The 72,089-nt window shown below is 39.6% G+C and overlaps 1 protein-coding gene across 1 annotated transcript; it reads left to right on the top strand.

Moving 5' to 3' along the window:
- The first annotated feature begins 61,503 nt into the window (after positions 1-61,503).
- Positions 61,504-71,834, top strand: LOC141611914 (uncharacterized). The gene is made up of 12 exons (XM_074430566.1): positions 61,504-61,920; positions 62,628-62,693; positions 63,759-63,847; positions 64,588-64,634; positions 64,718-64,798; positions 64,879-65,032; positions 65,131-65,332; positions 65,432-65,497; positions 68,473-68,583; positions 70,098-70,158; positions 70,346-70,377; positions 71,444-71,834. Exons 1-12 carry the CDS (start codon positions 61,670-61,672, stop codon positions 71,514-71,516), a joined length of 1,233 nt encoding a protein of 410 aa, XP_074286667.1. The 5' UTR covers positions 61,504-61,669; the 3' UTR covers positions 71,517-71,834.
- Positions 71,835-72,089: the final 255 nt, after the last annotated feature.

Raw genomic sequence — 72,089 nt, 5'->3', positions numbered from 1 at the left:
TTTCGTCAAACATGTAAGTCTGAGGGTGTAAATCTCTCTTTTATTTATTGTTCTTTACTTTTTTGTATCACAAATGTAAGGTTTACGTCGAAAATACCTCTTAAAACTGATTTCTAAAACCGTGCTTTAAAACCTCTTTTTACGGATTTCCAGGAGACAAACCGTCGAGAAAGGACGCAGCAACTGCTGCACCTCTTCGTGAGGCTGCCGCAGTTCCTGCTTCCTTTCTTCTTCCTTCGTCCTCTGTAATTCGTTCGTCAAAATTTGTTTCGTTTGTTTCCTGTTAATTCTTTGACACAATAGCATCCTAATTCCACATGTATATCGTTCATCATTAACATGTTTAATTCATCATTAAATTCGGCTTAAATCCCTTATAATCCAATATTTGCGGGTTTTCGTCATTAAACTCAATCCGGGTTGTAGGAATTCGATTTGTTCATATTGAGTTTCTGGAATTCGACCTTTGACATATTTTCCGTCTGTTTATTGTCATACTCATAACATGTTCGTCATTAGTTTATCATCAATCCATCATGTTTAGTTTATTTCATTCACCCATAACTAATCTTGTAAATATTCCGTCTCATCCATGTTTTGTTGCTTTTATGACCATTAATCACATGTAAATAACCTGATAATCACTTTCATCCGAGTAAATATCGTAATCAATCATTAAATTAACCCAATTAACATTAACGATTTGCAGTTCCGGCTTCACAGCCAGAACTCACCCTTGGAACAGACGCAGGATCTGCTGCGCCTCTTCCAGAGGGCGCAGCTCTGCTGCGCCTCTTCCAGGTGGAGTTCTGTCTCTGAACTCCGTTGTTGCTTGACCTAGTTTAATTAGCTTACGTATAATCAACTATTATCCGTATTATCACCTTCTGACTTGTTCGTTAATTCATTCTTTTATTTCTTTTTCCAAATTATCCGTTTAAAAGGTATTTTCAACATAAATCGCCTAATCCATTGTAATTTTCATTATCGTAATTTTCCTATTGCATTTATCATTGTATTTCTTGTATCATTTGTATGTTTTCACATGTAATTGAACATTAAATCCTACTTCGACCCAATTGTTTGCTAATTACGTGTTAACCGACTTAGCCTAATCTTCACATGTTAGGATTAAAACTTGGATGTTGCATTGCATGCATATAACCGACGATATATCAAGTATAAATGATGTCCCTAATCATTAGTAGAGGCCGCTATCGAGGCGGGCGGGATTAGGTGTTCGATCAAAAGAGCTTCCTAATACATACCCTCACCCCTTACTCCGGATCTCTGTGAACATCCGTGTTCATTGGCATCCACGAGAGTCAATCTAGACATAGAATGCTAAGGGTAACGATTGCTTGGTATTCATGTCTCTACTTTGTGTCTTGACATGGCACGAGGTATTCGAACGGTTCCAATTTCCCATAAAAATTGGTGGCGACTCCAACAAAAATGCAAACGCTTGTTCTCTTCCTCCCAAGCGCCCCCGTGGGGCCCCCGCTGTCCACAGTTTGGCGACTCCGCTGGAGATAATACACTTACGTGTAGCCAAGGGTGAAACTTGAACAAGGTTAGGGAATAATTTGTACAAGACAATTGTCGGTTTTCATAACTCGGTCTTCCTAGACCGTTTTATTTGGCCTTCCTAGGCCTAACCCAACCCATTCGACCAATCGTCCCGTCTAAACGGTCCTAATTTTTATTTGGGCCTAAGGATGGATAGCGATTGACGTCATCCATACCATGATGCTTACTCTTGTTTGTATCAAGGGCCTTCACTACTTGAGGAAATGGACTAGGAATCGGCCTTACTCTTGTTTGGTACGAGCCTCTCCACAGACTTCGGGTTTGATGGTTCGGTATGGCAACCCACCCTTTAAACCAAAACCCTTTTAAATGCACTCAGCATCGCGTTATAATGCTTGTATAAATGTTTGTACCTTACGTGATCACCATTTCTAAACGAAACCATGACGATTTTTGTAAAAATCAAAATCCTTTTTTTAATCAAAATTTCGAAAAAGGCCATTTGATTAGCGCAAAACCCAGTCGAAACTCTGTCCATTTGTCGAGTCAAAATTCGGGTCACAAGCCCATTTCAAAACCTCACTTCGAGTCCACTCCTACAACTACACTACAGTTGACTAGGATACACATTTTCAAAATTATTGTCCTTTCTTCAAAGCTCACTCAACACAAGTGGCACACACCCACTTTACGAGTCAAAACATTTCTTCTTTTAGCAAGTGTGTTAGATTAGTTGATCGTGTTTTGATTCGTCATCGGTCTCTTATCCAGTTTTCAAGATGCCTGGATCCAGCGAAACAAACCTCCACCAACTTCAAGATGGTAATGATCGAATCCTAGCCGCGCTAGCCCAAATCCAAGTTACCCAAGACCAAGTCCATGATCGCCTTGAGATCATCGAGGGCCGGATCTATGCTGTAGAGGGGAGGTTGCCTCCTCATAAAAGTGAAGTAATAGGTGACTCCGCGGATGAATCCAGGGATGAAAAACCCACCATGGGACTAACTGTAGCCGAGAAAAGACTCCAATACTTAGAGGAGCAATTGATGTACCTTAAAGGGGATGACATTTATAGGGAGAATAACCGCAAGTACGAGGCCGTCAATTCTAAATTGCCAACCAACTTCAATATGACGGATATCCCTAAATTCAAGGGGCACGAAAATCCTTTGAACCACATCCGTGCCTTCAAGGATTACATGTCTATCAAAGGCATCAAACCCGAGATGTTCTTAAGGATCTTTCCTTCATCTCTTGACACCATCCCGAAGCAATGGTTCTACTCCTTAGAACACAAGAAGGTCGCTACTTGGGAAGATGCCGCAATCGAGTTTGCTAAGCAATATGCTGATAATGCCGAGATCCAAGTTAACATGCGTACTCTAGAGGTTCTTACCCAAAATGACAAAGAAGGATTCACCGACTTCCTAAGTAGGTGGAGGAAGACTAGTACCCAACTAGTTGAACGCCTGGATGAGGCTACCCTTGTGGAAAAGTTTGTGGATAATCTCAAACCCATTTATGCCAATCATTTGAGATACCAAAACATCAAGACTTTCAAGGACTTAACCGTACTAGGGACAAGGATTGAAGATGACATCCGTAAAGGGCTCTTGTCCAAAACGGTAGGTCGAGGATATCCAGGCTCAACAAGTCGTTCATATGGCTCCACTAGCAAGACCGATGAAGTTAACCTTCTCGAGCCGTCCAAGAAAAGTACCCCACCAAGGAAATTCACAAATCTTGGGGACACTTACTCCAACGCTCTAAAAAGGTTAATAAAGCAAGGCAAACTCCAACCCATTGGACCTACTCCCGAACCCGAAAGGAAATCCAAGTTCTGGAACGAGAACTCGTACTGTGAATACCATAGGGGCAAAGGGCACGACACAGAAAAATGCTATAAGTTGAAAAATGTGCTTCAAGACATGATTGAAGATGGTCGACTACCAATACTGCCGGAAGGTAAACCCAACAACACTCAGAATCCTCTTGGAGTTCTAGTGATTACAAGTGACGAATCTACCTTAGATTGTTCACACCTCATTTCCCCAATTGAAGACGAAATCCATGCAATTGAAAATGAAGGGTTCTACTCTACTATCTCCCCTACCATTTCCGACTTCATCACATGGGCAAGGAGTGTGGATAGACAAGTTTGGGAATTAGAAAATGTGGTGACAACTTTACGTGATCCCTGTTGGGAAATGTGTCCTCAACAATAGTGCGATCACAAGATTTAAATATCATTATTAAATCTCATATAAAGAATACATAAGGGATGATTCAATTATATAGTCAACTGATCAACATTAATCGGTAACGATTGGCTTGCTAGAGTTTGACGTTACTGTCGTGGGACGGTGGTGGTCAGTTGATCCCTTAAGGTCACACCTAAAGGATGATGCCCTTATCTATAAAGTTAATTAATTGTATGTTGATACAAGTTGATTAATTCCTTAAAAATGAACAATTTATTTTTAATAAGAAGAAATATGTATCTTATGTTAATGTGATTAAATAAGATCACATTTAGTGGATTAATATGTTAATTCACTAAATTATGTTGAGGTTATATAAATGTTTCGAGGTAGAGGTAATTAGTTATTTACATTTACAAGAGGTTGTGAATTTAACTAACTAGCTATTATGGGACCCATTATATGTTGATATAATGATAAAATATTACTCAATAAGTTGAGTGAATACATGTTTATTAATTTGTGTCATAATTGTTGTATGATCAAATTAATATTTAATTATGTAAGATAATTAAACATAAGACTTATAAGCATTTGTGGGACAAATATTATAAGACAAAAATGGACTATAATTAGTCCATATGCACCGATTTTTGGAGGTCATAGGACACTTGTCCTAAGTCTTCTATTTTGTCATAAAAGTTTATGACACAAGCAACACTTGTAATGTTGCACCTACCAAAAATCACTCTACCAATAAAGCATTTGAAAAAGAGTTTTGAGAAGATAAATTGCTCTTATTAAGAGCAAAGTGGCCGGTCCACTTAACTATACAACAACACTTTTGTTGTTATGATTTTCTCTCTCAAAAATTCTCTTAAAAAGATGCTTAGGCAACATGCAACAAAACCTCTCTCTTGTTCATAGTTTTTCCTCCAAAAACTTGAGAAGTTTGATTCAATTTGTTCATAAAGATTACTAATATTATTAGTGTAATATATGAGTATTAGTAATCAATTTTAAGGTAAACTACTAAACAAATATCTAGCACATATTATTTAGTAGAGATAAGGGATAATCTTGGGTGCAATCAAGAGGAGTGACTTCTATACTTGAGGTCTTTGGAGGATCATCCTAATACTCATCATAGCTCAAGAACAAGTGAAGGTAGGAGACCTTACTTGTGCCCATAATACCGAAATCAACAATGTAAGGGACATTGTTTTCTTATAAATCTTTCATTTTGTTATGCATGCACTAGATCTAAAGAACATATAATTAACAAGTTAATTTGTTCACTATTAGAGGAGTCTAATAATAGGTATATGAACCTAACAAGTGGTATCAGAGCATAAGGATGTTGCATGCATAATCGGTTATTGTTTTTCCGAGTTAAAAGGTTAACATATAAAACTTAAAAAATTTGTGATTTATAAGTATAAGCCACGAAATCACCATGCATGTTATATATTCTGGTCCTAAAGTGTTTTTAGGTCATTTTTATGATTCATGGAAATTTATTGCTCATTTTAAGGATTTTTGGTCATTTTATTACATTTTTATGACTAAAATGGGAATTAAAATGCTAAAAATAGTTAAATTTCGTTTCTGGCCTTGAAAAATTTATATGACCTCACATGCATATTTTACAAGTTGTGTGTAAAAGGACGAGTTAATTTGATTAATTTTGCATGATTTATGATTTTTATGAGATAAAAATGGATTAAAAGAGGTAAAATGGTTAAAAATAGTAAAATTTCGAATTAAGCCATGATCTTTTAATATGATGTCACATGCTAGATTTACAGAGAGTATGTAAATTTCTAGATTTAAATATCTTCTTTAGCATGATTTATGGATTTTTGAGTAAAAATGGCATAAATAGTGACTATTTTAGCAAAAATTAGCTAAAACGTATTGCATGGCTTGAGAAAATTATTTTAAGTTGCATAAATATCCCAATAATCAGATCTAAAGTTGTAAAAATTATTGGTTTAATTTTCGGATACTTTATGTATTTTATGAGATAAAACCGATAAAATGCAACTATATTTTCTCAAAATTAATTCGAAAATTTTAACCATGATTTTTGACATTATGAGTGTCATGAAATTATTCCAGAATGTTCAAAAATTTAAAATTCAAATTTTGAAACTTTTATGATTTAATTTGGATTTATTACATATAAATGATGATTTTAAGGTCAAAAAATGAGCATAAAATTAAATCAAGTTGAATTATTGTCAAAAATTTAGTGATGACTGATTTTTGAGTCCTAAAATGTGTTAGGATAATTAACTTGAGCTTAGATGTGATTTAAGTGTTAATTAGTGATTTTAAAAGGTTATTATCACGCATTTCCATGAAACCGGGTTATATGTACGACGTAAGTTAAATAGGGCGATTTGGCTCATGATTTTGCATGATAGGTACATATTATAATGCTGCATATTTCAATTGTTGAATGTCTTTTATTTATATAATTTTGAATTATGTAATTTTATCTTAGTATGGCCTTAGTTTTAATCAATATTACCCGTAATGAAAGGGAATATTGATTCGGTTGTAATTTAATGTGATCTCGTATCACTTTTATTTTATTTTTATTAGTTTTTTCCATTTTACAAATGTATAATAGGAATAGCTTTGTATTTTTATTATTATTATTTGTAATTATGGAGCATCTTCGAGACGGTGCCATTCGGAAAGGTGATCCGACAAAGACGGTGTCTTGGGAGGCGTGCCGATTGAAGATTCAAGGGACCAAAGGAGTTGGTTTCCGAATATGTAATAGATTATTTGATTTTCTATTTTAGGAAGGCCATACTAGGAATTTTATTTATTGCTTTGCATTTCTTTTAATATGTTGCATGCATTGCCAAATCGCCATAACAACACATGCATATCATATCGAGTCATCGACCGTGTCAATTATAATTATCGTAGTTCACCGCTTTAGTTCACTTAAAACGTGATAGATAATAAATTGACAAGACCTCTCACATATTAAAAATTGAGATAAAGCCTTACCAAATAGTAGAAACTCATGAAGTACCAATTTCGCAAGGAAGTTAATCCGGCTTCACCGTAATACAAACCTTGTTACGTTGGCGAAGTGGGGTAGTAAAAAGTTATTACATCGAAATTTGGATTGAGCTCAACGGAAGTATTGTTGACCGTAGTCGCATGTGTTCCGGGCTAAAGATGAGAATTAGAGTAATTTTTATCGACCGAGAGTTCTAAAAGTAGAATCGATTAAAAGGTTAATCCACCGAGTTATATTAATAAGGGATGAATCGGCTCACCGTGCCCGAGTTGATATGAATTTGGATCTCGGAATCATTTATGTAGTTGGGTGGAGGTCACTATATAAATGCAATGCTTGTAGTTAAATTTACGAGTATTATTAAAACGATAGATGATAATTAATTCCTTCATTTCCTATTTTGTAGTCAAATTTGTTTTATCAATTGCAATGACAACTCCAATATCATCTAATAATCATACACCGATCACCATTAATTCTTGGCTCCAATCATTCTATGAAAAATGCTTCTCGTATATCAACGACCCGATTAGAGTACTACGCTTTAGCATTGGTGAAGATGGGAATCTTTGTCTTTTTACTACTTCTACACCTCATACTCATGCCTACCTCTCAGGTAAGAGGTTCATATGAGGGGAATCTCATAGATTCCAAGATAACCTTGTTTGATGAAACAAGAAGTAATATCAAATTAAGTGGGAGTTCTAGCAAGAGTGTCCTTGCAAATGAAAGTAGTATTGGTGTTAGTAAAGGAAGAGCAAAGATCTGTGAGAAACCCAAATCCGATTGTGAATTGGAAGTTGATAGTGAGACTACCACAAAACCAAGATGGGTATCCAATCCTACCATGAATATCATTATTTTAAATGTCATGGGCCATTGGAGGCGAAATTGCCCCAAGTATTTGGAAGATATCAAGTTGGACTTATTACTCCAAGTGGGACTTGGAAATGAGGAATAGCTAAACAAGAGTGATATGAATCTCCGACAATGAATTGGAGCTCGGGTAGCCGCCACTTCAAGAGAAATTTATATACTTGTTTTTGCTAATAGCTTTGAGTTATGATTTACATAATTGTTATTATGTTCCCACTTAGTCTAAAACATTATTTCCATGTGAGACATGAAATGATCTATATTTTGTCCTCAAAGACAATTATTGTATTTTATTGAAAATAGACGTGGATGTGAGCCATGTCACTTATCTTTATGATACACAAGTTTTAGACAGTTCCAACTCATGTAAAGATATCTACATAATACGCACCAAAAGACTCATAACAAGTAATCCAAATGATTTGTACATTTGATTTTTCAATTAGGTTACGTAAATGAGAAACGCATTAAAATGCTAGTGTCGACTAGAATTATTAGACCATTTGATTTTCAATCATATGGAATATGCGAATCTTGTCTCCTTTGCAATATAATTTGTACTTCCTTTAGAGGTAAAGGGACACAAGCAAGTGATTTGTTGAGACTAATACATGCCGATGTATGTGTTCTAATGAGCATCACCGTAAGGGGAATTTATGACTACTTCGTCACTTTTACCAATGATTCAAGTAGATAAGGGTATATTTTACTTGATCAAATAAAAGGTGAAGCATTTGAGAGATTTGAGAAATTTCTAAAATGACGTAGAGAACCAATTGAATAAAGTTCTAAGCATTACGACCCAATCGTAGTGGCAAAGATCTAAGTAATAAATTTGATTTATTAAAGATGGATTATGACCTAGCGTCACTACCCATAAGATCAAACTAATATGAGTCGGTTTGAGTTGATGAACTCAATTTTGGGAATTTGCAATCCAAAACGGACAAGTAATTCTAATTGGATGGTCAACCATGAGATACATAGAATAGAGAGTCTATTAAACAGATGACATGGATAAGACTCGTATATTATCTAGCTGCCATGTTAGGATGGCCCATTGAAAGCTAATACATAGTCTAGATAAACTCCTAATACTCCGTTAAATATATATGTTTGTGACTCACAAAGCTATCTCTCATGAATATTGATATATTTCTGAGAGATAGAGTGGGAGTAGATTGAATCGTCACAAACATCTCTTATAGTTGAAATGTTACTTTGTGAAAGTAATTGAATTATAGAGTGGGAGTTAGTATTGAACTATTATCTATGAAGATAGTATGAGAGCATAGTTCAGTGGGAGTTTATCGCACATGTCTTATTGTTCAAAAATATTACTTTGTGAAAGTGATAGTATCATGACCTTGTTACATACGAGCCGAAGCATTACAATCCGAAAATTGTTGCTCATGAGTAGATTTACATTAAAGTGAGGGTCTCTTTAATGGGAAATAGAGCTTTAGAGTACACAAATGCATAAGATTTACATAAAGATGTTGATCAAGACAAATTGTGTTAGGAATTGCCGCATTTCATTTTAATGAAGAATGGCAAATAAAAATTCGCTTTTCTAAAATGGGAATTTAGAGAAGGAAGTGTTTCAAACACAAAACCTTAGATTAAGATCTAAGAATCCTAACATATTATGCGTAGCTATCTTAAGTGATCACAAGTTGGTTTTAAGCTAGCATTAAAGGATTATACTTTTCATTCATGTGATTATAGTGAATTGTTTCATTCACATGATTGAAGAATCATGATATACATGAAGTTAAGTGGGAGCTAGAATTGTTTTTCCATGTCTTATATGTTGATGACATATTAATTATTGAGAATAATGTACCAATGCTCTCTTCTGGCAAGAGTGATTGGGAGACTAGGAAAGGGTGCAATATACGTTAGATTACCGAATCTATGTGAGAGTATATTGGCATAGAGTTGAGAGTCTTATGAGGATAAGATCTTTCGTATCTGTTGTAACATCAACAAGGTTGAATGGCTTATTCATGATGATGAAAGTGGAATTACTATGATGGAATCATAGTCGTTCACTGAACCCATTAAGTTGTTGATTACATGAAATCGATTGCTAATGTTTCCCATTAGAACGATTATGTATGCCAACAGACGTGTGTCTTTGTGATGAAAAATATGCCTAGGGCATAATAAGTCAATAACAAGATAATTCCCATGATATGGTTTGTGAGAGCCTTATAGAACATCCTTGAGATTCTTGAGAAGAATTAGGGAAGGAGTCGTTCACATGTTTGGATGATAAACTAAGTTAGGTGTTGATGGGATACACAAACTTTAGTTTCCAAACCAAAACGGATTTGTTGAAATCCTAGGATGTCTTATTGACAAAGGAGAAAGAAACTAAGAAAGGTGTTTTAAATTTCGCGCATTGCAAATACTATAAAAGGAATCTAAGTAAATTGTGATAAAATGGTCAACATAGGGATTGAGGGTGAATCCCTCAACAAATGACTTTATCACAAGTTATGCGATAACAGTGGGAGCTTCTTTCAAGTTAAAGAGCTCAGGTCTAGTATGAAGTCTAGACATATACTTAGAGAAATTCATGTCATAAGAGATGACATTGAATGAAAGGAAATAGCAATTAATAAAGTTGGAATATATGGATATCGGGTATATCCACTTGCCAAGCTTGTATTGCATTTTAATTAGTGTTAATAATACACTAAAGATTATAGAATATGAAGTAGTAATAGTGTATTGACTATTCATATGTGATAATCACATTTATCGTTTGAGTTTTATTAAAACTCACCTGCTACTTTGTCGTATCCGAATGGGTTGTAGAGACAAATTGAACCCCATTAAAGTGAACTGGATTGACATGGTATTCGCCCCTAGTTACTTATATGAGGTGACGTCTCGAAGTGAGTAGAGTGTGATGCGATTGATGGCAAGTTCAAGTGCCATAGAGTCATATGGGATGACTAGTCGATCACACATAGGCGATTGTATGGGACAATCTTTCGGGCGCAAAGACCGCTTATAGAGTTCTTGTAATTCATAAAGCCTGGTCGTGGCAAGAGCTACTATAGTATTCTTATGAGTCAATTCTTTTGACTAGAGACTATTCGCCCAAGTTGGCACAACTTCTGATTAGCTTTGATTTATACTCTACGATTTCGTAAATGAGGTCAAACTGGGTATATTTTGGGTTATGATGGACTGTGGCTGAACGAAGGGAATAGGGCGATAGGAATTGTCCACCCCTTGTCATGGTTGTTTGAAATCTCAAGGCCACTCGAGGAGTAGTTAATTGAAAATGCGTGGCCACGCTCGGAAGGTATCTTTGATAGATAATTCCGGTCGACGCTTAATCTCCGGATCGAGAAAACCACTCAAGATATGATCAAATGTAAGTACGACCTGCAAGACACCTTGCATTGAGTGGGAGATTGTAATAGGACAAGAGAAATGGTGACGCACACTTGTCGAGGACAAGTGGGAGATTGTTGGGAAATGTGTCCTCAACAATAGTGCGATCACAAGATTTAAATATCATTATTAAATCTCATATAAAGAATACATAAGGGATGATTCAATTATATAGTCAACTGATCAACATTAATCGGTAACGATTGGCTTGCTAGAGTTTGACGTTACTGTCATGGGACGGTGGTGGTCAGTTGATCCCTTAAGGTCACACCTAAAGGATGATGCCCTTATCTATAAAGTTAATTAATTGTATGTTGATACAAGTTGATTAATTCCTTAAAAATGAACAATTTATTTTTAATAAGAAGAAATATGTATCTTATGTTAATGTGATTAAATAAGATCACATTTAGTGGATTAATATGTTAATTCACTAAATTATGTTGAGGTTATATAAATGTTTCGAGGTAGAGGTAATTAGTTATTTACATTTACAAGAGGTTGTGAATTTAACTAACTAGCTATTATGGGACCCATTATATGTTGATATAATGATAAAATATTACTCAATAAGTTGAGTGAATACATGTTTATTAATTTGTGTCATAATTGTTGTATGATCAAATTAATATTTAATTATGTAAGATAATTAAACATAAGACTTATAAGCATTTGTGGGACAAATATTATAAGACAAAAATGGACTATAATTAGTCCATATGCACCGATTTTTGGAGGTCATAGGACACTTGTCCTAAGTCTTCTATTTTGTCATAAAAGTTTATGACACAAGCAACACTTGTAATGTTGCACCTACCAAAAATCACTCTACCAATAAAGCATTTGAAAAAGAGTTTTGAGAAGATAAATTGCTCTTATTAAGAGCAAAGTGGCCGGTCCACTTAACTATACAACAACACTTTTGTTGTTATGATTTTCTCTCTCAAAAATTCTCTTAAAAAGATGCTTAGGCAACATGCAACAAAACCTCTCTCTTGTTCATAGTTTTTCCTCCAAAAACTTGAGAAGTTTGATTCAATTTGTTCATAAAGATTACTAATATTATTAGTGTAATATATGAGTATTAGTAATCAATTTTAAGGTAAACTACTAAACAAATATCTAGCACATATTATTTAGTAGAGATAAGGGATAATCTTGGGTGCAATCAAGAGGAGTGACTTCTATACTTGAGGTCTTTGGAGGATCATCCTAATACTCATCATAGCTCAAGAACAAGTGAAGGTAGGAGACCTTACTTGTGCCCATAATACCGAAATCAACAATGTAAGGGACATTGTTTTCTTATAAATCTTTCATTTTGTTATGCATGCACTAGATCTAAAGAACATATAATTAACAAGTTAATTTGTTCACTATTAGAGGAGTCTAATAATAGGTATATGAACCTAACAATCCCAACGCAACACCCAAGGAGCATGTGCCACTAATCTTCTCTCAAAACGCTACTATGCAAGAAATAGTCGCCGTGGTTGATAGACTAGTCAACCAAATCATACGACTAGAAGATGAAATCATGAGAATGAGGGAACTAGCTACAATCAATGGAGTTTGGGCCGACGATGATGAGGACGAGTATCTCATTGAGAACTCCCTCGTCAAGGAAATAGTCCAAAATGGTGAAGACCAAGATGTGGACCACCTAACTCGTTCGGGACGTCCATATCAAAGCACTACTCAAAATGGTCCAACCAACGTTGTCACACCAAATGATAACGAAGAGGACTCCACTGACCATTTGCTCAAGCAATTACAGAAGACAAAGGCTGATCTTTCAGTCTGGCAATTGGTAGCGAGCTCATTCCCACATCGCCAAGCTTTACTATAAGCTTTGGCCAAACTAAATGTAGCACATAACTCGACACCCGAAGATGTAGTCAACTTGGTCTTCCAAGAATCACCAAAGCTAAGTAATCGTATTACTTTCTCAGACGAAGATTTGCCACCTTTTGGCGCTAGTCACAATCTAGCTCTTTACATCACTGTAATTTGTCTAAAGAAGAATGTCCCAATGACCTTAGTAGATGATAGCTCCGCGGTCAACGTCATACCCCTCAAAACGGCATACAAATTAGGCATGAAAGAGTGAGATTGGACCCCTACCAATCAAGGTGTGCGTGCATATGATGGTACACGATGAAAGGTGGTAGGACTTGCTAACCTAACCATAGCCACAGTGCCAATTGAGCGAAAGGTTAACTTCCAAATAGTGGACATCGAAGCTTCCTTCAACATACTTCTAGGAAGACCTTGGATTCACGCTTCCAAAGCGGTAACATCCACCCTTCATCAAAAGATCAAGATCCCACTAAATGGCAAAGTGGTGACGATCACTTCGTCACCCATCAAGGCAATAATCGAAAAGAAGTCGAACAATCAAGTCCTTGCAGATCCAGTATATGAACTTGGGGGTTTCCAAAGCATAAATGTCATAGAAAGCGAATTGGCACCCTTATACTATGATCCCTACTCCAACTTGGTGGTCAACCACATACTCAAAACCCAGGGATACTTCCCTGGAATGCCTTTGAACCCTACTCGAAGAAACACCTTCGCACCATACAAGGAAGACAACTCAAAGAGGATACCACTCGGACTAGAGTACAAACCCACTAAAGGAGAGGTTCTCGAAATGCTCGCTCAAGTCCAAAACCGTAAGCATGTAGGAGTCCAAATGCGACCCTATCTCCCTACCCTAAACGGGTACTTTGTTGCAGAAGGAAGTCTAGAACTCTTTCATGTATTTCCCGAGCCTTGGCATTATCTCGAGAAGAAGCTAGCCGGAATCGAGATCTTTCACGATTGCTACTTCATCCCTCCAGAAACGGTTCCTACCGTCAAAACCCGTCAAGCACCTTGCTTAGACGAAAAAGTTGTTAGTCTATTGTTCGGAGAGGATCGATTTGTTAGGGCCGCGCAGGATGAGATCATTACCATGATACTTCAAGACGATCGTTTCAACCCCACCGCGTTAATCACAGAAACCAACGCAAGTCAGCAGAAAGGATGGAGAAAATCAATCAAATGGACCAACAATCAAGGAAGACTCTTCAAACTCACCACTGGAGAAGGAGAGATGTTCAAAGGAGAACCAGAAGACGATGAGTTTGAGTCGGAGTCGGAGTCGGAGTCTAGAGAAGTCATTAGGGAGTCTCCTCCTGTCGTCACCCCCATTCCCTTTATTTCTCCTAGCTTAGCCTCGAGTAGTAACAGTAGTTCGGGAAATGTCCCAACCACTGTCCTTTTGCCGCCACTAACCATGGATCAGATGGCTTCTTTGTTTCAACTTTACTCAAACTTTAATATGAATAAATCAGGTTATGCTTACTCTTTGTGTTATCTTGAGTGCAATTCTTTTTACGATGATACTGAGGATGACCAAGACCCAGACTCAATCGAAATACCTCCCTACGTAGCTAAAGAAATACTACAGGAAGGGGAAAGGGGACCAGTAATAGAGGACACTGAACCCATCAACGTAGGAACCGAACTAGAACCCCAAGAACTTAGGATAGGGACTACCTTGAGCTCTACCGAAAGGGCCGATTTCATAGATCTCCTAAATGAGTTCAAAGACGTTTTCGCTTGGTCCTACAAAGACATGTCAGGGATCGACAGGGATATCGCCAAACATAGAATCCCGATTAAGCCAGGTTTCAAACCTGTAAAACAGAAGCTTCGACGAATGAGAACGGAATGGGCTCTCAAAATTAAGGAAGAAGTTGACAAGCAATTTAAAGTCGGGTTCATCAAAGTTTCCGAGTATTCTGACTGGGTAGCCAACATAGTACTTGTACCCAAAAAGGATGGGAGAATCCGTGTTTGTGTTGATTTTAGGGACTTAAACAAAGCAAGCCCTAAAGATGACTTCCCTCTACCACACATCGACATATTGGTGGACAATACTGCAGACCACGCGTTACTATCCTTTATCGATGGGTACGCGGGTTATAACCAAATCAAGATGGCCATAGAAGACATGCACAAGACCGCCTTTGTCACTCAATGGGGAACCTATTGTTATACGGTCATGCCATTTGGATTGATCAACGCCGGAGCTACATATCAACGCACCGCAACTACACTCTTACATGACATGATGCACAAAGAAGTTGAGGTATACGTAGACGACATGATTGTCAAATCCAAGGATAGAGAAGGACATATTGCGAACCTTCGCAAATTTTTCGCAAGGCTACGAAAATACAACATGAGGCTCAATCCTCAGAAATGCACATTCGGAGTCACATCTGGCAAACTCCTGGGATACGTCGTTAGCCAACGAGGTATAGAAATAGACCCTTCCAAGATCAAGGCTCTGATCGAAATGCCACAACCTCAAACAGAAAAAGAAGTCAGAGGATTCCTGGGAAAAGTGCAATATATAAGTCGATTCATATCGAAACTCACCATGATTTGCGAGCCTATCTTCAAGAAACTCAAGAAAACAGACCACACCATGTGGGATGATGATTGTCAAAAGGCATTCGACCGAATCAAAGAAATACTAGCTAAACCACCAGTGCTCATGCCACCTCAACGAGATCAACCTCTTGGTTTATATCTCACAAGAATCAAAAACGACCATGGGTGCCATGCTAGCTCAGACCGTAGGAAGTGAAGAAAGGGCTATCTACTACCTTAGTAAGAAGTTCTTGGAGTACGAGTGCAAATACTCACAACTCGAAAAGACATGCCTCGCTCTTGTGTGGGCGACAAAGAAGCTACGCCACTACATGCTTAGCTACTCCGTCAAAATATACTCCAAAATGGATCCAGTCAAATACCTCTTCGATAAACCCGTCCTCAACGGACGCCTAGCAAGATGGACCTTGATGCTCTCAGAATTTGATCTCAAATACGTGCCTCTGAAAGTAATAAAAGGTCGTGCCGTTGCCGAATTCTTCGTAGAAAATCCCATCAATGATGCACAAACAATAGATACTTGGTCATTTCCGGACGAGGATATACTCCAAACTAATGTAGACTCCTGGGACCTTTACTTTGATGGGGCATCAAACTTAAGAGGATTTGGAATAGGAGAGTTGCTCATTTCTCCTGAAGGTGAGCATACACCAATCGCTGTCAAACTCGACTTCGAGGTGACAAATAATGCTGCCGAATACGAAGCTTGTCTCATCGGATTACAAGCGGCAGTAAGCTTGGGCATTAAAAGCCTCCGAGTACATGGGGATTCATCACTGATCATCAACCAAGTTACAGGATCTTGGAAGATTTGAAGCGAAAACCTAGCACCTTATCAAGCCAGAATAGACCAAGTTGCCCAATTCTTCGATCACGTGACATATGTACACCTACCTCGGGAAGAAAATCAATTTGCATATGCTCTTGTAAAACTTGCATCTTTGATTAATATGCCAGATGACATGGTGAAAATGCCTTTGTGCATCGAACGACGGTCAGAGCCGGCTTATGTACACCAAATCACCGACGAAGAGGAAATCGCGCAGGAACCCTGGTTCCAAGCAATTCTAAATTTCAAGCTTAATGGTACCTATCCACTCGATATGGACAAGAAGGGACAACGTGCTATACGCCTACTAGCTTCCCAATACGTTCTCATGCAAGGAGAGTTATATAAAAGAACACCTCTTGGTGTAATCCTACGTTGCCTTGATCATTCACAGGCACGAAAGGTGATGGAAGAAGTCCACGATGGAGAATGCGGTCCTCACATGAGTGGGCCCATAATGGCAAAGAAAATCACACGTTTGGGATATTATTGGACCACAATGGAATCCGATTGCATCAAATACGTAAGACATTGCCACAATTGCCAAATCTTCGGGAATGTACAACACGTCCCTCCTTCATTGCTCTATACGATGACCTCTCCTTGGCCATTTTCTGCTTGGGGAATTGACATAATCGGGAAGATAACCTCAGCCGGAACAGGAGGTCACTTTTTCATCCTAGTGGCAATCGATTATTTCACCAAATTGGTAGAAGCGGCTTCCTACACTAGTCTCACGGCTAAAAATGTGGCAAAGTTCATACAAAACAACATCATCTGTCGATACGGTTGCCCACATGAGATCATTAGCGATAACGGATCACATTTCCAAGCTGAGATTGAGCAATTGCTAGCCAAATACAAGATTAGGCATCACCACTCTTCGCCCTATAGACCACAGACTAACGGCGCGGTAGAGGCAACAAATAAGAACGTTGTCACAATTCTCAAGAAGATGATTGACAACTATCGAGATTGGCCAAGCAAGATACCCTTTGCTTTGTGGGGATATCGTACATCTGTTAGGACGCCCACTGGGGCTACTCCTTTCTATTTGACCTACGGCATGGAAGTTGTACAACCAGTCGAGCTAGAGATACCATACTTGCGTATTCTACTCGAAAGTCAAATCCCAGAAGCCGATTGGAAGAAGGATAGATATGAAGAACTCATCCTCCTGGATGAACGTAGGCTACGCGCCTTTCATAATGTCCAAACATATCAAGCACGTATCAAATGAGCTTTCAACAAAAGGGTTAGGCCAAGAAACATCAAGGAAGGAGACTTAGTACTTAAATCGGTTAGAGCTCTTCTACCTGTTGACCCACGGGGAAAATTCAAACCTAATTAGGCCGGACCATTTCTAGTCAAGTCCATACTTCCAGGGGGTGTGGTTAGAATCACAGACCTAGACGGGAATGAGTTTTCCAACCCGACAAACCTTGACCAACTAAAACGGTACTATGCCTAGAATAGGAGCAAAAAACGCGCCTCGCGTAACCTCACGTGTCGCTCTTGTGGCACTAAATAAACAGCCCCTGGCCAAGCTGAAATAAGCTAATGTCACTTTGCTCTTGCACTTTGACAATTTTTGTCGTCCTCATATCATCAAATAAACTAAATTTGCACCTTCAGAGTAAGCAAAAAAAAAGCTCATGCTTATTTTCTAAGTTCACTACAAGCTCTTGCTTTGAACAATTATTCTTTTACATTTACTCGAACTACGCGCAAGGGTTTGATTTCATTTTTTTAAATGAATACGTAGGCAATCCTTCACAGGATACAACCCATTATATTTAAAATGTAAATAGAAGGACATTTGCATTGCATTTGCAATTCGACAAGAATAATAAATAGAAAATCACAACGGTTTCATAACCATTTAACCTTTTTTATTTCATTCGTTTTCTAATAGTAGTACGCTACATAATAAAAATAAAATAGGCTAGGATTCTAAAAACCCCACCTTTTATTACAACAATAAATAATAATAATAATAAATAATAAATAAAGACTCGGGCTATTCCTCCATCTTCCCTTTGCCCTTGTCATCCTTGTCATACTTCTTGTCACGACCTCGAGCCGGACGCTCTTGCGCCACTTCGGACCTAATCACCAAAAGTCTTTCTCGGGGCCTAGACTTTCCATTCTTGCCAATCACCATCTCTACGACAGGAGAGGTCTTCGGTTTCTTCGAAGGATGAACGACTCGAAACCCGGCTTCTTCCTCTCCCTCAGTCAAATGCTTTTCTTTCTCTTTCTCCACCTCACGCACCTTGTAGTCAACAGGCTCGCGCTCTTCCGAAGTAGTAGCTTTCCTCCATCGCAGATAAGAATCTGACACCCATAAGGCATTAGCAGAATAGTTCAAGAACCATACATTTCTTTGAGCCCATTTAATGGCCCACTCCCTTCGGCTCTCTGTAGTAAGCGCCACAGCAGTCTGCGGAACGGTATCAAGCTTCGGGATCGTCTGCTTTAGTCCAACTTGTCTCATCAGCCTTTCCGGGAAAATGCACACCATAAATTCCAAGCCAGGAATGCGCACGGACCGAGTAGGATCCAAAGAAGACACTCCAAAGGATGATTTGAGGTGCCACCACGGCACAATCCACCTAATCAACGGGCCATCATCACTCTTCAGTTTGTTCTCCCAATAATTGCAGACTCGGGTGAAATCCACCATGTAAAGCCTCGTTCTCATGGCAATTGAACGAGCATGATAGGAAGGAACATAAACTGGGGGCTCGATCAATCGAAGTCGTTCCATAAGCCAGACCTACCAAAAGCAGGTATAAAAAAACGAACGAAAAACAAAAACAAAAACAAAACGAACGAAAAACAAAAACAAAAACAAAAAACAAAAAAAAAAAAAAACAAAAAAAAAACAAAAAAAAAAGGAAAGGAACAAAAGAAAGAAATGTTCTTTTACCTGCAAAATGACGGGACTTCCCAAATACGGTAGGTCACGATTGGCTTTCCTATTATCCAAGCCCAAAAGGATCTCTCCTAAGCATAAACAAGCTGGGCTCCTGCGCAGCTCCATTTGCTCAACAAGGCCCAGAAGACGGGGATCACCTCTCAAGTCTTCATCAACATGCCCATGGAAGACATACACATGCAACAAGCAAAACCCAAATGCCCTTCGCCTGGCAATATAAGAAACGGTGGGGTCAGCCCTGTTAATAAATCGGTCAATGAAGTCCAACATTCGCACTCCCTTCGAGGTCACTAGACGGTCCACCTCGAGTCTAGTCAACCCAAGCAATTCTCTAAATTTGCTCTTGTACCCTTGCGAAGTAGAGGGAATGGCAGGCAAGTATTCAGGGTCCCACCCGCCAATCGCAGCAATTTCTTCAGGAAATGGGCAAATATCGCCTCCGGGGAACGCAAAAACATGGTAATTCGGGTCCCAATAATCAAGACAAGCATCCAAGAACGGTTTGACAACCTTGATAAGCTTCAAACTCAGCAGTGATCCAAGATTATAGGCGTCCATATCATATTTCTCCATGTTGGAAAATTCGTTGGTCCATTCTTTTACGCGAACCTCTAAAGTATCCATGATGAAAGATTATTTTGAGAGTTTTATGTAATAAGACGAAGAAGAGACGGAAGAATTGTGTGAATAAAAGCTCCATCGACGTCTCTATTTATACTAATTTTTGTTTCCAAAAATCCGCCAAAATAGGACAACTTGGGAACAGGCGCAGCACCTGCTGCGTCTCTTCAAAGGGACGCAGCTCATGCTGCGCCTCTTCCTCAGCTTAACTTCTGTGATTTTCCGCGTTGGATCTTTCCTAATTCCATGACGAATAATTTCCTATTCCTACGGGATATTATTTTGGTAAATACGTGAAAGTTACCATATTTCGGGTTTCCTAACTTCCGCGGGCACGCTTTCCGAGACGACATCGACATTTTCGCCATTTTCGCACACTTGTACATTTTCATTTTAGGAAATAATTTTTATTTTTTTAATATTTTTCATTTTAGGAAATAATTTTCATTTTTATAATTCATTTTAGGAAATAAACTCTAAATTTTAATTTGTTCCATTTATTTCGTTCTTTTAATCATCTCATTTCTAACTTATAGATTTCTATTTTTTCCATTTTTTAGGGGGTAACCCTCCCTACCGTCCGGTCATTTTCGGCAAAATTTTTGCATTTTTTGCATTCTTTTGAGTCATTCGTTTTGCGCTAATTCAGGCCATGTATATATACAAATGTATGTTTTGCGTGATTTCTATGTAAATTTCGACAGCATGACGGCGTAAACCGTCATCTACCAAACCTGTTCAAAGCTAACCTGCAGGCACAAGCAACGCAACCCAGCAGCAAAGGCACTCAGGCCATGTTATATACAACCAAAAAGGGAAATGTACAACAAACTGGGGGCTCTAGCCCCAAACAAAGTCCAGAATGTTCAAAATGAAGGTCCAAATGTACAACTGTGCAAAATACAGCCAACAAACAAACAAAAACTAAACAAAACTACTGTTGGTCGCCCTCCAGCTCTGCAACCCTTGCCGCAAGAGCAGCAATCTCGGCGTCTCGAACCTCGAGCTCCCTCAACAAGCAAGCTGTCTCCTCCCGAGACTGGGTCAACTCTCGCTCCAGCTCGCGGTCCCCCTGTAAACAACAAAATTGGCTCATGTCAATCGCTACAAAAATTGGAAAATCAAAATTCAAAAATGAAACAGGCACAAGGTTCATACCTGATGGCCTCGACCACCGACAAGTGCCTCGACGGCAGTAGCTCGCAGCCGGTTGGCCACCCTCCATAACGTCACGAACCGAGATGGAGCAACTTGCATTTTCAAAAGGAAGTCCTCGATAAATGAATAAACCCAATCAAATGTGTTCTTACACAAAAATCACACAAAATTAGAGGTTTACCCTCCGAATCAGATGCTGCCAGTCCTCCAGGCCAACATCTGTCACAGCCATGTCAAAGTCGCGTAGCTCGGAGATCGTCGTCCTCCCGGTCGCGTCAGTGTACTCGAGGGTCTCGGGGTACTCTAGGGGCTCGATGCCCGCCGCCTCAACCTCCTGCAAAACCAAATATTTCTCATTAATCGATGATCTTTCATCATAGTTTTCAAAAAATCAAGTAAAGAGGAAGAGTAAAGATGCTCACCACTACCGGCCAGTACGCCAACCTCCCGTAGAGGAACGCCGAGTAGTCCTCGCCAGGAAGAAGGAGGGCGTCGCCACTAGCGCCAGCCAAGTCAGCCTCCCTCTCTGCCTCAGAAGGCTCCCTGAACATCGTCCTGGGAGGATCGACAGGAACCGTCAACACGTCCCGATAGCACTGACGAGCCAAGCGCTCGCCCAAGTACCATAAAAGACCCATCGACGTCCTCAACAGCAGCCGGCTCGAGCTCCTAGGTCGAAGGACCTCAGCCACAAAAGGAGGTGCTCCAGCGTACTCCGCCCAAGGCATGGGCACCCACTGGGACAAGATAAATAAAGGAATCATTCTTATGATCAATTTAAAGGCAATATAGAAGCAAATAAATATAAGTGAAATGCTTACGCTGTCTAGCTGAAGAGCGTTCACGTCTCGCCGGTAGACACCGTGAGAAGAACGCTTGCTCTTCGTCCTACACATCACCCAATCCCTCACCACGGGATAGGCCTTCTCCAGCGGCTCCGTCCTCTTGGGCGCGAGGCCCGGAAAGTAGGAGTACACCCACGCTTGTAAAGCAAGATAGTCAATAACGATCTTTCGTGATTTGATAAAGAAAGGAATTTATTTTGGTCTAAATAAAGGTTCATACCTCCAGCAGTAGTCCAGGTCCGACAGCGCCAGGAGAAGTCCCCTTCTCCATCAACTCCGGACGAACCATGGCCCTCATGAAGCGGATGAGGACCGCAAAACCAGCAATGACCCAGTCCCAACGCCCTAGGGAGCTCAGGTCAGAAAGGAAGGGAAGAAGCTTCGTCGACAGCCTCTCTCCCTTGTCTCCGAGGTAGATCGAAGACAGAAACCACCAGAGCCACAAACGGACCCTCTGCTCAGTTGTACAGGGAGGAGGAGCCGTCTCCCTCCCGTCAATCGTCACCAGCGCCGGGATCTTTCCCGCAAAGTAGTCTCGAACGTATGAGTTGGGCACCAAACCCGGCACTGTGACAGCCCTCGGCGACAAGTTCCAGCCGATCAACCTCCTAGCCTCGGCCGAGTCCACTCTCATGGCAGTCTCCGGCCACTCCACAGCCTCAGACCCACAAGGCAGACCAGAAATCATTCCAAGTAGTCCTCCAGAGTGACTCCCACCTCACCAAAAGGCATGTAAAACGTGGAAGTCGTATCCCAGAATCGGTCCAAGAAAGCGCAGACCAGACTAAGGTTAGCCCGCAGCTTCCTCTTCGCGATATCCCTCCAGGCCTGCACCGAACGCTCCGCGCCCGATCATGGCGCGCTCCTCCGCCGACAGCCGCTCGTAGCACTCCATCGCTGTCGTGTAACCCGAGAACGACCTGATGTTCCCAGCCTCCTATTGGGATTTGAAACAAAAGCTGTCTTTAGTTTTTTTGAAAAATCGGAAGAGATATGAACAAATGAACGAAAGGACATGAATAATGAGTAGTGAATTCCTATTTACCAAGCTCTTCACCATCCTGTAGGAAAGGTGACCCTCTGCGGCCCACAGCAAGTACCTACTCTCCCAGATCTCAGCCCACGTAGGAGCCCCTCTCAGCTGACGACCTCCTCGTCCAACGTTGGCCCGTCTCGGGGCCTCCTTCTCCTCAACAGCCTCCTCCTCATGGATCTCATCCCCAGCAGCCATCACCGTGGCGATGAAGGCCTGCTCTAAAGCCTCCTCGATCACAGCAGTGTCTATCTCCATAGGAGTCCTCCCAGAAGTAGAAGCCTCATCACCTGCAACATTAAAGCAAATTTAGGCCGCGTCACGTGACGACGAGCCTTGGTTAAGGGATTTTCGAGCCTTTAGAAGCCCTGAAACCGCTCTTTTCTCGCCATCTTTGGCCATATTCTCACAAACCCGATCACTCATGTGGTAATTAGGGTCAAGTCAAGCCTAAGTTGAAGCCTAGTTCCGGGTTAAAGTCGAAATTTCGGCAGCATTTCGTTATAACGGCGATTATGCCCTAGAAAGTGTCCTGAAAAAGCCGTCATAAACCAAAATTCCGAGATGGTAGGAAGTTTACCCATCATCCAAGGATCCCAAATATCAAGTTTCATCGCAAATGGACAATCCTAAGGCCATTTTCGAAGCAATTTACGATTCAGCTGTGAAACCGTCTCAAATTCACTCAAATGCTCAAAACTCAACGAAAATTTGAGAAAAATACATGGTTGTGTTCCTTATACTACGAATTACCCGTTTCTAGTACCAAATTCACAAGGCAAATGCATTTGGGGGAAAAGCCCCAAATTTTTGATCAAATTGGGTTGAAAACCCTAATTTTTCGTTCCAAAATTAAGCCAATACGGAAGATTAATGCAAGAATGAGACAGATACCTCGATTAGTCATGATTAATACAAGCTTTTGGATCAAACCTTGCCGGAAATGGTGAAGATTTGAGAGAGAAATGTGTGAATTATGTTTCAAACAAATGAACATAACCCCTCTGTTTATCGCGTATTTACGCAGAAAAAACACTTTGGGAATAGACGCAGCAGGTGCTGCGCCTTTTCCAAGAGATGCAGCTCTTGCTGCACCTCTTCCTGGTGTTCCCTCCATACGAGTTTTCAAAAATTCGTTATGAGTTCGTTATTTGTGGGCCCATCTTTGGTGCGCCTCTTCCCTGATGCTATTTTATCCTTTTGGCCCGTTTGACGATTATCTTTCGTTCTGGCCCGCATTTTCTAAGCCAGCAGCAGACTATTACATATTATTTATTGCTTCCAAGACTTTGCTTGTCGCAACGAGCAAGTATTTCTCGACAGGTGTTTCGACACGCCTTCTCTTCATTATCTTGCCCCCAAGCGAGAGTAAGCGGATAGACTTTCCCTCTCAAGGCACAGAGATAAAATTCCCGATTACGTTCCCCACACGAGAGTTCACGACCGACATGGAGTTCAACATTATTTTCTCTCAGCAGTTCCCGCCTGTGTCCTGCTATTCGCAATTATTTCTCGAAGACTACCCAAGCAGTTTTCTCTCAGCAGTTCCCGCCTGCGTCCTGCTACTTACCTTATTTAGCTCCCACGCTTGCCCTTAGCTCTCTTATGAAACTCCGGAAGCGTCTCTCAACAAGTTTCAGGTATGGTCTCTTCTTATGGCTGGCGAGCCTCCTTACGTAGTCTAATGGACTTTAAACGACCCTCCCCGGTAGTCGACAGACTCTAAAATGTTCCCGACGACAGGTCCTTGGCTCAGACCCCTTGAGCCGCCTCGCGTCGCCATAGTCGTCAGGTTGTAATCTTCGATTGACCTGATGGCTATACTTTGACTTTCGCCTTGTCCAAGCCTCGGTCAAAGTGGGGCTCAGAGATACCTCATTTCGCACCTCTCGCAAACCACCCGGTGATGATTGGGCCGCATGTTTGCTACGCGGAATGATTTGTGACAGTTCGTAAGTTTATCGTCAAGTGATTGCTCAAATACTAATGTCTACCTCTTAGTTGTCATCTACGTGCCGATACGGTCGTTTTAACAGTAATTAGAGTACATTTGGATTCCGGGCCTAAAACCGTCTTCATTTTCTGATAACCGTTAAATCCCGAGTCAGAATGTTCTGGAACGTTCTGGATATTTCTATTCCATATTTTATAAATATTTCACAATCTTTATCCTTTGGTATACAATTTCCCGTAATATTCACATAAAATATTAAGGAAAACCAAATTATTCCTTCCTACCATAACTTAAACACGGAAATCTTTCTTCCGCGGGAGGAAACCACTTGGGAACAGACGCAGCAGGTGCTGCGGCTCTTCCAAGAGACGCAGTGACTGCTGCGCCTCTTCCCAGGTCCTTTTCTGCGTAATTTTCGTATCTTTTTCATATCTTTCCGAGATTCACTTCCAAAGACTCTCTGAAACCCTAATTCCTTCACGTGATTAGTATAAATAGGAGCCTTCGCTCCTCATATTTCACACGCGAGTGTCCGCCCTTCTCTTCTCCCTTTGCATTCTAGACCTTTGTTCTTACTTTTGGCGTCTACGTGCTTGAACATTCGACCACGTAAGCTCGGATCCTTCTGAGTACCAGCCTCGTTTGCATGACCGACCAATTTGACCAACTCCACAATAATCAACTTAATTAATCTAATCGTTTTCCTCTTACAAGGGCACTTTCTTTACATTCGCGTCGAGCATCACTAATCGATATCTTAGTCCTTCTCGTTTCGTCAAACATGTAAGTCTGAGGGTTTAAATCTCTCTTTTATTTATTGTTCTTTACTTTTTTGTATCACAAATGTAAGGTTTACGTCGAAAATACCTCTTAAAACCGATTTCTAAAACCGTGCTTTAAAACCACTTTTTACGGATTTCCAGGAGACAAACCGTCGAGAAAGGACGCAGCAACTGCTGCGCCTCTTCGAAGGAGCGCAGTTCCTGCTACGCCTCTTCGTGAGGCTGCCGCAGTTCCTGCTTCCTTTCTTCTTCCTTCGTCCTCTGTAATTCGTTCGTCAAAATTTGTTTCGTTTGTTTCCTGTTAATTCTTTGACACAATAGCATCCTAATTCCACATGTATATCGTTCATCATTAACATGTTTAATTCATCATTAAATTCGGCTTAAAACTCTTATAATCCAATATTTGCGGGTTTTCGTCATTAAACTCAATCCGGGTTGTAGGAATTCGATTTGTTCTTATTGAGTTTCTGGAATTCGACCTTTGACATATTTTCCGTCTGTTTATTGTCATACTCATCACATGTTCGTCATTAGTTTGTCATCAATCCATCATGTTTAGTTTATTTCATTCACCCATAACTAATCTTGTAAATATTCCGTCTCATCCATGTTTTGTTGCTTTTATGACCATTAATCACATGTAAATAACCTGATAATCACTTCCATCCGAGTAAATATCGTAATAAATCATTAAATTAACCCAATTAACATTAACGATTTGCAGTTCCAGCTTCACAGCCAGAACTCACCCTTGGAACAGACGCAGCATCTGCTGCGCCTGTTCCAGGTTGAGTTCTGTCTCTGAACTCCGTTGTTGCTTGACCTAGTTTAATTAGCTTACGTATAATCAACTATTATCCGTATTATCACCTTCTGACTTGTTCGTTAATTCATTCTTTTATTTCTTTTTCCAAATTATCCGTTGTAAAGGTATTTTCGACATAAATCGCCTAATCCATTGTAATTATTGTAATTTTCATTATCATAATTTTCCTATTGCATTTATCATTGTATTTCTTGTATCATTTGTATGTTTTCACATGTAATTGAACATTAAATCCTACTTCGACCCAATTGTTTGCTAATTACGTGTTAACCGACTTAGCCTAATCTTCACATGTTAGGATTAAAACTTGGATGTTGCATTGCATGCATATAACCGACGATATATCAAGTATAAATGATGTCCCTAATCATTAGTAGAGGCCGCTATCGAGGCGGGCGGGATTAGGTGTTCGATTAAAAGAGCTTCCTAATACGTACCCTCACCCCTTACTCCAGATCTCTCTGAACATCCGTGTTCATTGGCATCCACGAGAGTCATTCTAGACATAGAATGCTAAGGGTAACGATTGCTTGGTGTTCATGTCTCTACTTTGTGTCTTGACATGGCACGAGGTATTCGAACGGTTCCAATTTCCCATAAAAATTGGTGGCGACTCCAACAAAAATGCAAACGCTTGTTCTCTTCCTCCCAAGCACCCCCGTGGGCCCCCCGCTGTCCACACATATCAAACTAGAACCATCCATAACAACAAAGGTTAGGCCTTTGTTGTTCAACTAAACCCAACAACAAGTACCAAAATTCACATACAAGTTCACTACTAAGCATTTTCGTGTCTCTTAAATGGTGACCAAATTTTGACATAAAAGTTTGATTATTAGAAATAATGATTTAAAATGCTAAGTCCTAACATGAATTAAACAAAAATGTGCAAATAATTCATAAAACTTGGGTGAATTAGTGTAGATCTTAGAAAATCGATTTGGGGAAAAATTAGGAGAATGATAATAACTTACATTGTTGAAATAGTAGGAATTAAAGAGATGAAATGAAGCAAGAATCTTGATCCTAAGCACCAAAGGAGTAGAATGGAGTTGCTAAAATGATTTTAGTGAGTTTTGGAGTGGTTGTTGTGAGATGAAAAGAAAGAATGAAGAAGATAAGAAGTGAATAAATGGGGTTGAACCCGTGTAATTCCCAGCCCAGCTCCACTCGGTCGAGTGGCGAGATCACTTGGTCGAGTGAATTTTCACTCGGTCAAGTGGCCTATTTTACAGAGTGTTTCCAGCTTCTGGAATTTGGTCCACTCGATCGAGTGTCAGGGTCCACTCGGTCGAGTGCACTGTACTCGGCCGAGTATGGACTCGTACTCGTTAGAGTGACTGCTTATGGCTTGAAATTTCGAGTCGGATTAGTATGATGAAATCCCTGCAATACAAAGAGAAATTTTGGGAGTCCACCAGCTATCGGTGACTCACGCGAGTTAGTTAATACGTCGTTCCATTTGCCGTCTTTGGTACAATATTGTAGTATTAACAACTACTCTACCAACATACTTCACCACTCATACATTATAGGTGCAATGACACATACTTAATCAACAAGAGCAAAACTTAAAGAGTGATATCATCATTCGTATACCAATGCATGCTAACTATTTCTAAGCATACTACTCATATCAACCTAGCATCCAACTCCCACACACATTCATACTGTTAGAAATCATATTTTAAATATCACATATTGTAGTTTAAATTTTTAGTCATAAAAACTTAAGGATCTTATGCATGCAAAACATATAAATAAGTGTAGAGGAAAATCGGTTCCTTACATTGAATATTTCGGTTTGTGGGCACAAGTAAGGTCTCCTACCTTCACTTGTTCTTGAGCTATGATGAGTAATAGGATGATCCTCCACAGACTTCAAGTATAGAAGCCACTCCTCTTGATTGCACCCAAGATTATCCCTTATCTCTACTAAATAATATGTGCTAGATATTTGTTTAGTAGTTTAGCTTAAAATTGATTACTAATACTCATATATTACACTAATAATATTAGTAATTTCTATGAACAATTTTAATCAAGACTTCTCATGTTTTTATGAAGAAGAAATGAATTTGTGTAAAGGAGAATCCATGTGCAAAATATTGCATGTGAATAGAAAAATGAATGATACAAAGAAAGAGGAAAATCCTCCTCTTTTCTATATGAAAACCGGTGGTAGAGGGAATATGCCAAGGGATGGCATCTTTTCTTATTACTTTTTGTCTTCACAAGACAAATGTGTAGGAGTGGGTGTAAGGCTAATTGTAGGTAGGCATCATCATGCCACTTTATCAATTAAAATAAAACAACCAAAACACACTAATACTCCCTCCTTTTTCGGTCCATTCTCCATAAAATGCACTACCATTTTATTTTGTCAATTTGTCAATTTTCACACAATATGTCACATGTAGTATGTTACATGTTATTAATTAATTTAATGCATATTTATCACATAAATATCATTTTATAAATTAATTAAATTACATACAAAAATTGACTAGTGATACTTGATCACATAAATAAAATAGGTCATATAATTATAATTCACAACATCTTATAATTTTAATTAACCATTTATTCTTATCTCTATTGTTTCTCAAACAATAAACAATTTTAGTAATAAAACATTTTATTACTAAAATAAATATTATTTAATCTCATTACAATAAGATATCAATATTCTCTCTCACAAATTGAATTGTTCAATTTTAAGGAATTGATTAACTTGTATCGTCATACAATTAATTAACTTTACATATTAGGGCATCATCCTTTAGGTGTGACCTTAAGGGATCAACTGACCACCACCGTCCCACGACAGTAACGTCAAACTCTAGCAAGCCAATCGTTACCGATTAATGTTGATCAGTTGACTATAAAATGAATCATCCCTTACATATTCTTAAAAATGAGATTTAAACATGTGATCATTATGATCGACAGTTGTGATCGCATTATTGTCGGAGGACACTTATTCCAACAATCTCCCACTTGTCCTCGACAAGTGTGCGTCACCAATTCTCTTGTCCTATTACTATCTCCCACTCAATGCAAGGTGTCTTTCAGGTCGTACTTGCAAGTGATCATATCGAGAGTGGTTTCCTCGATCTGGATAATAACTGATTGACCGGAATCATCTACCATAGATACCTTCCGAGCGTGGCCACGCATTTCCAATTCATTACTCCTCGAGTGGCCCTGAGATATTGTTTTAACCCTGACAAGGGGGTGGACAATTCCTATCGCACTATTCCCTTCGACTAGCCACAACCATCATAACCCAAAATATGCCCATTTGACCCCATTTACGAAGGTCGTAGTAACATAAATCAAAGTTAATCTGAAACTGTGCCACCTTAGGCGAACAGTCTTTAGTTAAAAGAATCGACTCATTAGAATACTATAGTAGCTCTCGCCACGACCAGGCTTTATAAATTTGCCAGAACTCTATAAGCGGTCACTGCCCGACAGAGTGTTCCTAACAATCTGCCTATGTGATCGACTAGTCATCTCACATGACTCTATGGCACTTGAACTTGTCATCAATCGCATCACACTCTAGTCACTTCGAGACGTCACCTCATACAAGTGACTATGGGCAAATACCATATTAATCCGAGTTCACTTTAACGGGGTTCAATATTGTCTACACAACCCGTTTGGATGTAACAAAGTATAAAAGGAGTTTTATAAAAACTCGAACGACAAATGTGATTATCACATATGAATAGTCAATGCCTGATTACTATTTCATATTCTATAATCTAATTTGATCTTGTATGTAGTTGTTCATCTCAATCCAATTGAAATGACATGACTCATCATGTTAAGCCTATGAAAAGGCTTTGGTTTGTAGGTTTTATCAACTTCTTGTACCTTACTTAACCTTACTACATACTCGTTTTTCTTTGTAATGTATACATTTGCATTACAAAACTTTCTGAGTACGTGTCTAAATCCAATCTAGACATAAGCTCTCTAGCCTTAGAATAGCTCCCACTGTTTTCATAATGTGCGGGGCCCATCCTCTTGCACATCTCATGATTGCAAGTGTACTCACTTTCCGTTGTAAGCATCTCTCATCATTCTTTATTGCCTAGAACGATTCTAACAAATCCATTTCTTAAATAACATAGCCACAATGGTTCCTTAACCATCTTTAGGTGTTTTGAATACAGTTTTTGTCCGAAACCTTATACAATCTCAACAGTCATTAGTGTAAGCCTTTACACAAATTTGTGTATTGCAAAAACACTTAACTTTGCATATTTAATGCTTCTTCAAGCACTTAAGAATAATCAATATGGCTATTTGATAACTATTACTTAAATTCGATTTTGAAACAATTTATCATACTCAAAGTATACGAAGTGTTATACATCATTACTTATTTAATTGATTCGGCAGCGGAAGTAAATGGAATCAATCAAATATGTTCAAGTCGATTGAATTAGTCATGAATCTTATCAACATAAGACTTCTTATTTGACGCTAATATCACGTGGATTTATCTCCATAAAACCGGATATTAAAGATGTATTATATTACTCCAAAAGTCTTAAATCATTCTCAATGATCAGTATGTCATCTACATATAAGACTAATTAAAATTTCCGTAACTCCCACTAAACTCCATGTATAAACACATCTTCTCGACTTATCGAGAAAATTTTTATAACATGATTAAAACATTGATTCCAACTCATTGATGTCCTACTTAAGACCCTCTCTTAAGTTTCACATTATCTTAGGATTCCAAGAATCTACAAAACTCAAGACATGTATTGAATACATTCCTTCTAATTGAAGAAGTGGGTTTTAGATTCACTCGCTATATGTATATCATCATAATGATACACAATCCCTAAGAAGATCCAAATAGACTTAAGCATTTCAACTAGTGCAAAACCCTTTGCCACCAATCAAGCTTTGATATCTAACAATTCACTTGGAATTTATTTCGGATTCTCATGGCTCTAAGCCTTGTATTAAGTTGTGACTTAAACACTCTCATGTAAGTCATATATTCATTAGTTTCCAGAAGTAACTTGAATCAAACAATTTCTTTGTAAGTTGTAAGCTCTTTACTTTCTTAAAATTAACATGAATTCATTATCTTCAACAAGTGATGAATTTAACCTCCTAGGTGATGAATTTAACCTCCTAGGTTTCGACGAAACAACGTTTTACACATAACGTCTCATGTAGCCAAGAAAGACCAATTTCTTGTGACATACAATTTTTGACACAATTCTTTTGTGGCTCTTAAATATTTTCTCCCACTCTGTCTTCTAGAAATAAACTTTTATTCTAGAAAGACAGCTTCACGAGCCACAAACCCGTTGTACTCGTGATTATAGTAAGAAAAATGAGCATTTGTTTCTTGTGAAAACTTACAAACATGGTACCCTACCATTTCATATCTCATATGAATCGTTTTAGATTTAGTGGAAAAATTATTTAGACAATATGATAAAATCCCCAAAAGGATCAAGTAACTCAAAGTAACTTGATTAAAGTCCAAACCATATCGAATAGCGTTTGATTTCTTTAACCAACCACACATTATCCCATAATGCGTGCTAAGAGAGATTAATTTGTGATACTATATCACATTCCTTTTGGCTTATATCAAAGTCTTCACTTTGATAATCCCATCACGACTAAATCGCGATTCCTGGAACTCTTTGAACTTCTTCAAAGATTTCTCTATTTACCTTATTAAGTGAACACATTAGTGTCAACTTAAATCGTTGGTAAAAGAAAATGATCAACCTATTTTGGATCAATGATTTACATCCTCGATCTCCTTTTCAACCAAAAGGCACGAGACATCTTGCTTTGACTACAAGATACGCATATACCATAAGATTAACAATCTAATGGTTCCAAGAGTACTTGCTAACTCTTTACGTTCATCATTCCAGAATTTATAGTTTAATCTTGGGTTACCAATTTCAGTCTTGCATCATCTACATGATATATTATTCTAGTTTAGTTTAGAATATAATCACCTTGATAATGGGCTAGCCATATATCAAATCATGGTGTATAGGGTCACAAAAGTGGAACCTCTTTTGTATCTTAACAAGATTATATTCTTATTCAGAGTTTATGCACTTAATAGTCATAATTAAGTACAACTTTAAACCCAAAAACTAGATTGAATACACAATGACTCTATCTCTCGACATTATTTGATGCTAGTTGTCATATCATAATCATCTTATGTATCGAATACAATGATGAATACCACCACCGATTTCTAATATTGACGAAGTAGTACTAGCAAAATTTATGTCAATCAAATAAACATTTAAAGAAGAAGGTCCCATTAGATGTCCCACAACTAACTTGCTGATTCTTCAATAATTTGGGGTAGTTTCCTTTCTAGCGTCTAACAATTAAGACAATGGAAACTTTATTGGTCGGGATTGATAGGTTTAGTATCATTATTCTCAATAACTTTACTTTTAACATTACCTTGTATCAATTCCATTCTAATTTTACTTCTTTGAACCTCGTCCTTTTCTTAATGGTTAAGAGAATGCTCCCACTCATTTCAACGAGTCTTTGCTTAGAAAAAACAAAATTGAATTTCATGAAGACTACTCTTCAGTTCATTCGTTTACTTTTAAAACTTTCATTGAAGTGGTTGCGGTAATTTGGTCAATTTTGATTTCCTACAAATCTAGTTACAAAAATGATTTAACGTTTCAAAGTACTTAACTCAATTAAGCATATGAGAAACAATTCATTGTAAGTAGATATGTTAGTCAAGAATCAAAAACCCTTTTGATCATGAATAACTTTTATCTATACTCTTCACAAGAGATCCTTCCAATGGATAACACGAGGTTTTAGAAGAAAAATTCATATTTGTCTCAAGTTACGATGTTTTAATGGAGATTTTGTACTATAATCGAAATGATATCGTATAAATTGAGGTAAAGAAAATAGAACGATGCGACAACGGAATGATGAAAAACTAACATTTATCGTTATAATAATACTTGTAAATAATTTAACAAATAAGACTTTTACATAGTGACCTCTACCCAACTATGATAAATGATTCCAAGATCCAAATTCATATTAACTTGGGCACGGTGTAGCCGATCCATCCCTTATCAATATAACTCGGTGGATTAACTCTTTAATCGATTCTACTTTTAGAACTCTTGGTCGATAAAATTACATTAATATTTATCTTTAGCCCAAAACACATCCGGCTATGGTCGAGAATACTTTTGTTGAGTTCAACCCAAATTTCGAATAAATGTGTCCATGATCCAAATTCACATTAACTTGGGCACGGTGTAGCCGATTCATCCCTTATCAACATGAATTCGGTGGATAGACATTTATCACCCACTTCCCCTACGTAACTAGGTTTGTACCCCGGTGTGGCCGAGCGCACTCCCTCACGAAATAGGTTTTCATGGTTTCTACTTTTTGGTAAGGCTAAGTCTCAATTGTTTATTTTAGCGAGAGGTCATGTCAATTTATTATCTACCACGTTTTAAGTGAACTAAAGCGGCGAACTACGATAATTGTAATTGACACGATCGATAAACTCGATTTAAAATGCATGTTTAGTTATGGCGATTTAGCGATGCATGCAACATATAAATAAAATGCAAAGCATAAAAAAATAAAATCCTAGTATGGCCTTCCTAAAATAGTAAATCTAATAAACTATTACAAATTCGGAAACCAACTCCTTTGGTCCCTTGAACTTCGGTCTTGGCACGCACTTCAAGGCAACACTTTCTTTGATGGATCGCCTTCTCGAATGGCACCGTCTTCAAGGAACTCCGGAATAAATAAATTACAAAATGAATTACATAATTTCCTATTATACATTTGTAATAAAAATAAAAATAAATCTATTAAATTACAAAACGGTGATACGAGATCACAATAATTACAACCGAATCGATATTCCAATACATTTCGGGTAATACCAATTAAAACTAAGGCCATACTAAGTAACATTACATAATTAAAAAATTACATAAAATTAAAATATGACAATCATAAATAAAATGCAGCATTATAATATGTATGAACATGCTCAATTTTATGCTAAATCGCCTTTTAAGAGCCAATATCGTATATTTATCGGTTTTCATGGATTTGCGTGATTATAACTTGTTAAAATCACAATAATTACATAAATTCATATTTATGTACAAGTTAATTACCCTAACCATCTTAGGACTCAAAAATTAGTCTCCACTAACATTTTGACAATAATTAAACTTGATTTCTTAATATTGTTCATAAATGGACCCAAAAATACAAAATTATGCTATAAACTTCAAATTAAATTATAAAAATTTCAAATAATTTCGAAATTTGAAATTTAAACTCATGAACATTCTGGAAAAATACCATGACACTCATAATATTCAAAACTTAGGTTAAAAATTTCGAAAATTTATCGAGAAAAACAATGTTGCGGTTTATCGGTTTTAACAATTATGACCATAAAAATATGAGAAAAATTATTTTCATCAACTTTTCACTTTTAGATCTGAAATATATAATAAAATGCAACATGTGACGTTTTTCCTTTAGTCATGAAGTATGTTTTAGCATTATTACTAATTATAGTCACTATAGCCAAATATTTTACAGACATCTTGTAAAATTTCATGTGACAACATACTAAATTTCCATGACCAGATTCGAAATATAACTCATATTATCCTATTTACCCATTTAAATACGACTTTAACTTATAAAATTCATATTTCGAGCAAAACAACTTATTTTAACATGAACATTTACAGGCCATCAGTAGATAATATATGTGAAAACATATCCAAAAACCACTGAAAAATTCGAAGTTTAGCTATTTTTCGTCCAAAAATGACATTTTTATCATAAAAATCACATTTGAATGCCAATAATACATAAAATGAACAATAAAATCCATAAGTAAACCAAAATATCCTAAAAATCACTTAGGACCAGAAACTTTTAACATGCAAAGTTATTTTTAGGTTTATCTTCATAAATCCAAATTAATTAGTTTTGTATGTTAATCTTATAACTCGGAAAAACCATAAACCGATTTGCATGCAAACAACCTAAGGCTCATGATACCGCTGTTAGAAATCATATTTTAAATATCACATATTTTAGTTTAAATTTTTAGTCATAAAAACTTAAGGATCTTATGCATGCAAAACATATAAATAAGTGTAGAGGAAAACTGGTTCCTTACATTGAATATTTCGGTTTGTGGGCACAAGTAAGGTCTCCTACCTTCACTTGTTCTTGAGCTATGATGAGTAATAGGATGATCCTTCAAAGATTTCAAGTATAGAAGTCACTCCTCTTGATTGCACCCAAGATTATCCCTTATCTCTACTAAATAATATGTGCTAGATATTTGTTTAGTAGTTTACCTTAAAATTGATTACTAATACTCATATATTACACTAATAATATTAGTAATTTCTATGAACAATTTTAATCAAGACTTCTCATGTTTTTATGAAGAAGAAATGAATTTGTGTAAGAGAGAATGCATGTGCAAAATATTGCACGTGAATAAAAAAATGAATGATACAAAGAAAGAGGAAAATCCTCCTCTTTTCTATATGAAAACCGGTGGTAGGGGGGAATATGCCAAGGGATGGCATCTTTTCTTATTACCTTTTGTCTTCACAAGATAAATGTGTAAGAGTAGGTGTAAGGCTAGTTGTAGGTAGGCATTATCATGCCACTTTATCAATTAAAATAAAACAACCAAAACACACTAATACTCCCTCCTTTTTCGGTCCATTCTCCATAAAATGGACTACCATTTTATTTTGTCAATTTGTCAATTGTCACACAATATGTCACATGTATTATGTTACATGTTATTAATTAATTTAATGCATATTTATCACATAAATATCATTTTATAAATTAATTAAATTACATACAAAAATTAACTAGTGATACTTGATCACATAAATAAAATGGGTCATATAATTATAATTCACAACATCTTGTAATTTTAATTAACCATTCATTCGTATCTCTATTGTTTCTCAAACAATAAACAATTTTAGTAATAAAGCATTTTATTACTAAAATAAATCTTATTTAATCTCATTACAATAAGATATCAATATTCTCTCTCACAAATTGAATTGTTCAATTTTAAGAAATTGATTAACTTATATCGTCATACAATTAATCAACTTTACAGATTAGGGCATCATCCTTTAGGTGTGACCTTAAGGGATCAATTGACCACCACCGTCCCACGACAGTAACGCCAAACTCTAGCAAGCCAATCGTTACCGATTAATGTTGATCAGTTGACTATAAAATGAATCATCCCTTACGTATTCTTAAAAATGAGATTTAAACATGTGATCATTATGATCGACAGTTGTGATCGCATTATTGTCGGAGGACACTTATTCCAACACATACATCATGGAACATACTACATCACACAAGAATCTAAGGTAAATCACACATTCATGCAACCATGCAACTTTCTATAAAGCGTTCACCCATACTTGTAACCACCCACGTAGTGACCAACCGAGATAATAGGCACTAGTTTTGATATGAGGGCGCCTACTCATCCAAAACCGATCTCTTATTGTACTAATGTCGGATTCATTTTATTAGACACGCCTAGGTTCATTTTGGTTCATTGGTTTAGGTTCCAAAATCGTCGCTCTGATACCACTTTGCAACACCCCCTTCTTACCCGACCAAGGTAATTAGGAAATGTTAACATCTCGGTTTCCCGAGTAAGTGAAATAGGAATTACAATTAAGAAACTTTATTAAATAAATGATAAATTTAGTCAATTATATAACCATGAATGAATAAATAAAAGAATACATTATTATACTCTTCTAGTTAACTATACGCGACTCGGATGTTGTCAAGGCTCGTCTCGTCTCCCACATGCTACCAAAGATAACCTGTATTTAACCTGCTCCCCATATGATCGGAAATATCATATGGATCGACACAGGCCACCCCGAAAATAGGTGACAATTACACAGACACACAACCGTCAGTTTCAATAAATAAAGTGTGCCACGACACAAGTGTGTGAATATGCAACATACTTATGATATAAATGACATGCTATCAAACAACCACCACGCAACCACCACGGTACCGGGACACGCCCAGACATACCAACAACCACGAATAGGTACCGGGACACGCTCAGACGTACCGGGTCCGAAAGCCAACCGGATCCCCTGCCAGACGTCGTGTCTCAACCACACGAGTCCCTCCGTAACTCAAGCCATTAATGTGCACATCCCTCTTGGAGTGGTAAGCTCCAAGAGGCGAATCAAGCATAAGACGGTTTTCCAACCGTCTTAAAAAACCGTCTTACGTCTCCTCAATAGGCAAGTAACACCACCAATGATCTCCAACACAACATAACAATGACCATACATGGAAAAATGCAACACAACACCAATTATGTGACTCATCATGAACTCAATCCCAACATATCATGGATAAAACTTCCTCAAATACCAACACGATATCCAAATCGACTCAAACTCGAAATGATGATGAAAGACACACAAATATGCACATAAAAATATTGAAACCGAGTAGGATAAACCTACCTTTTAACAATCTCAACCGTCTCAAGGAACCGTCTCATCCTATACAAATCACATAACAACTATCAAAATACATCCTATACTAATATATACTACAAAATCCCTTATTATTACCCCTTAAGTACCCCTATTACACATACTAATTACTAATTAATTACCCATAATAAAATCCCCTAAAAGTTAGGGTTTAAAAGACTAGAAAAGGGTAGATCTTTACTTACTAGATGAAGGAGATGAAGAGGAAGGTGAGAAATCCTCTAATCCAAGCTTGAATCCCAAGTAGTAGGTGTTTGTGAGAGTTTTAGAGAGAAGGGAGATGGTTTGGAGAGATAAGGAAAAAGATAGAAATGATTTTAGGGTTAGGGGAGAAAGGGTTTAACCCGTGTTCTGAACAACGTCACTCGACCGAGTGTAGAGTCCACTCGGACTCACTAGATCGAGTAGATACCTCACTCGGTCGAGTATACCTTCACTCGACCGAGTGTACCCACTCGGTCCGCTGCAGCTCCATTTGGTCTAGTCTAGGTCTTACTAGGTCTAGTGTAAGGCTATCCTTCCCTCCTGAGTGATCTCTTATCGGATCTAATGGTCCTCTCACGAGTCCCAAGGTCCAAGTACGGGTCCCACAATGACCGAATATTACACCGCACATCATGTAAGATCCTGACCCTAATAGCTTTCTCCAATTCCGGATACTGGGATGTATCCATCATCACAAAGGAACCCAATTGCGCAGCAAGTCTCCTTATATTCGACTCATTTAATTTGATCTCTCTCTAAGTGGTAAATCATAAATTCTTGCTCAGATTGGGGCATGATAAAGCAGTGTATCAACCAATTTGTCATCTTCACATGGATCGTTAAAAACACCAAATATATTTATCAAAGTGACACGGTTGTCCTTCTAAAACCCTTGTTTCATCTTTTTTTCACAAGAGAAACGAAAGCAAAAATCTTTTCTTTAGCGTCGAGAACATTACCTATAACCGTGTCCTTCGAAATCCATAACTTCGTCATTGTGTTGATCACTGCTTTCTGCAGCAGGAGCCACTGACCAGGACACCCCACAAATGCAAGCAGGCCAAAACAGCACCACACCCATTTCAGAAAGCAACCAAACTGGGCTAAGTTTAGTGGCTAATAGGTACGAGTACAAGCCCACCCACCAGCTGCCACCATGGCCAGCTGGTTGGTCACTAAACTAGGCTCAGAAAAGTCCTAGGGGTCCAAGGGAAAATCACAATGCAAGTCCTAGAAAACCAAGCTGGACAGAATCGCAAAGAAAATGACAAACAACAAAAGCAAACTTTCCATTTCTGGCTAAACCATGAGGAAAAAGCACACAAAGAACTTTTGGCTTGTCTTCCCATATACCAGATACAACCTAGAGCCAATTTTAATGCCAAGGACTCAATCATTTCGTCCTCAAGTGCCTACATTCAACAGAAAGCCAAGCAAATGCGGCAAAGGACCACAACCTCACATGTCACCGCATTTCTCTTTTGTTTTCATTCCAGTTTACAATTAAAAGCTTTTAAACCGTTGTAATATTGTACTTGGACTCTTACCAGCATGTGAGGAGGGATCCTGACCCTTGGATGTAGTTTTCTTTCAAGTTTGTAACCTAAAAGGGCCTATATAAGGACCTCAACTCAGACTGTTGTAACACAGCTGATTTATGAATGAAACCTGAGAATTCTCTCAAATTTAAACCTCTTAATCTTGTGCTTAGTCTGTAGATTAGAGTCAGGCTTGATAATAACCTGTGCTTAGACTGTGGTTATTGATTAAGTACCTGTTAGTAGAGTATAAACTTTCCTGTGCTGAGACTGTGGTTAGTTTAGCTTTACTGTTTGTTTCAGTTGAGTCTTTCCTGTGTTAATCTGTGGAATCTCTTAACTCTAACACCCCAAATTGTTAGCTTAATTCCCTGTGAGAATTCTGTGGGTTTTATAGTTGATAATTATATCCAAAGTTCCCTCCTTTCAGTCAAATCCCAGAACTGTCTCAATTACAGTCCTTTGTGTCTGTCAGTCAATTCGGTTGAGTCTAAAAAATACTTTGAGTCCTCTAAAAATCCTGGAGTTTTGCTCAGATTTAGTTCTTATATCAAAGTAAATTACTGCCAAGTTTTATGATTTTAGGAGGTCAATTCATAATTTTATTAATTAGCACAAGTTTATTGCATCCCTGAGAAACTGTCCTTGGTTTGCTGGTTTGATTGTTGTAATTGTCTAAACCCTTGGACTTTACACTGCAAATTGGTATATCAGAGCAAGGTTTTAACACGATTCTATCTTGTGTTAGTCTTGGGAAGGAAAGTGAGTTCATTTTTACCCTAACTACAACAAAACTACAAAAAATAACCCATGAGTGAAGAGAGATTTACTGGTATTGAGACCAGGGTGGATCAGATAGCAGGAAGAATCAATGAACTGGTAAATATTGTCAACACTCTTGCAGAAGGAGTTCCTAACAGGCCACCCTACAGAGGCAGAGGCAGGGGTAGAGGCTTTGTTGGAGCAGGAAGAGGACAACCACACCACCAGGAATATGGAGAAGACATGTCAGATACTGATTAATCTATGGCAGAGGGCATCTACATGGAAAGAGACAAAGATATAAAGGTAGAAATTCCTGACTTCCATGGTAGTTTAAACCACAAGATTTGTTAGACTGGATTAGAACTGTTGAGAGAGTCTTTGAATTTAAGGGATATCTTGACAGAAAGCTTTCAAAGTTTCTATCCTTAAATTCAAAGGTTATGCCTCACTTTGGTATGAAACCCTGAAAAGCCGTAGAAATGAGAGATGGCAAGGAACCCATTAAATCTTGGCTAAAACTTAAAAAGAAATTGAAGGATAAGTTTATAGCTAAAGATTACACACAGGATATGTTCATCAAGTTAACCCAGCTGAAACAAGACCAACAATCTGTTGAGTCTTATCTTAGAAACTTTGAACAACTTACCCTGCAATGTGAGATTACTTGAAAAGCCCGAATGAAAAATTGCTAGGTTTGTTGAGGGCTTAGATCCTAAGATTGCTATAAGAGTTAGAATGCAACAAGTCTGGTCCTTTGATGAGGCAGTCAACCTTGCATTGAGGATTGAAAAGATGGGAAAAGCCAAGGTCACTGTTTCCAAACCCCTTACCAGATCCACTTTCAAACCTTTTTCTGGGGTTAGGATTGGAGAAACTCCAAAACTTGCAACCCAACCAACACCAGACAAGGGGAAGAGTCATGTGAATCCTAGAACCAACACTGTAACACCCCGATATTCAGAGGAGCCTTAACTAGGCCTTCCTTAGCATATAAGGGCGTTACCATCTCGGTTGCCCGAGGAGAGTAATTATCAAACGTCAATAAAAGAACTATCAAGTTATATTACAAGTGATTTAACCAAAATACAATACAATGCTATAACTCAAGGACTACTCGCTATAACCATCATAACTCGTGAAGACTCATCCCTGCCCGGAAATCAGCTATCAACATCATCAACACCTGCTAAGACCGACTGCTCACCATAAGGGATCACGGCAGACACATAACAAACAAACAACCACACAAGGTCAGTACTGAGACAAGACAAGACAGCTATAACCAACAATACCAACAATGACCCTAGTACCAACTGCAAGCACAACAATCCAACCAACCTGTCACATCGATCGTCCACTGGACCGATCCTGCCGATGGGGACCGCACCGTTCCCACCTAAGCCCCGCTCATCGTACGAGCGACAACCCTGTCCATTAATGTGCACATCCCCTTTCGTGGCGGGTTCCACTAAGGGCGAAACTAGGGCGTGAGATCACTCCCGCAAGTGACCCCACTCAGCCGAGAACGCATCTCGAGAACCATCATCCGCAAACGCAACCACAACACACACACAAAACGCTATACCAAACAAGTGCAGTATTATCACATCGACTGACACACTAGACCGTCTACAGAAACTGAGTAGGCGAACCTACCTTTAAGCGACCGCAACCAATCCACGCCGATAGATAACACATCCAGCAAGCAAGCAAAGCCTATTACCATCACACAAACATCTATTACTACGAGCAAAACCCTAACTATAGAAGCAAAGGCACGGATGATGAATATGACATACCTAATGGGGAAAAGACAAGGCCAAAGACCGCTACCCGACTCAAGAGACGCTCTCCTAAGGCATAAGGATCTTCAAGAGGCATCCATGGAGGTTTTGAGGTGAAGGGAAGGGAAAGAGGCGGCTGAAGGATAGGAGGAAAGTGGCGAAAGTGATTTGCGGATTTAACAAAACGCGATATATAACCCTCGCTGGAAACTGGGCACTCGATCGAGTACCCAACATACTCGATCGAGTAACCCCCTACTCGATCGAGTACCCTAGCCACTCGATCGAGTAGTCTCTACTCGGTCGAGCACCACTCTTCCTCGCTGCTCAAACAGGTTTTGGTATACTTCCCTAAGGTTACTCCGCTCCCAAGGGCAGTCACGCTGGTCAAAGGTATCCCTAAAAGGGCGGGTATTACAGTCTTCCCCCCTTAAAAAGAACTTCGTCCCCGAAGTTCACTCACCTCTCCTGCTCACAACACGGGACTCACCCACCTTACCAACTTCCGGTCAAAACATTACCTCTTGAAAATACGATCCCCCCCCCATGTCATTTTCATCACCGACCACAATTATACCTATCGATTTTTGTCACTATCATGCGACCTCTATCACAGTCAACCATTATCTTACACATATCTAAAGCATCCAGCTTGACATAATTACTATCCAACCATTCATCTAAAACATGTCTCATATAAACTACCATATGGTACAACCAACGCCACCATGTTAATTGGCGACGTGACTTGAGTACAATTTATCACACCGTAACCTTACAACCGAGATTTTTTTTTTTTTTTTTTTTTTTTTTTTTTTTTTTTTTAGTTAAAGCAAGACATAATACCGATAACGTTAAACAAACAACGCATTATTCACACGTGATACCTACGACATTACAAACAACCTCTAACAACATTATGAACAAGTAAGACATTATTCAAAAACAACCTTTTTATTCCGCGACATTACTCTTCCCCTCTAAAGATGAACTTCGTCCCCGAAGTTCACCACCCAAACTCCAACGCGTGTTAAATATTATTTGTATCTTAATCATTAAAGAAAACCGTATAGTTTATTATGGACATTACTCACTGATTATACACTCGTTAAATTTAAAACCATACGCACGTCACCGGAATAACCAGCCACCGATTGATAACATGTATTACTATGGTAAGTACAAATGTACGAGAAACTACCACTCCGACAAATAGATCGTAAAAGGGCATACAAAAATAAAAGCAACAAGAATTTATTACCGCCTTACTAAATGTGACCAATATGCTTATAAAACTTCAATCATGACTCGTAACATATGAAGTTATCGGTTCAAAGGTGTTACTACGTACTCACAACTACTTTAAACATTAAAATTGTAATTATAGAACAATTGAACATTTTTAATTTTCAAAAACTTCCTGTAACAGTGTCACTCGATCGAGTATGTATGGGTACTCGATCGAGTGCCATGCTACTCGATCGAGTGTCTTGGCTACTCGATCGAGTAGCCCGAGATCAGAATGCTCCCTTTCTTTCCTTCCTGCAGCTACTCGATAGAGTGTGGGGTACTCTGTCGAGTACCTGCAGGTTAAATACCAACATATATAGACATGATTGTCACATAAACTGAGTCGGGCTGATGCCCCGACTCTCCATCCTCCTGTCAAAGGTAAACGTAGTAAATCCGGCCTTATGGCCGAACAATACAAGTTCATGAATAAAGTCTCAACTAAAACAACTGAAAACCCAACCACGCTATCAACAACAACTACTACTAACAATCACGAATGAAGATAAAGACAAGGAGTATCACTCCTCCTGCTGCTGCTCGAACATCACCTCATCATCACCACCTCCACCTCCGGATGAACCCACTCCCGCATCACCCCCTGCTCCTGCTCCCGGGCCCACGTACCAAGGCGTCAAGCCTCCATAAGGAAAGGACTGAGGTGCTCCCCATGTGGACTGGTCCACCCCGTAGGCATGGAAAACCCCCGAGTAGTTCCCAACCCCACTCCACCAAACTGGATGCGGTCCCTCGGTCCCTATCCCCTGAGAGTACGCCACCTCGTGCATGTTCCGGAGTGTCAAGGTAGATGACACTCTTTCCGCTAGGTAACTGGATCGCGTCTCCGGGGTGTCGAGATAGGGGTAGCATGGGAAGGGCTGCTGCTGCTGCGCCTCCGGCTGTGGTCTAGGCTCCGGAGCCCTCTCCCTCACTCGACGGGGTCCCCTCACCACTCTGGGTCCCTCCGCTCTCTGGACTCCCGCATTCTCACCCTTCTTCGGCTCCGGCATCTCCTGGAGAATGGTATCATCAATGAGATAAGTCTGCAGCTGGCGGGGTGCATCCTCATCCTCCTCCTCCTCCTCATCGTCGTCCCCATCCACAGTCACCACTGTCGGCTCCAAGGGCTCCGTGGCTGGGAGGTGCTCAGGAGCTGGGATCTTCATCCAGCTCATGCCATGTACTCTCCATGCTAGGCTACCGTCAGCTAAGGTTCTCAACCATTTCAGGTCGAGATAGTACTCACGATCCATGGTAGGCACAGGGGTAGCTAGGGGCACGTACGCTGAAGAAGCCTCAAAGGAGGTTAGCTTTTCAGCTAACCGTGTGGCAATGGCACCACAGCTCAGGTACCGAGAAGTAGAGGAAGCCATCAAGGCAAGAGCAGCACAAACTATGGAAGGAGCATTAAAGACCACTTTCTTGGCCCGCTCCGGATTGAGGTACGACATCAAAAGTAAAACCTCATGGTTATTTAACTTACTGATATCTTTCCGGTCATAGAGGAGGTTCGAGAGAGATCGAAGGAATATTCTCAAGGTGATGTGCTGAACGTCGTTTATCAGCATATTGCTCGCGGTGGGAGCTTGCTTCCCAGTCAAGCAAGACATTAGGCGGCAGACGCCGCACTCAGCTGGGATGTCAGTGATGGAGTCCTTGGGAGGCTTGGCCAACCCAAGGTGAGAGGCAAACAGATCCATGGTCAACAAGAAGCTGGTATTCATCAATCTAAACTCAACAGTCTGACCCACTGGGTCATAGTTAAAGGAACTCATGAATTCTAGGGTAAGAAAAGGGTAAGTGTGCTTCCTTAGCCTGTACAAACCCGTAAACCCCAAGGTCTCGAAAATATGACGGACATCCGTCTCTATTTCCAACTCTTCCAACACGGCGGTGTCAATACACTTTGTGGGTCTCATCTTGCGCTTTTGTAATGCGACAAAACGCTCCCGTTGCTTAAAGTCGACAAAAACAACAGAGGGGTACTCAGAAACTGCGGGTACTACCGGTCCACTAGCCTCCCCCCTCTCAAGTGGATCAACCCTTCCCCGTTTACTCTGACGGTTTCCAAGGTTTAGTCTCGGCATCTGTTTTAGACATATGTTCAAACAATTCATATAAACATGCAAGCATATACTTCATGTAATTTGAATTCACATATCCAGCTAAGCACCAAATTTTCCAACAATTTTAACATGTGAAGCACATAGTTCATGTTATTAAACTGGACTATTAAGATAAATGCTCATGTTTATTAGCAATTCCCAATTTTTGACACACAAGTTCAGGCAATTTATATAAAACATGTAGGCATACACTTCATATAATTCGAGTTTTACATACTTGGCAACTTCACTAACTTGCTGATCAATTCCATACTCGAGGCTCATAGTTAATGTCATTAAACTTAGATGTTTCGCTAGGTAGGTACATACGTCTCATCAATGGTGTCCTCCATTTTAACATATAGTCTTAGTTTGTAGTTTCTTATAACCATAGTTACAACATTTTAGCACGAGAACACCTCTACCCAACAATTCGCATATCCTAGCATGCCTCCAACAGTCGTTCCATTTACATTGCTATTTGCATGTTACTAATTCCAGAGAATGAACAACTTATGATTAATCAGTATTACTCTTAACTATTAGGTGGAACAACTCAATTGAATTTTTCAGACGGTCTCTACAGCTGAGACAATTTTGGAATAATTTCATCAACAATCGTTCCTACTATCACACTGAGATTCAACTCATGCTTATAATGTGAATTGCAACCTAAATTTTCAATTGTAAATCACGAATTTCCATTTAAGGCACTTTTAAGACGGAGTTTTAAGGCAACTTTCTAAGGGCAAAATCATCAAAATCTATCCTCCAACATACTATAAACAATATTTGAGGCTCAATTCTACTATCTAATCATCATACGACAATCAAAAATCGATTTCAATTTGGAAACCCTAGAAATTTCGGGTTCCTTATTGCCAATTCCTAATCTAATTTACAGCATATAATCACCAACAACCATGTAAAGAAGGCATGTGAATCAAGTTTCAACAATTAAACGCACCAATTTGCTCATTATAATCGAAAATTCCAGATTACTACACCATTTTAACATATTCAAAATAACAAATCACATGAATTGAGAGGAATTTCATACCTTGATTGATTAGCAAGATAAAGAACGAATTAAACAAGAAAACAGCCCCCAAGAATCACTACTTAACCCAAAGGAAGAGAGGATTTGAGAGGAGAGGTAAGGAGTTGAGAGTGTTTTAAGGTGGTTGTGTCGAAATAGGGAAGAATAAGAAGAAGAAATAGAAAGGTAAAGGGTTTTAAGAAAACCCGCAGAAATCACCGTACAGTAACCTACTCGATCGAGTGCCTGGGGTACTCGATCGAGTACCACCCTACTCGATCGAGTAGGAGCCAAATCGTCGAGTATCTGCAGGAATTTTCCCACATTCCGACATCTTAGCTTCCTAATTAGATCGAGTGAGGTCTACTCGGTCAAGTAAGCGCTCGCACTCGGTCAAGTATAGTTAAGTACTCGATCATAGGTACGAGGTAAGTCGAGGATACCTGCAAAACAACACTGCGTGTCGAGTCCAACTAAGCTCGGAATTCGACACTAATTATCGCATTCAGTCATGTTTCATAACCTTTGTCACACAAAATATAATTCTTCAACAACTAAGAGACATTTCACGTTACGTTATACAAATTACTCAACTCGGTCTACCTGTCACCGAGTTATGCATAAACCTAGCCGTGCCATTTCATTACATTTACTTACTTACTTTGCATGCTGCTACTAGACTCGCGTTTACATCAAATTGAAACGTATAAATATTACACAATTACATACTTCGCGAAGTACTTAATCAATTATGTTTATATGTTATTCTAAGCAATCTATTTTGCATACTTCAATTATATCACAGCGGAAAAATTTCAACTAGCCAATAAATTTTATAATAAACACCTACTTGTTCGCTATCCATATTACACATTCCCATTCACGCTTTCACGCATTCCATGACGAAAAATTTCGTCACGCATCACACAGCTATCATATAGGTTCACTAATTATTCAAAGAACTCCATAATTTCATCAACAATTACTATATTCGATCCAAGCATTATTATTATTAATTCTAACAAAACTTAACCAGAGGTAGCTCCGGTACAATTATCATACAGAGCACACACAAGGACACACGGACTCCACATTCCCCACCCCATGTGACTGGCTTAAGTATCATGGGGCCAAGATTTTGGAATGAGGGCGCCTACTCACCCAAAATCTAGCATCAGCCGGGGCTCCCATCTTACATACACCAGGTTCATTTTATTAGACTCTCTACGTTCATTATGTTCATTTGTTACAGGTTCCAAAATCGTCGCTCTGATACCACTTTGTAACACCCCGATATTCAGAGGAGCCTTAACTAGGCCTTCCTTAGCATATAAGGGCGTTACCATCTCGGTTGCCCGAGGAGAGTAATTATCAAACGTCAATAAAAGAACTATCAAGTTATATTACAAGTGATTTAACCAAAATACAATACAATGCTATAACTCAAGGACTACTCGCTATAACCATCATAACTCGTGAAGACTCATCCCTGCCCGGAAATCAGCTATCAACATCATCAACACCGCTAAGACCGATTTGCTCACCATAAGGGATCACGGCAGACACATAACAAACAAACAACCACACAAGGTCAGTACTGAGACAAGACAAGACAGCTATAACCAACAATACCAACAATGACCCTAGTACCAACTGCAAGCACAACAATCCAACCAACCCCATCACATCGATCGTCCACCGACCAGATCCTGCCAGTGGGGGACCGCAGCCGTTCCCACCTAAGCCCCGCTCATCGTACGAGCGACAACCCTGTCCATTAATGTGCACATCCCCTTTCGTGGCGGGTTCCACTAAGGGCGAAACTAGGGCGTGAGATCACTCCCGCAAGTGACCCCACTCAGCCGAGAACGCATCTCGAGAACCATCATCCGCAAACGCAACCACAACACACACACAAAACGCTATACCAAACAAGTGCAGTATTATCACATCGACTGACACACTAGACCGTCTACAGAAACTGAGTAGGCGAACCTACCTTTAAGCGACCGCAACCAATCCACGCCGATAGATAACACATCCAAAGAAGCAAGCAAAGCCTATTACCATCACACAAACATCTATTACTACGAGCAAAACCCTAACTATAGAAGCAAAGGCACGGATGATGAATATGACATACCTAATGGGGAAAAGACAAGGCCAAAGACCGCTACCCGACTCAAGAGACGCTCTCCTAAGGCATAAGGATCTTCAAGAGGCATCCATGGAGGTTTTGAGGTGAAGGGAAGGGAAAGAGGCGGCTGAAGGATAGGAGGAAAGTGGCGAAAGTGATTTGCGGATTTAACAAAACGCGATATATAACCCTCGCTGGAAACTGGGCACTCGATCGAGTACCCAACATACTCGATCGAGTAACCCCCTACTCGATCGAGTACCCTAGCCACTCGATCGAGTAGTCTCTACTCGGTCGAGCACCACTCTTCCTCGCTGCTCAAACAGGTTTTGGTATACTTCCCTAAGGTTACTCCGCTCCCAAGGGCAGTCACGCTGGTCAAAGGTATCCCTAAAAGGGCGGGTATTACAAACACACCTGTGACTGATGGGAAAATTAAATGCTTCCAGTGCCAAGGGTATGGCCATTTTAGGAAGGACTGTCCTTCTAAGAGAACCTTGACAGCAATGGAAGTAGAACAGTGGGAGAGGGAAGGTTTGGTTCAGTATGAGGAAGATGAGACCACGATAATAGAGGAAGTGGAGACGAAGGAGAACCAGAACAAGATGCGTTGTGGCCCCCCGATACAGTCACAACTTAGTCTTGTGGAGGGTTATGCATTCCCAACACTCACCTCTGGAAGCGATCAAAGATCCCCGATATTCGAACCGGATGCACGAGTCTAGGGGAGGGTTTGTAACCTAATCATAGATGGGGGAAGTTGTACAAATGTGGCATCAAATGCCATGGTTAGTAAACTCAACCTGACAACTCAAGAGCACCCAAACCCTTACAAGTTGAGATGGTTGAACAAGGGAGCAGAAGTGAGGGTGGACAAACAATGCTTGGTTCCATTTTCTATTGGGAAGGTGTATAAAGATGAAGTCTTGTGTGATATTGTCCCAATGGATGCCTGCCACCTACTCCTGGGAAGGCCATGGGAGTATGACAGGAATACCACTCACCATGGGAAGGATAACATCTATAGTTTCAGGCATGAAGGCAAGAAGGTCACTCTGACCCCATTACCACCCAACCAGAGAAACTATGGAGGTCCAAGTATGCCAGAGGAGAACAATGGTGTGCTATTTCTTTCAAGCGCCATGATCAAAGAAATGAAGCAAGAACAACTGTCCTGGGTGTTACTATCCAAAGAAGTAAGCAAGGAAGGGAGCCCTGAGATGCCTACTGAAGTTAGGCCATTAATTCAGAGGTATAAGGAAGTGTTTCCAAGAGAGATGCCTAGTGGGTTGCCACCATTGAGGGGCATTGAGCACCATATTGACCTTGTTCCGTGCTCGTGCTTCCCAACAGCCACTTATAGAAGTGATCCAGCTGCTACCAAGGAACTGCAAAGCCAAATTGAGGAACTTATGAGCAAAGGATTTGTCGGGGAATCTCTCGATCCTTGTGCGAGTCCTCTGCTCTACTTGTTCCAAAGAAAGATGGAACATGGAGGATGTGTACTTGACAATGAGCCATTAACAACATCACTCACAAGTCAAGTACAGTTCCCAATACCAAGGTTGGATGACATGCTAGATGAGCTCGGTGGTGCCATGATATTCTCTAAGATTGATCTCGAGCAAGGGTACCATCAAGTCGAGAATAAGGGAAGGAGATGAGTGGAAGACCGCCTTCAAAACTAAACATGGACTATATGAGTGGCTTGTGATGCCATTTGGTCTTTCTAATGCACCAAGCACCTTTATGAGACTGATGACTGAGGTGCTAAGGCCATGTTTAGGCAAATTTGCAGTGGTCTACTTTGATGATATCTTGGTTTACAGCAGCAGCAAAAGAGAGCACCTGAAATATCTTGAAGCTGTATTCAGGATCCTCAGGGAACAAAAGCTATTTGGTAAACTGGAAAAATGCACTTTTATGGTTGAAGAAGTGGCATTCCTAGGGTACATTGTCTCTGGGAGGGGAATTACAGTTGATCAGGACAAAGTTGCAGCCATTCAATCATGGCCTACTCCTAAAACAATCACTGAGGTGAGGGGGTTCCATGGATTGGCTGTAATACTCCGTATTTATAAGTCTTGGGGTACTTTATCGAGTAGCCCTTACTCTGTCGAGTAAGGGTAAGTTGCGAGATAAAATAGTTTCTGACCTGTTGGGTACTCGATCGAGTAGCTGGGGTACTCGATCGAGTAAGGGGGTACTCGATCGAGTACCTTGGGTACTCGATCGAGTACCTTGGGTACTCGATCGAGTGTCCGGTTTTACGGGGAAGTTTTCTCGGGTTTTGTTAATTATGCGATTAAGGTATTTAAACATATTCGTCATTGTTTTAATTCACTTTTACAAAACCTAAAACCCTGTTTAAGAGAGAAAGCAGCCACTTCATCTTCCTAATCGCATTCTTAGCAATTCCCGGAGTTCAGACGGTCGGTTCTTGTCGTTTTTCGTGTCGTTGGATTCCTTGCGTCGAGGGTAAGCTTTTAATATAGTTTTTATAATGTGTTGTTAAGATTGGTTAAACCCTAATTTAGGAATTGGGGGTTTTGGTGTGTAGTATGTGATGTATAGTCTGTATGTGTCGTATGATAGGAGGAGAATTCGTAGAGGAGCCGTTTTGATACAAATTGTAGATACCGTCTGCGTGTTGTGCTTTCCGGGTAGGATTTCCTACTCGCATTAGTTCCATAATGGGATATTGGTGATGTCTTTGTAATTAGTTGATTGATATGATGATTGTAATTGTGATTGTGATTGTGGTTGTGTTTGTTGATGGTTCTCGAGATGCGTTCTCGGCTGAGTGGGGTCACTTGCGGGAGTGATCTCACGCCCTAGTTTCGCCCTTCGTGGAACCCGCCACGAAAGGGGATGTGCACATTAATGGACGGGGTTATCGCTCGTACGATGAGCGGGGCTTAGGTGGAACGGCTGCGGTCCCCCATCGCGTGGTGGTCCAAAGGACGATCGATATTGAGACGATGGGAGTTGGTGGTGTGTGTGTGTGTGTGTGTGTGATTCACCGTGTCTTGTCTGTTTATCTTATTGTTGATATATGTATTGAATTGTGTGATTAGTCCTGACCCCGTTTAAATGTTTTAAAAACTGTGGTGATCCATTCGGGGTGGTGAGCGATTATTGAGCGGTGTGATATGACGCGTATGGGATAGGGGATGAGTCATCACGTGGCGCTTAGAAGTCTTCCGTTGTGTCGACGAAGTCTAGTAGCTTTGATAGTTTTAGTCAGAGACCGTATGAGAACCTTGTAATTCCTTTTATTAGTTTTGGTTTTGGAACCCGTAATCACTTAATCTATAATTACTTTAAAAGTACGTTTCTTTATTGTCTTATGATATTCGATTACCTCGGCAACCGAGATGGTAGTATCCTTATACCTGAGTGGTCCCGGTAAGGCACTTGGAGTATGGGGGTGTTACAAATGGTATCAGAGCGACGATTTTGGAACTGTAACAAATGAACATAATGAACATAGGGAGTCTAATAAAATGAACCTGGTGTATGTGTAATGGGAGCCCCGACCGATGCTAGGTTTTGGGTGAGTAGGCGCCCTCACTTCAAAATCTTGGCCCCATGATACTTAAGCCAATCACATGGTATGGGAACGTGGAGTCCGTGTGTATATGTGCGACGTGTATGTTAATTGTCTTTGTATATGGTTTGTTGAAAGCATGTTGCATGATAGTTGGCTTACATGTTGGTTGGAATCGTTGGAAAAGTATATGAGAATGATGAATGATATGGTAGAAAAAGAAAGTAGTTCGTATATGATGATGTGTGATGAAGTGGATTTGTAATGTTGTTGTATTAGCAACATGGGAATAGGATTTGTAGTGTATGGGTGTGGTTTGTGTTATGAAAAGTTATGAAAATTTAAAACATGCGGGTAATAGAAAGTTGAATGTTATATGAGCATGATAGATGGTAATGTTTGGCTTTTGGTGAGTAGTAACATGAAGAATAGAGGTTCAATGATATGTGTTTTATATAACGAATTGGATGAAAAGCATGATGGTTGTTTATAACGTGGCACTTGATAACACGAAGTAGATTATTTTGTTAATTGTATGAGGAGTCGCGCAGATTTGAATGCGTAGTTGTAATCATAATGTTGAAATAATAATGAATGCATAGTACGTTGGGGTATGTGAGATAACATGCGGGTAGTATTCACGAGTCTATATGACTCGATCGAGTGGGTTTGATTCGATCGAGTGGGTACTTGTCGTTATTTTGACCAGAATCGTGTTTTTGGGCACTCGATCGAGTACCTCGGGCACTCGATCGAGTATTGGGTCACTCGATCGAGTAGCCGGGCTACTCGGTCGAGTAAGTCGAGATCGGAAGGTCTGTTTGGGTTAAGGTCGGGGCACTCGATCGAGCATGTTGGGCACTCGATCGAGTAGCCTCAACTCGATCGAGTAGGTTCTGGTACTCGATCGAGTGGGGTCTGTGCAGGTCATATGCGTATTTCGGGTCATATGTTTGTCTTTTGACATTCGTTGCATATTATGTTTAATTCAAAGGTGTTGTATTACTTCTTTATGCATTGTTTTACGTATGTGTTGGTCCTGAAGCGTAAGTTACCCAAGCTTATGATGTAAAGAGTGGCACTATGATGAGTATGAGTTCGGTGGGGAGGACATGAGTTATATGTGATTATGATAGATGGTGGAAAAAGAAAAGGAAGATTGGTATAGTTTATTGAGGCATGGCGCACGTTTTGCGAGACGGGATGAGTGATATGATTGTGTGTTGAGTAATGTAAAAATAAGTGAATATAGGCAAGGGATGATGTGAGTATAATGAACGTGAGAATGAAAAGATTGAAAGTAAGAATGTGGATAGTGGCAGCTTGAGATGTGTAAAGAGTTATGGAAGGAAATGATTAGGAGTCGTGTGGGTTATGGATTTATGTAGTGAAAGTTCGTTTAAAGGGGTTGAGAAGAGTAATATATAGTGAACTTTGTGGAGACATGTCGCGAGGTGTATTTGTAGACAGTGAGTGAGTTTAGGAGGTTTGGTTTATTAAAAGATGAAACTACTGTGTGATTTCCTTGGGTAATTAACGGTATTAAATGAATTCTGATTTCTAGAGATGTAAAAAGGGGGATGTTGTTTGAACATTAAACGTTGGTTCTATGGATAGATTAGTGGCAAGTATGAGTGATAGCATAATAAGAGAAGATCCATGGTAAGAAAGAGTGAGATGATGTCGGTAGAAAATAATGGAATTGAGTTTTGGAGCAATGAAGGGGTAACTTGATTTCTAAAGAGTTAGCTAGAAGGAATAAGGAGTTGAACTATTAATTGGTATTATTGAGTGTAAAGAGAAAAGAAGGATAAAAGTAAGCTGAGGAAAATGTTCACCGGAGCTATGTGATATAAAGATAAGGAATCATCGAAATATGTGATGGTATCACGAGGATGTTAGCTAAAGGTTATATAGGAGTTTCAGGGCAACATGATTGGTAATGAGTTTCGAGGAATTAAGGGAGTAAGAAGTTGGTGGAGTATTGGCACGATACGAGATATTTGGTGGAGAGTTGGATGACAATACAAATAAGATAGCATTGGGAATAATGTTGAGGTAATTTTGTGGATGGGTTTGATGTTCGTTATTTGCAATGTTAACCAAAAATGGTAGAAAAACCATGTTATTTTGATATGAGTGTAAGAGATTTGATATACGAGCAATGGTGGCATTGTGGTGTTATCACTAATGGTTAAGAGTGATGGAATATTAGAAAGGTAACAATTCTAAAGAGGTTGATTTGGTAGGGACCCGATTGTTGTGTATGATTGTGAGAGGGTATAAGATGTGGTTAGATGAGGCGGACGCTATTAGTTGAATAGTGAAGGTATGGTTATATTTGGCGGGAAGTGATGGTTGTGCGAATGGGGGAATATGTTATGAGGGGCATATGAGTTAAACTCGGGCGCGAGGTAACCTTTTTCGAGTGGTAACTTACGTGGTCGGGATTGACTAGTTGGTTGTGATTACGGTCTATGATATGTGTAAATGTTTGTGTGAGGTTCTGACCTCACAAGAAGTGGTATGGTATGATAATTATAAAATTGTTTTATGAATGTTCGGTAATATATATGTTGGACACGGTAATTTAATTGAATGATATCCAAAAAGGTAATAATTTGATTGATTTGACATGGCTAGTTATAATTTTATGTGTATTGATAACACATGTGTATTCCGGGAAATGATAGAGATGATGTTCATGAGATGTTATCTGTTTTTTTTTTATCCATATAATATGTTGCGTGGTGATTTAATAAGGTGGATTTGAGTAAGTTTTTCTTGTCTCGAGAAGTTATATCTTTGAGTCGATATTTATGGGAATTGTATGCAATTGTGATGTCTATCGGTGTGGTTGTGGTGCCTCGGGTGGTGATCCGGACACATACATACATAATCTTTGTGATGCGGGTATTTTCGCACTACGGTGTGGTTGTTGGTGGCGGTGTTGTGATGCCGTCACCGGTTGTGGTGGAGTAGGCGGGATGATTATGATTCGAGTTTCGAAAGTACATACCAGTTATACATAGATTGTTGTTTTGTTTGATGTTGCTCTCTGCGAGTTTCGGTTTGTCTTTGATAGACGGTTGTCTTGCTTATTCATGTTTTCTTTACCAAGTTAAGTTGGGAATGAGGTAGAGTATGATGTGAAATAGAGTTGTATATGTTTCGTTGTTGTCATGGGATAGTGATAATCTGTTGATGGGACACGGTTGTGAGAGGTTGTTACGGTAATTTTGATCTTGTTTTCAGATGAGACATCGGTAGACATGGTAATGGAAAATAATTCGTGGAACATGTGTTGTAATGATCCGAAAGCGGCAGGTAGTTCATAATCTTTTGTTGAGACAGTGAGTGTAGGGTGTTGGGGAAATTAGTGTCATGTTAAGTTGTGTATGAATTTTGCGGTAATGAAAGAAAGAATTTGAGGATCTAGTGTGCGTGTACGTAACGAGTGCGGATCGTGAGTTATGCTTCTGGGAGATAAGTGCCCTACGTAGAGAGGTATGTTGTTTGGCGGTAATAATGAAGAGTGGGTATGGTGATTTGCTACGAGTTTATGGTATAGGTTAGGTCTTGTTGCCGAATGAGTTGAGGAATGGGAAATGTTTATGTATGGGAGCCTTGGATATAAGAATGGTGAGTGTTTGGGTTATAGACGGTTATCTTAGACATGTGGTGGTACAGAGGGTAATGAGATATAGATATGGTTTGGTATTAGTGAGTTACGAGGACGTAACGTTTGTCTTAAGAGGAGTAGGATGCGATAAAACAGATTTTGATGGTTGTACATATGGTAATATATTCGGAAGTTGAGTCTTGATGTAGAATAAAAGATCGATTCGTGTTGTGGGTGATTTTATTAAAGGTCATGACCGTGCTTGTAGTAGCGTGATGTTTAGGAGTGTGAGAATATTTCGCTAGTGTTGTGATTGGGTGATGAGGTTACGAGTGTGAGTAAACTTCGAGGACGAAGTTCCTTTTAAGGGTGGTAGAATGTAACATCCCGTTTGATGTCTATGAGTGTCTTGGTATTGGATTTGATAGTTGATGATATTATGGAGCTAGCAGCATTAGAGGATGGTAGTTGGTTATGTATGGAGTTGGTGTCGTGAGAGATATATATGTGGTAGATACGGTATAGTGAGTCATGTTGTGGAAGTAAACATAGTTGGTGGAGTGGGTGTTAAGAGTTCATGTTCTATGTTCGGTCGAGTTCTTGAGTCCTTAGCTAAGTTGTTGTGTCTTGGTCGAGTCGGTATGGTTGTTTTTATGTATGGGTTGAACTTCGGGGACGAAGTTCCTTTTAAGGAGGGAAGACCGTAATACTCCGTATTTATAAGTCTTGGGGTACTCTATCGAGTAGCCCTTACTCTGTCGAGTAGTAAGGGTAAGTTGCGAGATAAAATAGTTTCGACTGTTGGGTACTCGATCGAGTAGCTGGGGTACTCGATCGAGTAAGGGGGTACTCGATCGAGTACCTTGGGTACTCGATCGAGTGTCCGGTTTTACGGGGAAGTTTTCTCGGGTTTTGTTAATTATGCGATTAAGGTATTTAAACATATTCGTCATTGTTTTAATTCACTTTTACAAAACCTAAAACCCTGTTTAAGAGAGAAAGCGACCAGTTCATCTTCCTAATCGCATTCTTAGCAATTCCGGAGTTCGACGGTCGGTTCTTGTCGTTTTTCGTGTCGTTGGATTCCTTGCGTCGAGGGTAAGCTTTTAATATAGTTTTTATAATGTGTTGTTAAGATTGGTTAAACCCTAATTTAGGAATTGGGGGTTTTGGTGTGTAGTTTGTGATGTGTAGTCTTTATGTGCTGTATGATAGGAGGAGAATTCGTAGAGGAGCCGTTTTGATACAAAATTGTGAGATACCGTCTGCGTGTTGTGCTTTCCGGGTAGGATTTCCTACTCGCATTAGTTCCATAATGGGATATTGGTGATGTCTTTGTAATTAGTTGATTGATATGATGATTGTAATTGTGATTGTGATTGTGGTTGTGTTTGTTGATGGTTCTCGAGATGCGTTCTCGGTTGAGTGGGGTCACTTGCGGGAGTGATCTCACGCCCTAGTTTCGCCCTTCGTGGAACCCGCCACGAAAGGGGATGTGCACATTAATGGACGGGGTTATCGCTCGTACGATGAGCGGGGCTTAGGTGGGAACGGCTGCGTCCCCCATCGCGGCGGTGGCGGTCCAGGTGGACGGTCGGTATTGAGACGATGGGAGTTGGTGGTGTGTGTGTGTGTGTGTGTGTGATTCACATTTTGTCTGTTTATCTTATTGTTGATATATGTATTGAATTGTGTGATTAGTATCGACCCGTTTAAATGTTTTAAAAACTGTGGTGATCCATTCGGGGTGGTGAGCGATTATTGAGCGGTGTGTGATATGACGCGTATGGGATAGCCGGATGAGTCATCACGTGGCGCTAGAAGTCTTCCGCATTGTGTCGACGAAGTCTAGTAGCTTTGATAGTTTTAGTTGTAGACCGTATGAGAACCTTGTAATTCCTTTTATTAGTTTTGGTTTTGGAACCTGTAATCACTTAATCTATAATTACTTTAAAAGTACGTTTCTTTATTGTCTTATGATATTCAGTACCTCGGGCAACCGAGATGGTAGTATCCTTATACCTGAGTGGTCCTGGTAAGGCACTTGGAGTATGGGGGTGTTACATTGGCCTCCTTTTATAGGAGATTTATCAAGAACTTCAGTTCAGTTGTTGCTCCAATTACTGAGTGTATGAAGAAAGGAGAGTTCCACTGGACTGAGAGTGCTCAAAAGTCCTTTGAAAGGATCAAGAAATTGATGTGTGAGACTCCTATTCTCAAATTGCCGGACTTTGATCAACTCTTTGAAGTAGAGTGTGATGCCGATGGGGTAGGCATTGGTGCAGATCTGATCCAAGCTCGAAACCCGTAGCTTACTTGATGAGAAATTGAATGGAGCTAAATTAAAGTATTCTACCTATGACAAGGAATTTTATGCAATTATCGGGCGATCATGCATTGGAGTCACTATTTGAAGCCGAAGCCATTTGTGTTACATTCTGATCATGAAGCTTTGAAGTATATAAATGGTCAACACAAATTGAGTCACAGGCATGCTAAATGGGTGGAGTACTTGCAATCATTCACCTTTTCCAAAGCAAGTATAAAGAAGGAAAACAAAATGTAGTGGCGGATGCACTATCAAGGAGGCACTCCTTCATCACAACTATGGGAACCAGGGTCCTTGGTTTTGAGTTCATGAAAGAGATGTACAAGGAAGACCCCGACTTCTCTCGAGGAGTGGGTCACACAGTTTGAAGGGCATAGGGTTCCAGGGAACAAATACTTGCTGCAAGATGGGTTTCTATTCCAAGGGAACAAGCTCTGTGTTCCAAGGGGTTCCTCTGAGACCTCCTAATCAGGAAGTCCATTCAGGAGGCTTAGGAGGGCATTTTGGTGTTCAAAAGACACTAGACATACTACAAGAACAGTTCTATTGGCCAAAAATGATGGGGGATGTCCAAAATGTTCTTAGGAGATGTTCAGTGTGTCAAATGGCTAAGAGTTCCTTCCAAACTGGTCCATATATCCCATTACCAGTACCAAGTAAGCCATGGGAGGATGTGAGCATGGATTTTATTGTTGCATTGCCAAGGACACAGAGAGGAAAGGATTCAATCATGGTTGTTGTTGACATGTTCAGTAAGATGGCCCATTTTATAGCTTGCAAGAAAACAAAGATCTTTTGCCAGTGTTCTTTGAGCTATACCTAAAAGAAATTGTGAGGCTTCATGGGGTTCCAAAGACAATTGTTTCAGATAGAGATACAAAGTTCATGAGTTACTTCTGGAAAACTCTATGGAAGCTGCTCAAAACAAGACTGTTGTTCAGTACTTCTCACCACCCCCAAACAGATGGCCAAACTGAGGTCACTAACAAAACCTTGGGTAGGATCCTAAGATGTCTTGTAAACAAAAGTCTAAAGGATTGGGGCATCAAATTAGCAAAGAAGAATTTGCCTTCAACAGATCACCATCAATCAAGCATCGGTCATAGTCCTTTTGAGGTTGTCTATGGGATTAATCCACTAATGCCTGTAGACTTGTCATCTGTACCAAGAAATGAGGTGAATCATGATGCTAAGGCCAGGGCGAGAACAACTGCAAAACTCCATGACACTGTGAAAAGGGAAATTGAGAAGACCAATGAGAAGTACATGAAACAGTCCAAGGTACATCAGAAAAGGAAAGAATTTGTTCCAGGGGATTTGGTCTGGGTTCACTTAAGAAAGGAGAGATTTCCAGCAAGAAGAAAGAACAAGTTAATGCCAAGAGCTGATGGCCCCTTTGAAATTATTGAGAGGATTGGTCCAAATGCCTACAAAGTGGATCTACCAGGAGAGTATGAGGTGCATGGCACTTTTAATGTAGGTGACCTAAGTCCATATTATGAGGATGCTGAGGGGGAGGAGTCATCAGGCTTGAGGACAAGCCCTGTTCAACCAGGGAGGTTGCGGCGGAGCCACCGACCAGACACCCCACAAATGCAAGCAGCCAAAACAAAGACCACACCCATTTCAGGAAGCAACCAAACTAGGCTAAGTTTAGTGGCTAATAGGTACGAGTACAAGCCCACCCACCAGCTGCCACCATGGCCAGCTGGTTGGTCACTAAACTAGGCTCAGAAAAGTCCTAGGGGTCCAAGGGAAAATCACAATGCAAGTCCTAGAAAACCAAGTCGACAGAATCGCAAAGAAATGACAAACAACAAAAGCAAACTTTCCATTTCTGGCTAAACCATGAGGAAAAAGCACACAAAGAACTTTTGGCTTGTCTTCCCATATACCAGATACAACCTATAGCCAATTTTAATGCCAAGGACTCAATCATTTCGTCCTCAAGTGCCTACATTCAACGAAAAAGCCAGCAATGAATGCAAGGACCACAACCCATCATCACTTTGTCACACCGCATTTCTCTTTTGTTTTCATTCCAATTTACAATTAAGAGCTTTTAAACCGTTGTAATATTGTACTTGGACTCTTACCAAAGATGTGAGGAGGGATCCTTACCCTTGGATGTAGTTTTCTTTCAAGTTTGTAACCTAAAAGGGCCTATATAAGGACCTCAACTCGATCGTTGTAACACAAATGATTTATGAATGAAACCTGAGAATTCTCTCAAATTTAAACCTCTTAATATTGTGCTTAGTCTGTAGATTAGAGTCGGGCTTGATAATAACTCGTGCTTAGACTGTGGTTATTGATTAAGTACTGTTAGTAGAGTATAAACTTTCCCGTGTCTTTGAGACTCGTGGTTAGTTTAGCTTTCTTTGTTTGTTTCATTGAGTCTTTCTGTGTTAATCAGGGAATCTCTTAACTCTAACACCCCAAATTGTTAGCTTAATTCCCCGTGAGAATTCTGTGGGTTTTATAGTTGATAATTATATCCAAAGTTCCCTCCTTTCGGTCAAATCCCGAACTGTCTCAATTACATCCTTTGTGTTCATGTCGGTCGTTCGGTTGAGTCTAAAAAATACTTTGAGTCCTCTAAAAATCCTGGAGTTTTGCTCAGATTTAGTTCTTATATCAAAGTAAATTACTGCCAAGTTTCATGATTTTAGGAGGTCAATTCATAATTTTATTAATTAGCACAAGTTTATTGCATCCCTGAGAAACTGTCCTTGGTTTGCTGGTTTGATTGTTGTAATTGTCTAAACCCTTGGACTTTACACTGCACTTTCACATTAATCGATTTAGTCCCCCATAGTTTCCCAACAAGCAGAAGTTCGTTGCTTTTCTTCTCTTTACTATCATCGCCAACATCCCATACAAAATTATCATCCTCATCCTCACGATCGACACTAATTATACGCTTCCCAATTTGTTCATCGCGAGATCGACTATCCCCCATAAAACCTGATCAATGCACGAACCACAAAAAAATCAAAGGAAATAAAACAATACAAGCGAAGATAACTCTCCGTAAGGACGAGAAGAGAAAGCCTCGAGCAAGCCGATACAGAATCTCCACAGTGATTTTCTAAGAAAAACCCTCAAAGACCCTAGGAGCCCTTTTTTCTTATCAAGAATTAAATAAAAGATAGATTGGTATTTTATTAGGACGATTTTAGCAAAATTTACGAACCGTAAATGTTTTATTTTATTATTAAAATCGAGCGCTGGGCGCTTCGGTCCCTTAAAAAGCCCTAAATTGATGACCCAGAAGCTCAGCATACACACACGACAGTCACCCACTCACCGGCAAGAAGTGACAGAGAGAAGATAGTAGAGAGTAATCAGCAAGTATCAATGGCGAAACCAGGGCGTGGGAGGGGTCCATCACCCTCCAACTCCATTTCAGCCTCTGGTTCATCCTCCCGTTCCCGCTCCCGCTCTCGTTCCTACTCTCGCAGTTCCCGTTCACGTTCCCGTTCTCGCTCTCGCTCCTTTTCATCTTCGTCTTCTTCCCCGTCTCGCAGCGTCAGTTCCCGCTCTCGCTCTCCCTCTGGTTCCCGCTCTCCTCTTCCTCCTCCTCCTCCCCCTCCTCCTTCTCGTAAAAGGTACCGCCTTCCACCTCTTCTTTAATCTTTTATCAGCGAATTAGGGTTTGTATTTCATAAGACCGTATCAATTTAGGGTTTCCGAGGACTTTTCTGCTTCGTTTGAAATCTCAACATGTTTGTTTGTTTGTTTGGGAGAACTTGGCCAACAGTACTTCTGCCAACTCGTGAACTAGGACTCTAGGATTTTGAAAATTTATATATTTACAATTAGCGTTGTTTTCATTTTGTGCCGAGCCACATGTCTCTGGTCAATGGTTATGTCTCGAGAAAACACCACTATTATGGCAATGCATTCATTGTTTTGTAACCAAATAACCAATTTCCTCACTTTAATGGTGGTGTTTTCTAGGTTAAATTAAATTGTTATATGTTGTGGCTGTATGGATGTTAGTGCCGCTTTGCTATTGCAACTCTATGCTAGATTGCTAGCTACCCTTTAGCATGGCTAAACCCTCTTTCTTCCTAGTTTATTAAGGGTGATGATGTAGTGGGTGGGGATGGTTGCACCTTATGTTGTTTTGCCTTAGATTGTAGCGGTACTGATCTTGTAGTAATTGGGACAAGGAATTAGTTAGATAAAGAAATTCTAACATATGACCGACAGTTAGGCTAAGAAATAGGTAGGTTGTTTGATTGAGGAAAAGCCTATGCTAGGAAAACTACTTAATTTGACAAACTCTCACTTTAAATTGTACTTTTTGCAGTCCTGCGGAAGTGCCAAGGCGGGCCCATTCTCCATTGGTTCCGGCTAGAAAGGCTTCTCCTCCTAGGTAAATTGTTGGATGTACATTTATTCAAATCTTGCTACTCTTTGATAATATAACTTGACTTCCTAGAACAAGAAGTTTATCTTGGTCAGTAAAAGGACTTTTATTGTCCCCCAATCTTTTAGAAGCTACTATTGATCGATTACGAAGCCCAAAATACCATATTTTGACACCACTTTTTATCTTGATGATACAATGAAGCTTTATGCATATGTAACTCATTTTTCTGTGTAAGACACAAGATTAGTTTGATAGAATTTGTGAGATAGGCAGCACCTGAAAATTTGTTTCCCATTTCTTCTCACTTCTGGGTAACAAGCTGACAGGGGAATCATAACACGTGACAATATTCCCTGTGATGTTTATTCAAAAGAATTGTTCAGATTTTTTCATTCTGTGGAATTGAATACCTCTAAGTATAGTTTTCTGAGAAAAATGATGCCAAATGCTGCTGACTTCCAAAGAAAAACATAAATGGTTTCTGTCTGCTCCTTTTGTCGAATGGCTTGTCTGTGTTATGTCATCGGTTAGGATGGTGTACTCTTAATATATAAGGCTTTGAATCAGTGTAATATGGATATGGGAATTGGGATGCATTGTTAGGAAAGTTGCACTAGTCTGAATGAAATAAGTTTACCTCGATCTCCCGCATTAATTTGTTATATTTTTGCACCAGAAGGTGGTGTCTGGAATGTTGTAGGAGGTAACCATGAAAATGGTGGAGGACAATCTCTCACACGAGTTGCTTTTCAAAGAAATGGACTGATAAAGGGGGTGGAGAGAGGAAGAGTGAAGGGGTAAACAATGATAAAAACAGTAACTTGTTATCTGCTTAGGTCTTGACCCTTGATAAAACACGGATGGTACAGATTCTATTATCTGTATTTATGCAGTTGATTGAGGACTGCTGTGAATCCTGACACGTATAGTGATTCTGTTGGGGCTAAACTTAAACAATTCCCACCCCGTCTCTGTCTCTACCTAGATGCCTTGATACCCCCTCTGACGAATACACTTCATTCTGTTTGTTTCATTTGGTTTATGTTGTGCTCCGGCTGATAATTTCAGGAAATCTTCAACAATTTTGGAGTCAAAGGTCCTTCATGTTGATAAGCTCACAAGAAATGTCAACGAGGGTCATCTTAAAGAAATCTTTAGTATGTCCCTCTCCTACACTTTTTTTTTCTTGTGGATGCATATCATTTAAACATTGCGGTTGTCTGTACTGCTTCTTTAAAATTCAATTGCGTGTGGAGATGCACTAATATTTATAAGCCATGAGGTAACGATCAACTATAATTTTTCTTCTACTAATCCTATTCTTAGTATGAATGACATTAATGCAACTCTGTACAAGTATTGCTCATTAGCTTGTGAAGCATTATTGGTATGAAGTATGAACTTAAATACTTGTGTTATGTCTCTAGCAGATCTTATGGCTTTATATTGATTACTTGTCCTCCAAGATAGAGATCTGAAATGCTCTTTGTTTTGAAACCAAAGGTTACTCTGAGTGCAATTCCTTCTATATTACTGCTGCAACTTATTATGTGTCCAGTCCCTCCTATATTCTTGGTGCTCTCCTTCTAGAGCCATCATCACGTTGTCTCTCTCTGAATAATTTGGATTCAGAATGTAGCAAGACAAGCGAAACAAAGCTTAACTGTGTTTTTTTTCCTGGTTGGTAAAGTCTGTAATTTAAGGTTATGTAGTCTGACTAGGAATTTTCATTAAAGATCCAAGTGCTACTGTAGTCTGTGCTACAAATGTATCCCGCGTACCTTATGTGTTGACTGTGCCACCTGTGTATCTTCTGCTGCTCTACACTTGCCAACATCCATGGCATTTGGATAAACATTTCTATATCTGACGTTCGCATTATTTTGTTTCTTGCCAGGCAACTTCGGTGAGGTTGTTAATGTAGAGCTGGTTATGGATCGAACTGTAAGCTACAATTTTCTATGGACTTGGTATATATTTACGAGGCACACCTCTGGTAGTTGAACTAGCGTTGTATGCTTGTACAGGTTAACCTTCCAAAAGGATATGGATATGTGGAGTTCAAGACACGAGCTGATGCTGAGGAGGCGCTTCTGTACATGAATGAAGTATGTTCAGCCTCATAATCATATAACATTTAGTGTTCAATTTCAGTGAAATTATATTGTTACATATTGCTTCGATGCAGGCGCAAATTGATGGAAACGTGATTAAGGTAACATTCACTTTACCTCCGAGGGAGAAGGTGTCACCCGTGAAAGCTGCTGTTCCTCCAAAGAGGGATGTTGCTAAAAATGATGGTACAGATGCTGGAAAGGATGGACCCAAACGTACAAGAGAACGTAATGTCTAATTGATATATCAGTCCATTTGCAGTATACTTAATTACTTATTGTCTTACGCTTAGCTAGGCTCACATTATCTCTTTGATTGTTCTCAGCTTCTCCCCGTTCAAGGAGATCTCCTGTTGCTCGTAGAGGTGCTTCGCCTAGAAGAATTGATCCTCCACCTCGCCGCCGTGCAGATTCTCCAATTCGCCGTCGTGATTCTCCTCCTCGCCGAGGTGATTCACCTTCAAGGAGGCGCCTTGCATCACCAAGAGGTCGTTCTCCTCCAGTGAGGCGCTTAAGATCACCTATGAGGTTAGCTAATTGTGGATTATGTTTTTATTTATCCATATATTTATTTATTGCTGTGTTCACCACCTTTAGAGACTGAATAGGCTTGCTTACTCTGAACAGGGGTTCTCCACGAAGGCGAGGAAGCCCTCTGAACCGTAGACGTTCTCCTGCTCCCTCGCGACGACGGTATGTGCACTTCAAAAATACTTCTCTTGAACTGTTTAAGAATGCAAGATTGCACACATCTTGAAACAGTATGATGTAGTTTGTTTTGTACAAAAATTATAGCACATTGCTCGGGATATTTTAATCCCCTCAGAGAAACTCCCTCCACATCTTAATGTTCCTCTCATATGCTATATACACAGTTCTTAAGAAAAATGAATAAAATACCCTAATAAAGAGATGAGTGGACACAATTAATCAAAACCCTTTTGAACATTAAGTGATTTAACACATTAAGCCTCAATTACTGCCATCATTGTTGACCACTATAGGCTCATGGCCACAAATTCCAGATCACTAATGCCGGCAATGGACCACCACCCCCACTATCCTGACCACCCAAAAACACTCGCTTGACCCCCATGCTACCACACCCTCCTAAACTCCGGTCAACTAGCACCAACCACAATCGACATTTTCGCACCAACAACTATTTCGAAAACGACGACCACCATTTGAGGCGTATAAAGGCCGGAGAGTACGCCGATGGTGGTAGATTTAAAGAATACATGTCTCTCTGTAGATCTGCATTTTGAGAGAGGAAGAAATTTGGCTTTTGGGTAGGAAGGAGGTGGAAGGAGGGGAAGGGGTAAATGGCACAAGTCCTATGGAGGATGGTGACGGTCGACTTGACGGTGGTTCGCCCGTGCCGTACGATTTGTTATGGTCACAATTGAAGGGATGTGGTGGGGAAGGTGACAGGCAAGTGGGTGGCAGCAAAGTGGGGATTGGCCGTGGGTCGGAGGAGTGTGGTGGAAGTTGGTAGAGCTTGAAGTTGTATGGTGGTGGTTGATGGAGGATTTCAGAGAACTGGCGTTAGATGGCTTTAGTGATAAATAGGTAAAGGATTAGTAGTAGTTGATTGGCGCACTTTATCTAAAACCTTCCCCTAATAGGAAATAAATAGAATGGCAGGAACTAAAAGATACAGACTAAAAAGGAATATGGGAGGAACAATAAGATGTGGAGGGAGTATGAAGTAAAATGATCCCTCTATTTTAGTGGTAAACAAGAGGAAGATAAAAGGGACCGTGGGCAGGGCAGTTGCCCTAATCTCCCTTTTTGCTGTCGTACACTTGTGGGGGAGCGTGGTTTGTTGAATTAAATCTCGAATTTGGTCACAGTGTCAGCAGTATTCTTGCTAACTTGTTAATGTGGGCAATATGATAAAATGCGGTCATGTTTATCTTCAAAACCTTTACAGAACAGTTGTGTTAGCTGTCACGGCGTTGATTTAATACTATGGTACTCTTATGATTTTGGATAACAAGCACATGGAGTTTAAAAGTCACAACGTGGCCTTGACAATAGTGAGCAAGATGATGCATCCTCCTTATAGAAGACCTAATAAAATCGTGGCACTTACCCTAATCTCCCTTTTTATTGTACACTTGCACAGGTTGGTGACGTGATGCATAGTATTAAATCATGGGTTTGGTCATGGTACGGTAGCAGTTTGTTTGCCTATTATCATTAAATGCGGCCAATCTCGCTAAAATGCGATCGTTGGTAATCTCTAGATTCTAGATCCTTTACTTTAATGGTCACATTGGCCTTGATCTAATATTGTGATGGGTTTGGATAACTAGCACATGAAATTTAAGAGTCAGAATGTGGCTTTGACAGTTATGAACTTATAATGACTTTTTTTCTGTATAAAGATAGTGAGCAAGATGATGCAAACCTCCTTATTGAAGATCTTAGATCGTCTAAGTAGGAGATTTTGTTGAAGCAGAGCATAGTGTGCTTTAGGCACCAAAGTTTCCTATAATAGTTTCCATTGGGAAAGAAATTTTATAGATAGCTTCTTGAATCCAGTTGTTGATGATATGGTGGGTATTGAGTCATAGATAGGAGTTGGAGAAGGATTTCGGAGCTTTGTAGGCGCTTCTAGTAAGTCAAAAGTTATCAGCAGTTTTTGGACTCTCTTGGTGACGTTCTTGGAGGCAAGGTGTGACATGAGGGCTGGAAGTTTTCTGACTGATATGAGGTGTAGACGTGTAATTTAGCACATTCTGGTTGGAAACTGCCACCGAAAAGTGAAAATTTGGAAACACAACTCAAGTATTTTGTATGAATAAAAAGGATAGCTGAAAACCGTACTCAACTATGACCTTTTAGTATATAGGTTTCCTAGTTAGGAACTAAGTGCATTATGTTATCATTTGCAAGAGGACATCTTCTCCATTTATCTTTTATTCATGATACTAACTTGTGGTATTGGTTGTTATGTGCTACTGGTCACTGTTTTCACAGAAAATATCATGGCACGCACACCTTTACTTGTCAGCCAATATCTAATAGCAATGCTTATGTAGTGAAATGTTCTTTTTGCTAATAAAAAGGGAGGATGAGGATTTTTTTTAGAAACAAATAAGAAGTTGTTGACATCAACCTGTATTGGATACCAGAGCTGTTTCTTGTGCGTATTGTTTCTTGGAGCTATGTCAATCACCGCGGGCTTGGATTTCTGTTAATAAGGTTTTCAGGCTAATGTTAGTGTTCTTTTAAGGATTTCGTTGATCCATATATTTATTTGCTAATAAAAAGGGAGGATGCGGTTTTTTAGAAACCAAAAAGAAGTCATTGACATCAGCTGGTACTGGATACTGGAGCCGTTTCTTGTGCTTATTGTTTCTAGGAGCTATGTCAATCGCAGTGGGGATTTGTCTTGTATTTCTGTTAATAAGGTTTTAAGGCTAACGCTAGTGCTCCGTTAAGGATTGGGGATGTAAGGATATAGTTCTTAAGCTTCCATAACCTCTTACTCATAATATAATTGTTGTCGTTGGAAATTCCTTCCGTAGACTGCTGAAATATGTTCTGGTGAAGATTCATTGGACAGCGAGAACTTTGATTTATAGATACGTTTGTGGATATTCTCTATATAACCTGACTTTGTAGTTGATTAAATTCCCATATAAAACGTTTTGCAGGTCACCACCTTCCAGAAGAGGACTTCCAAGATCACCTGCTGGCCGTAGACGTAGCCGCTCTCCAATTCGTAGAGGCCCTCGCTCCCGCTCAAGATCAATGTCACCTCGAAGGTAATTGCAGTGCATTTTGCATTCATTTCCGTTTCAGATGAGCCCTCACTACCTTTTGCCTTTAGTATGTTGTGGAATTAAAAATGGTGCTTCATATTTTTGCGCTTCTATATTGTGAGATGGGAGTCAATCTCATTATGAGTCATGGGATTATTCTACGTGATGTGTTCACACTTCAGAGTGCTAATATCGCAGAGCCTTTTAAGCACCCAAGGAATGTTGTTTGTGTATATTTCCTCTGAGCCTTGTAATGTTGCTTTTATAGCAACCGGAACCGTTCATGAATGAGCTCTATATTGTGAGGTGGGAGTCAATCTCATTATGAGTCATGGGATTATCCTATGTGATATCTCCTTATCTTGCCTTAGGCGGAGCCTTTGAAGCACCCAAGGAATGCTGTTTGTGTATATTTTCTCTGAGCCTTGTAAAGTTATTTTTGTAGCAACTGGAACCGTTCTTGGATGAGCTCTTTTGTTGCCAGTAGCCATGGAGACTAGGGACATATAATGGACTTGCTAGCAGTATAACCCCTGCAGCTCTTTTAGGTCTGTAGAGCTCTCATCTTGGAGAGCTGCTGATGTGGAGCTGTACATTTGTGATGGTTATTGTGTTTGATGAACATTTCTTATAAGTAAACCTATTGAAATTTTGTAGAGGGCACAATTCCATTTGAACTGTTTCAGGTGACATCTTTTTTAATGCACTATTTCTCGCCTGATTAAGCTTTACATTACAGACCATGGTTATGGTGATGTGGTCAGTTGTTGGGTAGTCAATGTATGTTGTGGGGTGGTTGGGGTAAGTCACAAGTCCACAACTTGACACAGTGGTCAGTTGTTGTGTAACTTGGTTGTGAGTGACTTGATGATTGTGATGTGGTCAGTTGTGTAACGTGGCTGTGGGTGACTTGATCGTTTTGAAGTGGTTGATGAGGTTCAGGTAGTAGTAGCAAGGGTTAGCTGGGTGGATGATGTTCAATATGGTGAGGGGTGATTGGATTGACTATGTAGTGGTTGTTTGTGGGTCAGGCAGTAGTAGATCAGGTAGTTGGGTGATAAGCAGTGTTTTTAAGGGAGATCGACAGTGTCGGTATGTTGGTTGGTGGGAATGATAAGGAGGTAAACTAGACATTTCATAAACCAACACTTACTCACATAGTGGCATAACAAACAAACTTGCCAAGATGGAATATGAACTATTGACAGAAAGTCAGAAACGCCCAAAAGCGAAATTTGTAAACAATGAAACGGGACACGAGTACTTTTTACTCTATATCTTATTCACATGTTATTTCAAACGGGCCAATTACATAATTCCAATTGAACCCCGTTCTGGAAAAACAATGTCCATGTGAACTGTTCATTTTAGCCTATGCGTCCTGCTGCTAGATCCTTGTCTTCTTAACACCAGAAGATTTCCTAGGAAAAGATACTGCTGTTTAAGCGTGCTATATAAACCGGTTTACTGGTGACTTCCTCACATTCTAAAGGTTGGTTTTTTCTCTTTTCTTACAGAAGACCACCAGTTAGAAGGGGTAGATCGTCATCCACTTCTGCATCTCCTAGTCCCAGAAGGGTATGTTTGTTACCTGTAGCTATTTTGTTTGTACAACAACAACAACAACAACATCAGAGCCTTAATCCCAAAATGATTTGGGGTCGGCTGACATGAATCATCCTTTCGAACCGTCCATGTATCACAGGCTATTTTGTTTGTAATATCATATAATTACGTCTCATGCCATTTTTTGCATGTATCACAGGCTCCCCGGAGGATATCTAAGAGCCCTAAAAGGTAACTTGCTTTACTGGTGATTGGGGTTAGATGTTAAATGATTAGAAACAGCTTTTTATTGCTTGTTGTCCTTGATTTATCGATAAATGAGGCTCATAGTTTGATAAATGTTATTAAATATCAATCATCTTTTTAAGTCTTCATATGGGGTTTGTTTATTAAACAGTTTTTTTGGGGGAAAAAAATACTTACCTACTTTCCTAGTTTGAGTTGGAGGGGAAAGTAGGAAACGAGAAAGATCTCCTATTCCTTTGGAGAACTCATCTCCCTTCTTAAAGCTGGAAAGTCCGTTTTTCCTTGCTTTCGTTTGTTGTGAAAAAAGTTCTGCTAAACCAGCCCCGATCCAATGCAGCCTTAGTTTGGCAATGATATCAAATGTTGTATTCGGATAAACAGCTGTTGGTGCATATTGTGTTTTTCATCCCCAAGAGGTTGTGTTGGTTTCTCGGAGTAGTAGAGAGTTAATTGGCAAAGGTTTTAGGGATCACAGTGAGACTTCTATAGTGGCAGTAAATTTAAAAAAGTCCTGTGGTCAGATATGGTGATTTTGACTTAGCTCTGAGACTTCGATCTACCCAAAACTTCATTTTTATATGCTGTGGATAAGCCTCTTTATTCTTTTATGATACATTAGCTAGCCCATGGGATTGATTGACGTCTTATGAGTTGTTACTGTGACAGTGGCTTTCGTTAGAACTGCCACCTACGTTAAGTAGTTTTTTCCTTTGTTTGGCTTAAGTAGTTTTATTGCTTGTTTGATTGTCTTCTCTGTAATTTCAAGTTTTCACTGAAATTTTAATTGAGGATTACCTTGTGCCCTTCTTTTGAAGGTTTATGTATCCTTAATTTGAGTGTGTAACTTTAAATATCAGTTGAAAGCTAATCAAACGCGTACCGATCCCTACTATACGGGTGTTTGGATAATAGAAGAAATTGTAGTAGCAATTTTCAAGGTTACAAATTAAAGGACCTGTTGTGAGGTGTTTACAATATATGTACAGATTGATTTTCTGTATTCCGGAATTGCAATTTTCCAATACAACCGATGAATTCGTATATGTTGCAGGACCTTTAAAGGACGGAGCAGGAGCAGCAGCCGAAGCACGAGCAGCAGTGCATCCCCGCCTCGAAAACCTTGAGCTTCTGATATGTTTTCCAGGACGGCCTGATTACTGGAATCATCTTATGTATCAACTATATGTTTTCCGGCTAAAACATGCCTCTTTTCCATCTCCTGCATCCTGTTGTGTATTTTGCTTTGACCTTTCTTGTGCGACACTTTACACATTACTGGAATTGAACCCTTATGCCAGGTGCTAAATTTCTACCTTTTTTTTAATTCAAGACCTATGGTGTATCTTGGTGGCGGTAGTTAGCCAGCCACTGTAACGAATGGTTGCTTTATTGCAAGCTCTGATTGATGAAGTTAACATGTGGTACTTGCCTGGTTGAGATCATTCGGGATTGTGAATTTGTAACCACATCATTGATTTTGAACACTGGTTTACGAATTTACATGGAACACTGGCATGTTGGTTTGATGGGCTAACCTTGAAGCTTGTCTTGACGTGGCCTCTATATATGATATTATGCTGAAGCGCTTACTTCTGCCTTGCTAGTTGCTATACGAGAATATGCTCCCTAGATACCAAGTCACTCGGTCACATGAAGAATTTACAATTACATTATTAACTTATCACTGTGTTAAGTAC

Source organism: Silene latifolia, chromosome 11, assembly GCF_048544455.1.
Source record: "Silene latifolia isolate original U9 population chromosome 11, ASM4854445v1, whole genome shotgun sequence".
NCBI classification, from domain to species: domain Eukaryota; kingdom Viridiplantae; phylum Streptophyta; class Magnoliopsida; order Caryophyllales; family Caryophyllaceae; genus Silene; species Silene latifolia.
The sequence above is the reverse complement of the archived record's forward strand: the minus strand, read 5'-3'. Positions and strand labels throughout refer to the sequence as shown.

What these genes read in the sequence shown, in the direction of transcription:
- LOC141611914 (XM_074430566.1), top strand. Translation starts at nt 61,670, where the DNA reads ATGGCGAAACCAGGGCGTGGGAGGGGTCCATCACCCTCCAACTCCATT. An exon ending in ACCCAAACGTACAAGAGAAC is followed by an intron (nt 65,033 to 65,130) that starts GTAATGTCTAAT and finishes GATTGTTCTCAG; the next exon opens with CTTCTCCCCGTTCAAGGAGA. An exon ending in CCTGCTCCCTCGCGACGACG is followed by an intron (nt 65,498 to 68,472) that starts GTATGTGCACTT and finishes AACGTTTTGCAG; the next exon opens with GTCACCACCTTCCAGAAGAG.